General features: G+C 37.6%; 3 protein-coding genes and 1 long non-coding RNA gene across 5 annotated transcripts in view; 1 reads left to right on the forward strand and 3 right to left on the reverse strand.

Moving 5' to 3' along the window:
* LOC130413711 (protein downstream neighbor of son homolog) overlaps positions 1 to 4,188 on the forward strand; it is a 5,739-nt gene extending 1,551 nt beyond the window's left edge. Inside the window, exons 4-10 of the mRNA XM_056739115.1 lie at positions 203 to 381; positions 1,536 to 1,714; positions 1,798 to 1,912; positions 1,991 to 2,128; positions 2,229 to 2,427; positions 3,355 to 3,570; positions 3,660 to 4,188. Coding sequence (XP_056595093.1) covers positions 203 to 381; positions 1,536 to 1,714; positions 1,798 to 1,912; positions 1,991 to 2,128; positions 2,229 to 2,427; positions 3,355 to 3,570; positions 3,660 to 3,797 — 1,164 coding nt within the window. The 3' untranslated portion in view covers positions 3,798 to 4,188. The remainder of the gene's footprint in view (positions 1 to 202; positions 382 to 1,535; positions 1,715 to 1,797; positions 1,913 to 1,990; positions 2,129 to 2,228; positions 2,428 to 3,354; positions 3,571 to 3,659) is intronic.
* Positions 4,189 to 11,425: 7,237 nt separating this feature from the next.
* Positions 11,426 to 23,627, reverse strand: LOC130413766 (protein SON). The gene is given in 14 exon segments (XM_056739183.1): positions 11,426 to 12,024; positions 13,474 to 13,589; positions 13,721 to 13,786; positions 13,873 to 14,020; positions 16,543 to 16,659; positions 17,614 to 17,724; positions 17,812 to 17,948; positions 17,951 to 18,032; positions 18,177 to 18,311; positions 18,393 to 18,772; positions 18,849 to 20,410; positions 20,618 to 20,786; positions 20,935 to 21,017; positions 23,461 to 23,627. Coding segments are annotated over 14 exon segments (3,417 nt in total). The 5' UTR covers positions 23,613 to 23,627; the 3' UTR covers positions 11,426 to 11,865.
* Positions 23,628 to 24,311: 684 nt separating this feature from the next.
* Positions 24,312 to 30,220, reverse strand: wu:fa56d06 (uncharacterized protein LOC795664 homolog). 2 transcript variants are annotated; one of them, XM_056739128.1, is made up of 12 exons: positions 30,133 to 30,220; positions 29,192 to 29,359; positions 28,866 to 29,105; positions 27,412 to 27,597; positions 27,208 to 27,330; positions 26,910 to 27,098; positions 26,093 to 26,215; positions 25,970 to 25,996; positions 25,718 to 25,806; positions 25,496 to 25,630; positions 24,615 to 24,720; positions 24,312 to 24,533 (listed from the first exon to the last, which is right to left on the reverse strand). In XM_056739128.1, the coding sequence occupies exons 1-12, from the start codon at positions 30,173 to 30,175 to the stop codon at positions 24,448 to 24,450; spliced, it is 1,515 nt and encodes a 504-aa protein (XP_056595106.1). In that variant the 5' UTR covers positions 30,176 to 30,220; the 3' UTR covers positions 24,312 to 24,447. The 2 variants fall into 2 exon arrangements, with proteins under 2 accessions (XP_056595106.1, XP_056595103.1); XM_056739125.1 differs by having other exon boundaries at positions 27,208 to 27,597.
* Positions 30,221 to 41,268: 11,048 nt separating this feature from the next.
* Positions 41,269 to 45,069, reverse strand: LOC130413777 (uncharacterized). Its single transcript, XR_008905536.1, has 4 exons — positions 44,980 to 45,069; positions 43,904 to 44,060; positions 43,732 to 43,818; positions 41,269 to 43,452 (listed from the first exon to the last, which is right to left on the reverse strand). It is a non-coding gene; the product is annotated as an uncharacterized LOC130413777 (long non-coding RNA).
* Positions 45,070 to 72,089: the final 27,020 nt, after the last annotated feature.

The raw sequence follows: 72,089 nt of genomic DNA on the forward strand, positions 1-72,089 counted from the left end.
GTTTATACAATAATCAATCAAAAGTTGGACATAACATGTGTAATAGAACTGACAACATTGAAGGTTTCGTTGAACCCTTTATGTCTAGAACATTTCTCAAAGCAGAAAAGTCTCAACTTTGAGTGTAAATAAAATATTTGATGTTTAATTCTGCTGGCATTTATATTTCTTTACTCTGTAAGTCATATGTGATGTGTTGCAGGAGCCCCGGGGCTGTGCGGAGCTGCGCTGTGGTTTTCAGCAGTGTCTGCAGTATTGGCAGCATCCCTCTTTCTCCTGGCTCTCTCTCTTCCCACGGATCGGTGCCGAGCGCAAGTTCTCGGGCAAGATCACGCCGTGGGCGCAAGACGACAACCTGCAGCAGAGTCTGATGAGCGACTGGTGAGAGATTTCATGTTTGTGATGCTGCATCAATGTGATGAGAAAGTTTTGCTTCTATCATAAAAACTTAAATGTTTAAGTAATAAAATACAGACAAATGTTATGGCTTATAACATCATTTATTTAAATAACTTTGCAGGCAGCAATATGCAGCCGTGGAAAAAATTAAGAGACCTTTAAGAAATTATTTTCAGTTTTTCTGGATTTATTATTTTAGGTAGAACGAAAAGTTTTGCTTCGTTCTGTGAACTACTTAGAATATTTCTCCCAAATTTCAAATACAAATATTGTTTCTAATTGCATTTATTTGCAGAAAGTGCAGTAGAAACAGGTGATAACCTGGATTTTTATCACAGTTTTCATGTCTTGTTATGCTTTCAGTCTTTCACACTGCTGTTGGATGACTTTGTCACTCCTGAGGTTTGATTTTGTTGAAATTCAACAGACACCGGACTGAAATTGCCACGAAACATCTAGAAATCATGCTTAAAATACAATTTTGAATGGTGTCTTTATTTGTTCAGCAGCTGTATAGTATTATAGTATTATATCAAGTCCCTGTGAACCGGAAGATGTGATCGTTTTACTTCCCTATTTTGACGCATTACAGAGTGAAATCAAATTTCTAATGAGAAAATAGTGGCCGTGGCTAACGTCTTTTTCTGCGATTTGATTGGACGTATAAAAACAGTCGTTGCGATTTAAATGGGACTGGCAGCAAACTGACAGTCGAAGGGGAGGAGTTAACGTATGCTCCGCCCAAGCCGTCCAACTCATGTCACACGTTTAAGATGGATTGTCATTACAGGAAGGAAGTGCCTTTTCATATATTAGCTAAAGTTTATGAGGTCACACGAATATTAAAAAGAGATTGAACCACATTGATAAACTATTTACAATACACGCTGTGGTTGCAATATTTCATAACAAAATAGTGATTGTCATTTTTAATTTCACTGGGACTTGAACAACCATACCTACGTTAATTTTGTGTAAATATTTTGTAAAATCCTCTGAAATCATAAAAATATTGTGTATTTCAGCGTTATATCAGCCATCCTGCTCCTCAGACATTCACATCAGGCTTATGTTAAGGCACTACATGTGGATGTCTTGATAATGTGTTAATGTATTGTTTGTTGTGTGTTCTGTAGGTCTGTGAGTCTGACGTCTCTGTACAATTTGCTGAAGGCCAGACTGTGTCCGTACTTTTACCTGTGCTCGCATCAGTTCACTGTTCTCTTCAGAGCCGCTGGTCTGAATGGTGCTAAAAGCATCAGCGCACTGCTCACTCCCACCACCAGAGGGCTGCGTGAGGCCATGAAAGCTGAGGGTAGGAATCACAGCACTGTTTAAGACTGTCACCATTTGATGAAACATCCAACGGGTTTAACTCGGTCTGTGTCTTGTGATTAGGAATAGAGTTCACGCTCCCCCTGCTGGAAGACAAGAAGAAGAGCAGAGACGCATCTGAGGTCGAGAGCTCTCGACAGGCTGACGGCGAAGATCCGGCCAAGAGCGGTGAAGCTGTGTGAGTACAGAAACACAACAGCAGCTTATATAATGTCCACAGTGCTGGAAATAATCATCATGCTGTATGTTTCTACAGGAAGAGTGAACACAGTGAAAATGAGGTTGATGATGATGACGACGACGACGAAGATGATGATGATGATGGGTTTTCGTGGTTGCAGGAGATGGGCGTCCAGGACAAGATTAAGAAGCCTGATGCTATTTCTATTAAACTGTATCCTTTTTATTCGGCTCTGTTCTGTCTCGGATTAAAACTGACATCGGGTATAATAAGACTAGATATGAATGACATTTTTCCTTAAATCATGTATCAGTCGTAAGGAACACAGAGAGGTTTGCTTAGATCACAGACCGGAGTCAGTGGTGCTGGTGGAGGGTTCAAACACGTTCACTCTGCTGAACTTCCTCGTTAACTGTAAGAGTCTGGTCGCTGGAGCCGGATCTCAGGCTGGTTTTCCTCCAACACTTCTGGCCCCTACAGCCTTCAGAGGAGCCTCGCTGCACACGCTCAAGGTTTGATGACTTTTGTGTGTGTTTTCATCGAAGCATGAAAAGATTTCTTTGGTTTGACCTGTCGTTGTTAATTTCTTATCGTTGATTTGCTTGATGTATTTGCATCATTTGCAATGTTTACTACAGTATATATTTACATGAAATAATATGTAAGTCACTATAAAAACAGCTCATAGATATTGTCTTCCCTTCCCATCATTTATCTATAAGTAAGGCTGATTACACAATCTTATATGAAAGGAAATAGATTCCTTAAAGGGATACTCCACCTAAAAATAATTATTTGCTCACCTTCGAATTGTACTTTTTTTTGTTCTGATGAACACAGAGAAAGATATTTGGAAGAATGCCAATAATATAAACAGACAGGTTTTGCCCCCCATTGACTCCCATTGTAGGAAAAAATACAATGAAAGTCAAAAGTGCCCCAGAACTGTTTGCTGTCGTACATTCTTCAAAATATCTTCTTTTGTGTTCAACAAACAAAACAAATTATAAAGTTTTAAATTAAAAAAAAATCCTACTATGGGAGTAAAAATCTGTCTGTTTATAAGCATTCCTCCAAATATCTTTCTCTGTGTATTTCAGAGCAACAACAACAAAAAGATGGAAGTTGAGTAAATGATGACAGAATTTAATTTTTGGGTGGAGTATCGCTTTAACAACAAAAAAGTGCAATTAAATTTTTGGCATTCGTATTCTCAAAGTTTTATTAATGAAGTTTGTCTAATCTCTTGAGTTCATTACTGTTTTATAATCCGGTCATACATTTTGTCATAACATTTATCAAGTATCATAATTAATATATTAAATATCATGCATGTCCTGTGTATTTAAAGTAATGTTAAATAGACAAAATATAAGTGATATTTGGTCATAATGTTGTAGTGTTATGAACGCAAACGTCTTTTTTAAACGTGTCCGCAGGCCCGTACAGTGAACGTGAAGACTCAGATCCGAACGGGCTATCAGGACGTGTGCAGTCTGGAGGTGACGGGACCCATCATGCCTCACACGGTGCACGCGCTGACCCAGCTGCTGAAACCCGCTCAGAAGGGTGAATTCTCTGTGGGTCTGTACACGCATGAGCCCACTGCTGTCCTCAATGTCCCCATCAGCCAAACATCTGAACCGGAGACACTGGTATGTGATTCGACAGACATTTACATTTAGCAGACGCTTTTATCCAAAGACATTTTGATGTTTTGAAGCATTTATTACATTATTCACAGGAGGATGTTGTGCAAGATTTAGGCAGGTGCGGTCTACAGCAGGGCACAGTTCAGCAGCTGGCCGTACCCACCACGCTGGGCAGATCTGCCCTCAGACAGCTGCACATGAGAGGACATTCATACAGCTGGAGGTCTTGAGATCCGTCCCGCTGTGACAGCATGTGAAGAGCCTACGACAGGCCACGTCTTTTAATATCCTCTGTAATAGAATCTGCCTGTGATGCTGTGGTTTACTGTACCATCTGACACGAGTGACTTTATATCCGTGCTAGTTGTTGTATATAGTGTGACTATTGACTTACAGCCTGTAGCTTTTAATGTGCACTGCCTCGCGTTACTTTTAGGTTGTTTTATTTCTGTCGGTTTTCAAAGACATTAATGTGTTTTAGATTAGTGTATGATTTTAAAAGGATTGTTTTATCATGAATAGTTTAAGCATGTGCCGAATGCAGCTAACTGTGATGTTTCTGACTGTGGGAATATTTATCACATTTTAATAAATTTGTTATATTAAATGGAATATTTTAAATATTTTTTGCTTTGCAACTTATGTCGGCTTCAGATTGTTGAGTATATAAACATAATATTTATTTTAGGGTGGTGTATCATATTTGGTAGTAGATGAGAATACAATGGTACTAAATGATTATTGAGATATAAAATATGGCAGACCAAGCTACTTAAAAGAATATCATGTTACCATCATCTTACAATTTTGTAAATATCGGGGTATTAACAAACTGTTCTTTTAATGGAAAATAAAAGCAGGAATTTGATATATGTAGCAATGTCTGTAAAAAAGTTCACTTAGTCCTACAGTAAATGACCTATTAGTAAAGCTCTGTTTATTTAAATTGTGTATTTGTAAATGTATCTTTTTACCAGCAATACTAGACTTGTGGACAGTTTATCAATGACATTAGTTTATGAGGGAAATTATTTATCATTCATGTAACATCACTTTTCAACCTTTTATTTTGACAAAAACTTAAGTTCCCATTGGCATCTGTAATGGTTTTGTTAAAGAAATAAACAATTTTTGGGGGAAAGTTCAATAAAAGTTAGAACGGTCGACTCGGCAATAAACTGAAACTAAAATTATTAGCTGAAAATAAATAAAAGTTAAATATAATTAAAATAAATTACTCTTAGGCTAGCAAGATTAAAACAAAAATTTAAATAAAAGAAAAAATATATATAAAACTATGGAAACAAGTTCTTAAACAAGTACACAATAAATCAGTGCTGAAAATGAAATAATTTTGGTATAAAATTAAGTTACTAAATTAAAAGAAAATGAAGATACTAAATTGAGCTGGTGTGTCTGAATTTGTGAAAAATGACATAAGGTAACCAGCAACCTTATGTTTCAAATAGAGATTGCTGTTTTAATTAATAATATTTATGCCTGACTGTTCAGCATATATATAAGTTAAAGTTATATTAAGTTGAAGAGCAAGTAAATAAAAAAATATGACAGTGTATCAGCCCACAAGCCTAAGATGTGTGTAAATACTTGTGAGGGGTCAAACCAAGAATTCCTTCATTGAGTAAATGACTCCAGTGCTCGTGTGGCAGTGACACGTCTAGAGTTTCACATCCAGCCAGTCCTTCAACATTCACCGCATAAAAAATAGAAAAACACAATCGTAGATAAGAGCAAAAAGCATCCAATACAATGCACGCAGATATAACACTGTGAAGTTATTTTTCAATGCTATGTACTGTAGTTGTAATATTGCACGTGTTATGTTTTGGCATCAGGTCATATTTTAACACCCGTGTCACCTCGAACCCTAAACATAAAGTTGCATCTGCATGCACAAGCATGTCAAGATACACGGATTGACTTTCTCTCCTTTCAGCAGCTCCGTACTTCAGAAACTAAGACTGAATGAACCACACCAGCCTCTGATGAAAATATTATAACCGGATATTCGGTAAGTTCACGTTTGAGCCTTGTCTCATATGCACATGCTGCCAAAATGTGTAACGTTACCATGAAGTGTGTTTCAGTAGTCGTGATGTCAGATTAGCAAATGTTTGAGGTGTTATGTATTAAACACCTATAACATGACATGGGCAGACTTTATAATGAGTAGTGCATGTTACTTAAAGTAATGATGCTGATGAAAGAAACAAAATTCATACCTTTTTAAAGAATAGGAAAATAGTTGTACTACGAATCTTAAAAAAGAAAATGTTTGAGCTCTGCTACTGTGTTTTGTCTTCAAATGCAACCTTTTTTATTTCCTGATACAGACGCATGATTTAGTGCAAAGTTAAACAGCGTTAAATATAGAAATGTTTTTCTTTTTTATTCTCATATATAAATGTGACAACACCTGTCATGTCTAATATTGGCCATGAGTCTGCAGTGGCTCTTTAATATCATGTCATGTCAGTATAGCTTTATGAATGGCATCAGCAGTCAGCTGCTGAAGGAATACACAGAGAATCTTTACATTTACATTATTTTAAATCTATGCACATTATTTCTTTTATGTTTTTTGTAGTGGATAAAGATTCTTAGTGTTTCTTTGTTGAACCAATAATGAAATGGTTCTTCAATGTCACTGCTGTGAAGAATATTTTAGCACAAGTGGTATTATTGTATATTTGACAATGTTTATAGTTTTACAGATAATTGTATATCTCAAGTATTATAATTTTTTCATTTTTCATTTCTTTCTATTAGGTATTCTGAGGAAAAATGAATATTCTTGGCACTGCTTTTATTTCGATTGTAGCACTAAATGGTAAGTGATAAATATTTATTCAGTATCATTTGCAGAGGTAACTTTATATTCGACATAATAAAGCATTCAAAATAAATAATTAGATGACGGTAAATAAAATCTATCACCTGAATATTTTTTTTCATGTAACAAGTGTCAAAGAAATAAAGTAAAAAAGTATGATGGGCGACAATTTCAATGGCCCATACAAAGCAGCTTTATACAAGCAACTTTTATAAATTATTTTAATAAACTTTTAAAAATATATACAAAGCAACTGTTATAAAAAAGCTTTTTAAAAAATTGTTTTTGTTGTTGGTCCAACTTCAAAATGGTTGCCTTAAAAAGTTAAGTTAAGTAAACTTATGAAGTATTATTTATTTCTCAGTGGGTTGACTAAACTCGATAAATTGATTCATATTTTTAAGTTTAATTACCTTAACATTTTAAGGCAACCATTTTTAATGGTTTAATTTCTTTTTGTAATTTATAAAAGTTGCTTGTATAAAACTGCTTTGTATGAGCCATTGAAATTGTCTGACCATCATACTTTTTAATCTGTTTTCACATTATTTCTTTGACACTTGTTAAATGTAAATAAATGTTCAGGTTGAATAACTCAAAATTTCAAAGCAATCAGGTTACGTTTTTTAAAGATGCATCAACAATTTTGTTTACAGTGTAAATTGTCTATCATAACATTTTGCATTTTGCTAGACTTTCTCTAAAGAAAGCTGTTGAATGCAATAATATGTTGGTGTGATTGACTCCTGAGAGGATTTGTGGTGTAATCTTAAACAAAAGATTGTGCACGATGCATCTATAAGAACAAGTTTAAGACCATTCTGATGTTATTGAAGCTGTAGTTAGTGGAATAAAACTGCATTTTAAAATCTGCATCCTCTCTTTATCTGTTCCAGCTTGTCTAGCGTTCTATCTTCAGGTGAAACAGGTTGAGGTGTTTCCAGGAGATAGCGTCTTGCTGCCGTGTAATAGTTCAGGGTTTCCCACAGATGAGCTGCATTGGGAGGCGATGGGCAAACATGTGGCCGTTCTCCGTGAAGGCCACATCACCGCGGGACAGGGTTATGAGGACCGAGTGTTCCTCGAAGACCCAACGGCATCTGATGATTTCTCCCTCGTGTTAAGAGACACCATGTTTAGTGATGGAGGAATATATGCATGTCTGTGGAGGAGCCAGAAACCGGTTTGCTCTGTTTTTGTAAATGTGTTGGGTAAGTACAGTCACCAAAACTACTAAATAGTTTATTCAAGTGTGCTATTATTATAGTTCTTTTAAACTAAAAATGAAAAAGTATACTTTCAGTCCATTTTCTATACTTCTCAGAAGTAAACTAATACACTTATAAATAGTACATTTTACGTAAACTGTAAGGAAAAGTATCTTATTATATATGATCTATACTGTACTAAATCTTTTGACTGAGATTGTTGTTGTGTTTACTCAAGTTTATATAGTTACCATAGAATAGAAACAATAAACTATAAGTATGTTAAGCTTACCAACTAAACTTACAAGTAAAGTAGTAGTATAAAAACTACTAAACAAGTTTAACCAGAGCATAGAGTACTTTCATACATTGACAATGTGCAACAAGTATTGAACTATAGTACCCAGTTTACCGATGCGTTTACCTGTTGTATAGTAGCAATAAAAACAATAAACTTCGTTTTAACTAGTTGTGTACACAATGTTTACTATTGTTACACTAAAAGTGTGCTTAACAGTTTATTTTTATACACTGAAAAGTCTGATAACTAAAGTTGTAGATGTGTTGGGTAAACACAGTCACCAAAACGACATACTTTTACTGAAATGAAGTTTATTCAAGTGTGCTTTTAGTATAGTTCATTTAAACTAAAAATGAAAAATTAAACTTCAGTCCTTTTTTATACTTCTCAGAAGTATACTTATACACTTATAAATAATACATTTTACATACACCGTAAAGAAAAGTATCTAATTATATTTGATCTATACTGTACTAAATCTTTTGACTGAGATCACTTAAAAGTCTGCTAACTAAAGTAGTAGTGAAATAGTACATTTACAAGTATACTATTAGTACTTTACTATTAGTACTCAATAAATAGGCTAAAATATACTTGAACCTTACTTAAGTGTATTTGTGAAAATGGCAAGCTCAATATTAACAAAATATATGCAAATTCCAAATCATTTATGTACTTTGTAAATCTGTCTCTATTTTGTTTTTAAAGAATCCTTAAATTTTCCTGTCTTGCCTGCGGTGGGTGAAGATGTCACTTTGAATTGTTTCGGCGACGTCCCCTCAAATAACCCCTTGGAAGATATTGACATCCATTGGCTTAAAGATGAGCGTGAAGTTTTGCGCTTCACGTCTGGAAAGATTGATGTCAATGTCGATAACAGTCATATGTCACTGCCCGTCAGAGAGAAGATGTCTCGAGGGATCTTCTCATTGAACATTAGATCTGTAAGAGCTCAGGATCAGGGAGTTTATCAATGCCGATACAAGAGCACCGATCATGAGGATCTACAGAACGGATTACCAGAAACACAAAATCTCATTCTTCTGGGTATGAATCCAGAATTGATTCATTATATTACAGAATGTGTTCAGGTTGATTTAAATCTTAGTGTCATAAGCAGTGTCATCAGAGCTTAATTTTAGGCTGATTCATGGGGAATCAAAGACTTTAAAAGATCAAATGTCTTGCTAGTCCAAGCGGTTAAGTAACTCTCTTTTTCTGTTTAGATGTGTCTCCTGATGTTTCATCCACCTCAGAGTCCATCCTCAGCACCAGCAGCGGCTCTTATACTCAAACCAGCTCATCTGTACCATCATGGATGTCTGTTGCTAGCACCGAATGGTCCAGTGAAATCAGCACGTCTGCGCAGACGTCTGCAGATACAGTTGAAGGTACTGTAAGATTCTGCAGGGCTGTTATCTGTAAGACATTTTAGTATTAAAAGTTTACAAGATGTTAAAGTCTTGATCATCTCTGGTCTACCTTTTGCCAAATAAACTTGCTAAGTTTAGATAGATTTCCTGTTAAAATGTTTTGTTCTTAAAAAGATTTTACTATAGTAAAAGTGTAGTAGTTATTGTTGTATTCACGGTGATGTCTAGCTTTGGTCATGTGGCGTCTTTTTATATATTAAATAAGATGTATTAACAACGTTATGTTATGGTTGTAGTGGTAAAAGAAAATGACAAATGTTCCCTCATAAATAAACTCAAATAAACTTAAATTGATGCACTAAAAGGATTAACTGAAAAATAAATCAAAACTGAAATCAAATTTACGGATCTTAAATAGCAACTTTAAAATAAACAATGAAATAATCAAATGACCTAGTGCAACTAAAACAGACATGATAACCTAAAAAAAATATCAAAACAAAAGATAATAAAAATATTACATAAGTCTGAATAACACAGAATTGTTCCTCTATCAAGATTTTAGTTTTTTCATGTTTTATTTCATTTATTTTATTTGAATAAATACACATATTTCCTGCCATAGTTTGCTTTTTGTCAAATATTTCTAGTGATATTATTAAATAAAAGAAATTTTTCTAGGATCGCAGGCAGAAGTTGCAAAATTGTGTTTATGTTTAATAATTAAAAAAGGCAAAAACATAAAATGTCTTATAAAGTGCAGTTTTCTTTCTTTTTCTCAGATTCTTACCAGGTTTCGTGAAATGTACATGCCTAAATTATTCTTGTAGTCAAATAATCTCTCTCTGTCTAGTTGTGTCTTCTGAGATGTCATCCACTGTAGCCTCGATCCACAACACCAGCAACACCTCTTACACTCAAACCGGCACATCTGTGCCAACATGGACGGATGTTACAAGCACTGAATGGTCCAGTCCTGTATCAACACACTCATATGTGGAGCGGACAGATACTGAAGACATCAGCACAGCGTCTGCGCAGACGTCTGCAGACACAGTTGAAGGTAGTGTGAAATGCTCAATCAACACATTATTCTTTACAGGTTTCGTCAAATACCTAATTTATCCAAGTAGTTGAGTAACCTCTCTCTCTCTCTCTCTCTCTCTAGGTGTGTCTTCTGGGATGTCATCCACCATGGAGTCGATCCCCAGCGCAGGCAGCAGCTCTTGGACGCATGTTGCAAGCACTGAATCGTTCAGCCCTGTATCACATGTGGAGAGAAGTGAAACTGGAGACATCAGCACAACGTCTGCGCAGACGTCTGCAGACACTGCTGAAGGTAATTTTCTCATGATTAAGATGGAAAATTGTAGCGTGTTTAAAGAGGATGTTTAATCTCATTTATGTTTCTCTCTTTTAGAGAACACAGACGTGTCACCTGTCCTTGAGGCTGTAACCTCTTCTGGTTAGTCCAAGCCTCTTTCCACAGATGATAAAACTAAGTTCTGGTTTATATTTTCTTGTTTAATTCTCCAGTTGAATTAAAAAGATTAATTTGCCTTTCTCGCTTCAAATAAGATGTTTTGTTTGCATGATTTCTTTATGATTTGGATGTCCTGTTTTCTCTCAGGTCAGTATGGTTCTCTTGAGCTCCTGTCGGATGAGAAGATTCCCTGGATGCTCATTGGACTCATCAGTGGAGTTCTGCTCATCACGGCTGGAGTTTTAACGTTACTGATGCTCTCCGCAAGGAACTGATTATTATTGAGAAAAGCATTGAAGAACAGATGAAACATTTCCATGAACAGAAAGCAGCTGAACTTGTGATGTTAGAATCGGCAAGATATTTGTATATGCTTTGTCTGTGTAATCTGTAATGCACTACTGTTTATTTACTGTACCATTTAGTATAGAAAAAAGCCAAACCTTATTTATTCATTTTAAAACCTTTCATAAATCCAATGTTTGAAACATAAAATCTTTGCATGGGTTGAGGTTAAATTGCATTTTTATTTTGACCCTCCCCAAAAAAGGTCCTAGCTATACCGTTTTTAAATTATGATTTATTTTCAATTATGTAATTAAAAATAAATTATTAAAAAAATACTACAAACAGCACATATGAGTGTTCGCTCAGATTTTCCATTTATTGTGTTTCAAACACAAAAACAAACTTTCCTTACTAGATGTCATGAGCTTCGGCTGGTCCGACTGTAAACAAAACCAATTAAAATGCGAGGACTTAATGCGTCATCATTAAATAAAAACATTATCAAGAACAGACACAGCAGAAACAAAAACATCCACACAGTCTAAAACAACTGAGTTTAAAGTTCAGTTAAATATCAAAATATGACACATCCGGAATCCAAACTACATTTTATTATTACTGATGTACATGCTCATCTCAACTGGCATGCAGAAGCCTTCACAGTTTACTGAAACAAAGTTTTCGGAAAAGAAAAGAACCCTAAAAATATTTACTAAGATAATACGGTGTTTACCACCAATGTGTGGAATTAAAACTATTGTCAGTCTATGAGGCCATGTTGTGATCTGATATCAGACGGTCGTAGCTGCAGTAAACACGGGTCCTGTGTGAACGCCCTCACCAGCGACCTCTCCCATGGCCTGCAGGGCGACAGTGGCGGCCATCGCCTTGGCATGTTTTTTATTAGGACTGGCAGTCTGTGGCTGATAATCGTTTCCATTAACTACCACCTGTGTACAGTCAGAGAAAAACATCTTGAATCACAACATAAGTTAACATAAGTTAACCCAAATATACCTCAATACATAACTAAAGAGAGTGACGACTTTAATGATCAATTAAATTAAATACATTACAAATCAGTGGAATTTCATTTCAACATTTCTGATCACTTTTCAGACAGGTGATTCAGTCTCTACTAACTACCTGATGAGCTGGATCAGTGTTGGATGAATCAGGGCTGCGTTCAGCTCCGACAAAACGTTTCTTAAACGGAAACGGTGGTACGCATGAGTTGCCACTATGGCAGCTGAGAAGGCCATTGTTTGTGGTCTTTTTGAAAAATGTTCAGAGCATGAAGAAATTCGTATTAATACGTGTTAAATACTGCAAAAAACATGTCTTTTATATATCTTCAATTGTTGCGTATACCGAGCTGCATCGGACACACTTGTAAACGTCTTTACTTGGACCCATTGTGAGAGCTGTCTCTTTAATTCCGCATGGGCTATATGCATGTTGGTGCTGATTGGGCTGATATTCTTGACGTGCAAACCAAACAAGAGATCACTTATCTCAAACCGGGTTGCACACTGTTTCCACAAAAAGTGTCCTTCACCCCGGAAACCATAGCAAAATGTTGCGCACCAGTTTGAGCTTGAACGTGCCCCAGGTATGTTAAATGAATCAGCAGTGTTGAATGAATCGGGTGTATAAGAAGAACCAACGATGTTGGATGAATCAAAAGTATAAATGAATCAGCTATCTTGGATGACTAGTATATGTTGCATGAACCAGATATGTGCAATAAATCAGGTGTGTTAGAACTAGCTGTGTTGGGTGAAAAAAGTGTTTCATGAATCAGGCGTGTTAAAGCTCGTACACACCGGGACGATAATCCCACGTGCTTATCGCCAGTGTTTTCAAGACGTTTTCTGCGTTTGATTTTCACTGCCGATGAGCTGAGTGAACGTGGAAATTCACTTCCTGACATAGAAGGCGCTTCAAGAAAAACAGAAATACTCCAGTACACAAGGTGGTGCTGCGCAACTTTATGCTTCTGACACTCGCTTGTCACAGAAGACGAAATCATTTTGCTTCCTCTTCGTCAATGACCCAAGACCATTTTGTGCTAGAGCGCAATCAAGTTGTGTTTTACTGTAACTTCAGCAGCTCCAGGCACGTGAACAGGTTTGTCGTGTTGGAGATCTCAGGACTGGGTTGGGAAACACTATTGTGTAAACCAGAGGAGTCCTAAATCACTCCCGGAGGGTCGGTGTCCTGCAGAGTTTAGCTCCGACTTGGCTTAATACACCTGCCTGGAAGTTTCTAGTCTGCATTGAATAAATTATTCAGATGTTTTTGATTGGGGTTGAAGCCAACCTCTGCAGGACAATGGGCCCCAAGGACTGATTTTGGACACCCCCTGTGTTGACAACTCAATGAATCTGAGCACAAACCTTAAAGAGAAAGTTCTTGCGATGGTCTGGTCCGCTGTGGTGCACCATGATAAACTCTGGCTGTGCCCACTTCTTCTTATTGCACATCTCCATTAAAGCAGACACTGGATGCTTTCCTATGGGTGTTTGGATCGGTTAGGTCGGTACATCATGAAGGTTATTCATTGTGAGAAATGGGTGGATATCTAAACATTGCTTCCCAGAGTATGCCATAATCCTACTAGGGGACACGTTTTGAGAGGCTCACCTAGAAGATCCTTCATCACCACAAGGTTACCAGACTTCTGAGTTTTTTCTCCTTCTGCTACAAGACCTGCACGAACAAGAATGCAGAACATTAGCACTAAAATCCCAGCGATACTAGGAGCAATCTTTGACTTCTGCAAAGACTGTCCTTACCCTTGCGGTCTGTTTTGAAATCTATGATGATGGGCTCCACCGTGCCTTCCCTGTGCTTCCCCAAACCTTCCCCTGCACGCCATCCCATCTTCCTCATGAGAAACTCGCCCATCCCGCCTGAGACGGGCGCTGCCCGCAGGAACTGATCCTGCATGCAGCCGGATAGACAGGAGCACAGAGACAAAAAGAGGAGGGAGCAAACGAAGAGAAGGAGAAAACAGTAAGAGATCTGTTTATCTTTTAACATGTCACTTTAACTGGAACTGCATTTCAATTGAAAACAAATCTTTATATACTAAATTATAGAATTAAGAAGCCTTCAAAATGTGAGAAAAATTGCTTTTCCATTCTCACCGAAAGCAGACTAAAGGACTGACAAGTATTATACATTTAAGGACTTCAATACCGTCCTGAACAGAACTCAGGTTCTGAGTCGGTTCAGGCGAAACAAACAGGAGCACATAGTAGAAATCATCAGTTCACACAAATCCACATGAATTGAAGGAAGGGTGCTGGATGACGTACGTACCTAGGCCCCCATCATCGGCCCCCGAGGATCTGGAGTGAATAGAAGGGGCCTGACTGTGACCATGGCAACAAGGCAGCTACAAGGACTGACCCTGCAACAAGTTTCCATACAGAGGGGTGAGAGTTCACAGGTCAGCCTGTGAGCCCCCGCCCCTCTTCCATCCGTGACCCAACCCCATCAACCTCCCCGGCTCCAACGCCAGAGAGACAAGCTTGAGGTTTGGAACCTTGTAGCCACTGGCAATGGATGCCCCACTGAATCTTTGATCCCGATTGAAGCCAACCTTGTTTTGTTTGCAGTCAAATATAGGTTGGGTAGTCAAAGTCACTTCCTCCTAGATATCATTTTTAGACAGTAAACTGGGACTTACTTGATCATGTTTAAGTGCATCAAGCAAGTCACAGTAGTATTACAGAATTTACACCATTTTAAACCCTTCCCTTCAGTTAAGAAGAAGCTTTAAAAGTATCCCACATGTTGAAGCATCATGTCTTACTTTATCCTTCTGTTGTTCTAAAAAAAAAAAAAAAATGTACGCTGTATCTATGTAAAGCAGGTCATTTTGGATACGCTGTAAAGGTTTTTTGGTTTCATGGACCCCATAGACTCCCTCAACACAGCTCACGGTATTTTGCCACCATTTAATTTGTATTAAAATGTTTATATAAAGACGTGGGATTATCTGGTCTGTATATAAGGATCAGGTTTGCACTACACAGTGGTTAGCATCCATAGCCTTCGGGACAATTCGTTTCTTGACTAAAATAGAGAGACCCATCAGAAACACGTACACACATCTGGTTGGAAGGTCATGAAAGGCCATGTTTTACAGTGATTTTTCTAAAGGGTTGTTGTAAGGAGAACCACGCCCCCCCCCAAAATCACTGTAATGCACAACCTGCACCAAATATAAACGGCAACGTTGAAAAGATTATGACAGGTGTTTTGAAAGGGCTCAGCCAATCAGATTTTTGAGCCTAGCACTTTTTTCCAGGCCAGAGACTTACTTCAAACGCTCCTTCCGCCTCTCATTCCATGTCATTCTCTCAAAAGACACTTTACTGATGATAACAGTGAGGTGCCCATCCAAAAGACCATCCGCTACAACAGAATTGAAAACATCTGCGTGACATGCGCAAGTGGTGTACCCGCTCTACTGATCTTGCACATTTATTTTAATCCGACACTACAAATATTTGCATTTAAAATGAGGAGACAAGAAGCTTTTCCCCTTATGAAGTCAGCAGTGTTGGAGAGTAGCTATCTACAAGTAGTGTTTTCAACTTCTCTATTTATTCAAAACATTAGTCAATAATAACACATGTGTATCACATCACATAAAAATATAGCATAAATTTCAGCTGTCGAATAACATATACTACAGTATTCTGTAGTATCTAGCTATAGCAAATTCATACACTTAATAATTTCTGTAGTATACTTTAATATTTACTAATGTAAAAAAATTAGGTAGTAAAAAGAAGTTAGTTAATAAAAGTAGTTTCAAAGAAGCTCTGTACTTTTTAAAAGTAGCTTATAGCGTAGCTAACTACTTTTTCAGATGGGTAGCTTAGCTGTAACTTAAAATTAATGAGTAGCTTGTAGCTTATCTAACTACAATTTTAAAGTAGCTTCCCCAACACTGGACGTCAGTAAACACGGAGCTCGGAACCCTTTTTTGAGAAGCTGACTTCATCTTTACTGACCGTTCAATACTTAGTACATCGTGCCTCATGTGAATAGATGTCGGTCTGATCAACAACTCGGAATTATTTAAATTGTGAAGTGGGTACACCATTTAGCAAAGTATGACACAGATGATAATTCCTAAATCTTTTAAGTTAATACAGAAGGAGGGGACGGATATTTGAGCAAGATGGTGTTATATTAAAATCTACTGTGCCCTCTTCAGGCAGGTTGGTTTTCAGGAGTTAAAATGTAAAGAGGAGAGAATAAATCTAAATTTAGCCCAAAGGAAACAAACGAAAATAAGAACTCTACATATGCTTGTGTTGTCTGACTGTACTAGGGCAACCTGCATTTCGGCTTTTAGTTATGGCAGATTTTAAGCACATATAATGCAAAGCACAAACCATCAGGGACATTATTTTAAGAGTGCTGGCGCTGACTCGTGGCTTTACCTTCTTGATCCAAGCCTGTAGGCCACTGTTAGACAGCTCTTCAGATGACAGCACCTGAGCACCTGTTGAGCCTGTGAAGAGCCCTGGAATTGTGTTGGACTGGGCCCATGCGTCCACCTGGGAAAGTCATATATACATGATAAACACATATAATGTACGAAACCTGTGGAACACGTTATATGTAGAGGTGCACCGACGTATGTTGCCAGCGACACAGACAATTTTTGACTGTCCAGTAGTTCACCTTCATTGCTCCTTCTACTTCGGGTATGTACTACATGCTAACTGTGACGCTAAACTCTGACACATGCTAAACTCATGTTGGAGTCATTCACCATGTGTAAAACAAATGTAAATTCCATTCAACCCGATTAATTGTCTTACGTTAAAACTATGGTCATTTCACTGAGGTAAAATGACATTCAATACGACTTGAAAAAATCCAAAATATAAAAAAAAATCAACAAATATTTGTGATATATATCTGATTGAGTTCTTTACTAACACAAAAAAGGACATATACTTATACATATTTAGATTAGAATTCACACAAGATTTTTTACTTTTTTTTAAGTGGCAGCTAAACTCAACCCACTTAGTACTACAGACCCAAGATAAAGACAGGTTATTTTACATTTCAGAAAAATAATAATAAAGTCATGATAGTTTCAGAAACAGACAAGAATAAAGTGGAAGTATTTTATTGTTATCTTAGACTTTTGTGAGAGTACAAAAATGAAAAAGGTTAATTAAGTGATTAAGTTGAGTTATATTTTATTATTTATACTTATTTTCAGTCACAGAGTTATTTGGGCAAGATAAGATTCTGTAATGCAGGTTGTAGAACTGTATTTAGGGAAATTGTAATGTTCAATAATTTATGTAATGATAATGAAAAAAAAATATTAAAAAATGTGTATTGAAGAAAAGTTCATGTTTTTTTTATATACTGTCAATTATAGTTTGTGGATATAAAATCGGAATCGGCAGGTTTCACTTATAATAAAATCGGAAGAAAATTGAAATCGGTGCATCTCTAGTTATATACAGTTATACAATTTTTAAACATACTTGCTCCTGAGCCCGGTTGAGCATACACATAGCATTGATGTCGAAAGGATTCTCTGCCAGTCTCTTCTGAGCAACTGCACGGTCGCTGACAGCCACCGTGATGTCCACTGGCTGCAGGCGGGAGACGAACACAACGCAAAGGTTAAAACTTGAAGCTAATTTCAGGATGATTTGAAATTTTAAACACTCAAGTCTTACTTGAGAAGGTGCTTCAGGAAAGACGCTATCATTCTCCTTGCTGGATTCCTCAGTCCCAGCTGAACCTGAGGCAGAAGGTTTTTCCGTCTTCTTTTTTTCGACCGGCACCCATTCCCCGTAAGCACCATCGGCCTCTTCTTCCTGTGCTGGGAGCCTGAGGACACTGGAAACTCCTTAGCAAATGTGGCTTCGGTTCGGACGCCTGCTTTCACAGAGGTATTCTGAAAATAAAGCGGGACCAGTATGAACAGAAAAAATGGTATAACAAAACAAACAATTTTGTGAGGGTTTTTTCAAAACCATATAATGTCGTGTAACCAAATGCACTGATAAAAAGTAAAAGCACCAATAATAAACCTCCTTACACCAATACTGAAAGCAATGCCCTTAGTCTCCTTAAGTGCTCCTGCCCCAAACGTCTGCTCATCGTCCTCATCATCGGACACGTGTGGTTTCGCAATGGCCATCTCCTCCTTACTCTCAGTGATCTTCTTACATCTCTGAATGATAAGATAGAGTTTAATTTAGGGCGGATTAAAAAAAACGCAAAATTAAAGTCAATCCGTATGCACAACCCTCACCTCTGTTAGCTCTTTAATGCTAAAGTTGTTAGCCTGTTTTGTTACTTTCCGTTTGGCCTCCTCAATACTGGCTAGGTTGGATGTGGATGAAGAGGGGGGCTTGTTGACGATTGTTGGTAACGGGGCAAACTGTGGCATGGACGCCAGGGCGCCAATACTGGACAAAGCAGCAGTCATGGTGGCCGCAGTCATGCTAGCCATGGCAACGTTCATCGTCATCAACGGGACTCCCAAAGCGAGGGAACAAGACAAAGAATTTGGGTTTGACAAAGGTAGTTGGAGAATATTTTTAGGTCTGAGGCTCTCTGGGATGGGCACCCCTGCCTTGGCACACATAGCTGCCGCGTTAGCCTTAGCGATTTCTAACAGCTGTTCCTTATCTGTGGATGAGAATGAAAATTTAAATCATAAAGTACAGAAAAGAGCAAAGTTAAGAATGTGAAGGTCTTGTCCTACCGAGCTCTGTAAGCCGCGGAGGTGTCTTGCTGGTGCTACGGCGAGTCCTTGATGTTGATCTTTTCTTCCTGAGGATGAGAACCGGAGAGCGGCTGGGTTCTCGCTTCCATCTGTCCCTTTGATTTAACGATCGACTCCCAAAACCTCTCCTCCAGCGTGAGCCGGACCGAGACCTCCTCTTTGAACGCGAGCGTGACCTCCGCCTCGATTTAGACCGTCTGCTTCTGTCCGGAGTTCTGGACCTCTTCCGTCGGCTGGGCGATCGAGACCGGGACCTCTTGGGCGATTTAGATTTTGAACGTTTGTGCTTTGCTTTGGACTTGTATTTCTTTTTTTCTGAGGGTGATCTAGACTTTGACTTTTTGTCATCTTTTTTGTCATCGTTCCGTGAGGACGACCTGGATTTTTTTTGTCTTGACTTTGATCTGGATCTTTCAGGTAATTTGGATTTCGAGCATCGTTGTTGACTGGGAGATTTGGATTGTGACTTTGAATCAATCTCTGTGGAAGGCTGTATTTCTGGTTTTAAACTTGCAGGAGTTTCTTTCTCTTCAGGGTTTAAGACACACTCTGAATCTTTAGGTATATCCGTTGAAGTGTCTGCAGGTTCTTTGATCGCTTCCAAAGGCACCTCAGGTGTAATGCACTTCTGGGAAAATTGGTTTTCAGATGACTCTCCCAAGAAGGGAATAGGACGCCAAGATCCTGTGACAACGGGCGCTTTTAGAGAGGAAATTACAATTGTCTCTGGCAGCTTGGTGTCTATGTTCATGTCCACTGTAGGGCTTTTTCCATTCTCAGTTGTTTTTTGAGAAACATCTGTTTGCATTGCAGAAGATTCACTATTATCCACTGTTTCAACTGTCTTATTCTCAACTAGATCAATTTCCTTCTGCTTGTCTTTTAAAACAGAATTAGATCTTGATTTTGAATGTTTAGATCTACTTCGAGACCTGATCCTGGAATGAGACCTAGACTTTGATGCGGACCTTATGTTCTTTCTCGAGGTTAAACCAGACCTTGATCGACTTCGCCTAGAACACGACCTCGATCGTGAATACCTGCGTCTTCTTACCGAGTGAGATCTGGATCGATTGTTCCTTCTCCAAGAGGGCGATCTACTTTTCTCTCTCTGTTGATGATTTCTCTTTCTTGGACTATTTCTAGAGCGGGATGTTGATCGCCCATGCCGTTTGGAAGATCTGGATCTTGATCTGTGTCTTGACTTCTGTCTGGGTGATCTTGATCTGGTCTGTTTTCCTGTGGAGCTCTGCTCTCTTTTGGATGACCTGCTGGAGCTTCTTTTCTTGTCTTTGGTGCTGGTGTGGACGGAATTCTCCATCCCGGGAAAAATGTCAGGTAATGGAGATGTACCCAGACCAGCTGCAATCTTGAGCTCTGACTTGGAGGTCTTATCTGCTGATGACAACTTTGCATTTTTTTTTGATTCAGACTCAGATTCTGACCCAGATGCAGAAGAGTTTGAACGTGAGCCAGACCGTTTCGCTTTATCAGCCTCTTTGGATTTTTTCTTTTTCTTTCTCTTCTTCTTTTTCTTTCCACTGGAAATACACAGAGATACAAAGTCATGAAACAGTGATACAATTTGATGGCAATTTTTTTAACTGTTTATCAGTTTGAAATCCATAAAGATAAACAAATAAATGGATTATAAATTGCTACTATGAACAATATTTTAAGTACAACTGTTAAATTAGATGCTAGCCCCTTTTCAAGATCCCAAACTATCACAATTGTATGATTCCCACCTGTCTTGAGTCTCGGACTGCGCCTCTGTGCCGCATTCTTTTTCTTCCTTGCGTTTTTTCTTCTTTTTACTTTTGTGTTTTTTGTGCTTCTTGTTTTTTCTGTGTTTGGTGCTGTTGGCCTCTATACCGCAGTCATCCTGGAGGTCATTGCACGTCTCTTTATCTGCAGCTTAGAGAGAAAGACAGAAAATAATATAAATTGAAATAATCTCTGATCACTCTTTCTCAACTTTAAGAGTTGTGTCACAAAGTCCCAAGAGTCAACACAAAGAATATACAGAGTAGGACAAAGAATATGGAGTCAATAGACGGCTAACCTGTTGGTGTGTTCACTTGTTCGGTTTCAAGTCCATCCTGTCTGGACTCTGCGGCAGGTTCAGAATGAGGCTCATCTATCCGACTGAATGAAACATATTTTATTACTTACAGATTATAGATGATATTGTTCTTCTGTTGGGTTAAATTATCATCAGGGCTCGACCGATCCCTCAGGCCAGTTGAGAGAGCTTTCACTTGCCTGATCGGACCAGTGCTTTATTGTGATGGAAAGTTATTGATTTTGTAAGTATTTGAGACTTGCCTATTTAAATATTCCCGAGAAGATGCAAAAGAGGACACGACTCGGTTCTCACGTGGACAGCCGGAATGCTGCATCAGACAACGCGCAAAATACTAAATTGAGTTCTCTTTCACGTCTTCTTACTTTTAATCAGACATATTAACACAAAATTATGCCAAGATGCCAATACCACCAATTAACATTGTAAAAAGTAATCAATTATGTCTTACAGGAACAATGTGTAAACAAAAGAGGTGTATAATATATAACATCCATGCATCTCTTAAAGGGGCAGCAGCAAAATAAACATCTCAGTTTTGTTCATCATACAACACAGAACGAAGACAAAAAAACACTCATTGCTCTTCACTGCTTAAATTTTTACTTTAGTAAGGTTAAATCAATATTATATTTAATACAGTGAAGACTATAAGGTTATATATTATATAAATTCTGTACCTGATAACTACTATTATTAGAACAACCTAAAACCCCTGAAATGCACGTTTACATTATAACATTTATCTGTGCTATTGTAGATACTTTGATTCCTTGATATTATTTTAATACTTACTGAATAGTCGTCTTCAAATCGAAATTTTGAGTTATAGGCTAATAGTTTTTATGGTATCATACTCTTATTTATTAAGAATAACAATAAAACAAATAATTTGATACTATTGAATACTTTTTTGTGGTTGGGCCAGTGAAAATGTTGGCCAGGGCAAGTAAAAATAAGAATCACTTGCACGACCGGGCCAGTAGAAAAAATCTGTATCGTTGAGCCCTTATCATTTAACTGTTATTTTCTGTAGCATGTGCCATTAAACATAATTCACTGCCCCATTATAGGCCCTTTTCACAGGACGTCATGCATCTTCCATTCTGTCGCTAAGCAGTGTATCATTACTTCTGCTAGCGCCTCAGAATGGAGTTTACCAAGTCCCTTGCACAGCTGCCACAAAACAGCTGGTAATGTACAACTTCTTGCAGACAAATGTTTCGCTTACGACAAGATCAAGCTAGATGAATGAAATTCTTCGTGGAACAGTACCTGTTAGATTATGAAGGTAAGTGTTTTCTTTTCTTTTTGTGTTAGCGAAGGTTCTAGGATAAGTACTTGAATAAGTGTTTTGGCCGTTTTTTTCCCACTGTTGTTAAATTCAAGCCTGACGGCAAACGGAAGTTCTTCTTCTGGTTTGTTGCAAGACGGATGTTATGATACACTGCTTTGCGAAAAGGCGGAAGTTAAGTGACGTCAATGTGAAAAGGGCCTATTCCTAGAAACATCAAGAACAAGTTCACCAAAACCTTTTTATAGTGTTCCAAGACCAGAGTGCTTCTATTCAAAAGACACATAAATCATTTATCCATTAGACACTTACAAAAAGGTTTATACAAATACACCATTGATACATTAATAATGCAACATTTCAGTTACATAAGTGTAAATTTAATAACTATTAAACTAATTTTAAGTATATTATACTGCATGACACTTGCACCGTGTCTACATCGGACGCTTTATCCAGTGTGGATAAAATAAAAAACATAATGGGTTGTTGTAATGCGTTTCTAATGTATTTTGTTGTGTCGTGTAGAACTGGTCGCGTACGATGTAGACAAGGTGATACGTCACCAGTTCAGATATCATGTCAATATTTAATGTCAACAGCTCAACAATTAATGAAATCTTAAAAAAGGACTACCTGCAAAGTATTTTAAAAGAAATGTCACAATCAACTATAAAAAGATTTTGTCATCAGTTGTTTATTTTGAAATGTGTTGTTTTGTGCACAGTTAAAGTGAGAACACCATCGTACAGTCATGCTATTGAGAAATGATACCATAGTAATACTGCAGACAGTGTTATTTTCAAACAACGTATTCAAAACATCTACGCTACAGTATCACGTAAATACCATGGTACACAAGTAACAGTAATCATTACGGATAACGTAACGTATTGATGCCATCAATGTAACGTTAGCTGAACTACATTTGCAGTAATGTCTGCATAGTAACACACACATGGCAACAAACATGATCAAATTAACAATACGTAATTCAGCCAAACCAATTACATCATCATTACCATCAGATGTTTGCTTTACTGTGAACAGTGTGTGTGTTGTTGTTGTGGTACAATTTGTTAATTAACGTTACACAGTGACCAACAGCTAATGTTTGGCTAGCCGGCTAATACGTAGCAACACGCTTCTATACAAATCTTTCGTGTAGTTTCACGATGTCTGACAGAAGTAAAAGCAATCGCATAATTCACCTGTTATCTTCAGTTTCATCTGCGATTTCTTTCATTTTATTCACGACGAAATCCCTGAAAATATCCTCGATGTTGGTCGCCATCACAGACTGTTGAATGAGTCCGCCAGTATCCCAGAATGCCCCAGCAGCGCTTGCTTTGCACGACGCCATATGAGACGCACAAAAGCGGCACGTTTATAATGTAATACGAATAAATCAAAACCATAAAGTTATTTTTATTAGATCGAAATTGTTTTAAGAGAAGGATTTTAAACACTACTTCAACAAAACGAAGTGCAAAAATTCGCTTTAGATTTCATTAGAGAAGGGAAATATAGTTTGCTTTATAAAGCCTGTCAAATCATGTCATGAGCCGTCCAAATTATTATATCATTTGAGTCTAGATTAATTCAATTATTTATTAATAATCACTTTGCTTATTTATTTATCATAAATAGACACTCCCACGTGCTCTTCTACTTCAACCCGGAAGTAACGTCTGGATTTAGAAACAATAAAACATTAATGTAAATAATTATTTGACAGCATCAAAACAGATCTTCTAACATTTAAAGTGCGCACTTCTATAAACTATTTCCGGGTTGAAGTGGGAATTATGAAGGCAACTAAATTTCCGCTCATAAATACAACGTCACGTTCGCTATAGCGTGACAGTCACAGTTACGTTACCATGGTAAATTACCACGTTTTTTAAACGTAAAACAATTTTTAATTAGACACTGAACAACATGTATCTCAGTGATAACAGTCCCATACTCATTTAACACTAATAGTAACACCCAGTGATTAAAACTCCACACTAACAAATTATTTTTGCAATGCTTTTATTTTGTATACAGTGTAATACTGTTTCATGCGAGAGAGAATTTCATATACTATGTTTCTTATGTTAAACTTTAATAATTATCTGTACGGTTTAGAAGCTTCCATTACTAGAAAGATTAATAATGTTAAAATCAATGAAAAGCTTTTGATGTCCAGCAGATCATGAGCTCCTCAATGCAGTCATTGGGTGAGAACAGATGAACGCTCTCCTTTGACCGCAGTCAACTGATGTCCACCAGCTCTCATCTGGAATAAACGTTTAAGATTCATTTAATATCATAAAGTATGTTTATTGACATAAAAAATGTGAAGTGCTTTAAATTTTACCAAATCTGAACATCTCAAGGCAGGACAGCTTGTGTTTCTGCGGGTGACCAGGCATCCAGTCGCTGTATCCCCAAGAAGAACCATCTATCCAGTGGAACCGGTTTTCCTGTTGTGTTCAAGAATACATATTTTGTCTTGCACTCACTACTTGTGATATTATTGTCATATCTTACACCTTATATTTACTTTTTTGTATTTCTTTCTCATCTGTAGTTTTGTCTTCATGTCATATTATGTCCTTGATTTATTTTTGAGAGCTGCTAAATGTTTTATCGGCATTTGTATTGTTTTTTGAAGCAAAAAAAGAATTCTATTCTATTCTATTCTGTTTTTATTTAAACTTCCCTCACTTGTTTTATTTAAGTTTACCAATTTATAGGTCGGAAAACATGGAAATGACATAAAATAGCTAATGTGTAATCATAATAATAGGTATTTATATCTTATCATCATCTTTAATGAGTTATTATAGTCTTGATTTTAGTTTTACTTAGTTTAATAAATATATATTTTATATATAGATTTTATTTTACTTCAAGTTTTAGCAATTTTGGTATATGCCTTTATCATTGTATAATTTATTTGTTTATTTTTTATGTTGCTAAATAATATTTTTAAGTTAATTTAATTTTAAGTTTTTGTTTAAAATTATAATTTTAGTGCTTATTTGATTTTTTTATTTCAGTTTATTTTTGAGGCAACATTTCAATTTTTCCTTTGTAAGATTTTCCAATAATTTGTAGGTCAATATTTAATTTAATTTCAATGAACAGAAACATTTTCAAAGATTTAATTTTATTAAACTAAAATAACCTTGCTTTATAGTTTCATTATCTTTCTCTCTCTCACTCTGATTTGTCATTGTTAGAATGCACCATCACCTTCTCAATTCCTCCAAGCCACGTCAAAACGGGATGATTCTTTGCTTTGGTCACCATCGCCACAAGCTGTTTATGTACATCTGCGTTCGCCACTGACGCCAAGTGTCCTTCCGGAGATAATGTTTTACAGGACCCCTACGAAAACATTGATATTTAATAACAATCCTAAACCAATGTGTTAAATGAGCAATGTTTATTTTTTCTGTTTTTGACAGGGTTCACCTCAGCTTCATTGAATGTCTGTGGAGTTGGGATAAAACTGTAGCATCTCCCTTGAATGATCTCACCCTGGCAGACAGCTCCAGCCTCTCCTGTCAAACACACAAACTACTGTTAAATCAGTTTTAAGCCAAATACAGCAATTTTATATGTGTTATTCTACTATGGAAGTTCTTGACAGTTTAATCTTTGAGCGTTAGGTCAATGAAGATGTTCCTAGAAGTAGTATCTTGTCTAAGCATCTTAGTCTCTCACCAGCTCCTTTCAGGATGGACTCCTTCACTGCAGATGAAACATGACAACAGCAGGTAAAAAAGAGATTTAATTCAACTTAAAACACGAACGATAACATTTGTGAAATGGTTTGAAATCACTCACATGGGTCTGCTCTCCTCTGCATCTCTGACAGTTTATACAGCAGCTGACCGGTTCTGACATCCACCAGAGAAGCCCGAGAGTTCTGAGTTCCCTGTCTCACCTCATGCGCTGACGGATTGTAAACTGCGAGAGGAAAAACCCTCAGTTAAAGGAATCATCTTTTTGGATTGTAATTGTTAAGGAAAAGTCCCTTTAAAACCAGCTCCAGTTTGGATGACACTCTGACCACCTCATGCTGTGTTCACACCAAACACGTATTATTTTACATCTATACATGCTTTTATCCAAAGCATTATACTAAACATTTGTTTCCGAGTACGTGCAATCCCGGAATCGAACCCATGACCTTGGAATTGCTAGCATCATGCTCTTACCGCTGAGCTACAGGAAAGAATTAAGCGCACTGCGAGAGTAAATTAAATTGAAACTCAATGCAAAGACATGTATAGACGTGAACTTGTGGCAGGCGATGTGAATGACACGAATCTTGCGGTGTGATTGTGGTTCTCACCATAGCCATTGAGAGAGAGAGTTCTACCAACGGAAGTACAAAACGCTGGAAAAACTGTTCAGGAGTTGACACGACTCTCTCTCTCAATGGCTCTGGCAAATCCTAGTGTTTTGAATCAGATCCGTGGGGTGTGACTTGTTGGTTTCGACTAAATCTTTGGTGTTTCACGTCTTACGAAACCTTTACCCAAACGCAGATGTTCGCCATTGGTGTGAACCCAGCATAATAAATAGCACGGAACACGATTGCTCGCTTATGGTGTGAACCCAGCATGAGGTGTTTACTTTTGACTGTTCTCAGACTTACAGCCGGCGACTCTTCTGTTCATTTCTCCAACGTTCTCCTTGAGCATCCCGGTGTTCAGATCCATCAGGAAACGTCTGGATGGTTCTGTTCCCTGCCTGTGGAGCTCAAAAGGATCTGGTTTGTGGTTGTCATGTCCTGAAATGTGCTGACTTTTCTTTTCCTCAAGCGCAGGGCCGGACTTCACCGTATCTACTGATGAACATCACAGTTAACAGGCATGCAGTGTACTGTCTGAACTCCTCCGGTGTTTTAGCCTGAAAAATGAGCTGAAACATTTGAGATGTTTTGAAACCCTCACATGGGTCTGCTCTCCTCTGCATCTCTGATAGTGTATACAGCAGCTGACCGGTTCTGAGATCCACAATAGAAGCCCGAGAGTTCTGAGTTCCCTGTCTCACCTCATGCGCTGACGGATTGTAATCTGTGAGAGAAAGAAACGCAGTTAAAGTTGCACAACATCTTCTTGGTGGATTGTTTAAGGGAAAACACACTTCAGACTTACAGCCGGCGACTCTTCTGTTCATTTCTCCAACGTTCTCCTTGAGCATGCCGGTGTTCAGATCCATCAGGAAACGCCGGGATGGTTCTGTTCCCTGCCTGTAGAACTCCACAGCATCTGAGTTGTGGGTCTCCTCGTGTTTAGAAGTGTCTGGTCTTTGATCAGGACCAGAAACCACTTCCCATTTATCTGTTAGTGAAGATCAGAGAGACGTGAGTGGAGTTCTTTAAAACCTGACATGTTCTCTTACAGGAGTAGTTCACTTTAAAGTTTTAATTTCGTGATAATTCACTCATCCACATGTCATTCAAGCATGTCATATACGTGTGTTTATCTGTAGAAAACAAAATGAGGCTTTTGAGTAAAGCTTTACAGGGTGCTTATCCATATAATGGACTTCAACTTGGCAGTTCACCCAAAAATAAAAATTCTGTCATCATTTACTCACCCTCAGGTTGTTTCAAACCTCTATACATTTATTTGTTCTGTTAAATAGAAAGAAAGATACTTGGAAGAATGTTGTCAATTTTCAGTTCTGTGACATCATCCACTTACATGGTAGGAATTTTAATTTTATTTTATAAAACTTGCGAACGCGCTACATGGATGCACTCTGAGTGCAGTGCAAGCCATACATTTATGTGTAAAAAGTATATAATTGTTTAGATTTTTTGGAAAATGACTAATCCTTTTGCTAGACAACACTCTTATTTATCGGCTGGTGTCATGTAGAGCCTTTTGAAGCTGCGATGAAACTAAAATTGGACCTTAACCAACAGCCCCCCCGTTGAAGTGCGTTATATAAATAAGAACCCTGGAAAGCTTTCCTCAAAGCCTCAATTTGTAAAAAGTAAACTTGTATGACATGTGGATGAGTGAATTATCTTGAAAGTTTAATTTGACAGTGAACTATTCCTTGAAATAACAGCTCTTAAAAATAAGGCTCCTAAAAGTAGTAGTTCACTTTCAAAAAACATTTTCATGATAATTTACTCACCCCCATTTCGTCCAAGATGTTTCTGTTTTTTTTCTTTAGTTGAAATGAAATGATGGTTTTCGATGAAGACATTCCAGGATTTTTCTCCATATAGTGGATTTCAATGGACTCCAAATGGTTGAAGGTCAAAATGACAGTTTCAGTGCAGCTTCAAAGGGCTTTAAATGATACCAGATGATGAATAAGAGTCTTGTCTAGTGAAGCGATCGGTCATGTTGTAAAAAGTAGAAAAGTATATGCTTTATAAACACAACTGGTCGCCTTGCTCTGTTCTGCAATGCGTGTTAATGACTTCACGTAATAAGTAATCCTACTCCTTTAAAGGTTCATTGTCAGGGTGCATGGTTTTCTTAATTTTTTTGTGGTTTCCTAAAGGGTCTTTGAAAAACCTAAAATTCTTTGGTGGCATTACTGTGAAGAACTCTTTTAGCAGCTTTATTTTAAATTGTGTCAAACTTACAACCTGTTGCTTTACTGTCCATTTTATTTCTGTGTTCTTTGAGCTGACCGGCGTTCAAGTCCATCAGGTTTCTAGAAGGTTCTTTTTCTTGTTTGTGCAGCTCAATGGAGCCCTCATGAGCCACCGCGCTCCTCTGCATCTCTGATAGTGGATACAGCATCTGTCCGGTTCTGACGTCCACCAGAGAGGCCCGAGAGTTCTGAGTTCCCTGTCTCACCTCATTCGCCGAAGGGTTGTAATCTGTGGGAGAAAAACAATCAGTTAAAGGAGCACAACATCTTCTTTTTGAACATTTTTTTTCCTTGAGCAGTGTTTCTCAGACTTACAGCCGGCGACTCTTCTGTTCATTTCTCCAACGTTCTCCTTGAGCATGCCAGTGTTAAGATCCATCAGGAAACGTCGGGATGGTTCTGTTCCCTGCCTGCGGAGCTCAACAGGAGCTTGTTTGTGGTTCTGCTCTTGTCCTGAAGTGGCCTGTCCTACTTCCCATTTTGCTGATAACAAGGACATGAGTTTGAGTAGTGTTTTCTTTAAAACCTGACATGTTCGCTGATAAAAAGATAGGGATACTTCACCCCAAAGTCATAAATGATGACAGAATTTTCATCTTTGGGTGAAGTATACCTTAAGTGCAAACATTTCTCATCTAATTCTTTCTTTCTTTCACATTTTTATAAATAAAACCTAAACCCACACAAGACCTGCTCCTCTTCAACGCTCTTATAAAGTTGTATAGACACAAATCTACGTACGTTCTTGAAACTTTTCTTTATCTAACGTGGTTGCCACCTGTCAAACTAAACCTGTCGTGCCGTTCAAGTTGTGTTTTGGTGTGTAACCTCTTGATTTTGAAACGTCAATTTCCCTCTGGATTTACTGGGTCATGAGAGGTTCAGAGAGTCCAGTGGTTATAATTTCCTCATGACTGCGATCTAAATCTGGCGCCACATTATGTTTGTGTCAGTAAATCTTTGGACCAAGACCGACTGACCTTTCAAAGAAATATTTTATTAAAATTGAGATGCGGTCGGCACCAATAGCCTTTCCTGACTCCTCTTCCCCCTCTTCCACCCGTATGATTTTGTCATCTCTTTGCTATGTTGTCTAATAAAGAAGAAGGCCAAAAAATAGCTTCGGATTGTATTGGGGATGTGCACAAGTAACAGTTTGTCTGCCGATGCATTATAAATGCTGTTTGATGTTGTGTTTTGATGAACCTTTTTTATGATCTATTTCCTAAAGAAACAAGACAATTATAACCACTTACATGGCGCTGCTCTCCTCTGCATCTCTGATAGTGGATACAACATCTGTCCGGTTCTGACATCCACCAGAGAAGCCCGAGAGTTCTGAGTTCCCTGTCTCACCTCATGCGCTGAAGGGTTGTAAACTGTGAGAGAAAAACAGTCAGTTAAAGGAGCACAACATGTTCTTGGTGGATCATAATTGTTTAAGAGAAAACACTTTGCAGACTTACAGCCGGCGACTCTTCTGTTCATTTCTCCAACGTTCTCCTTGAGCATGCCGGTGTTCAGATCCATCAGGAAACGTCGGGATGGTTCTGTTCCCTGCCTGTGGAGCTCCACAGGAATTGATTTGTGGGTCTCGTGCTTTACACCAGTGATCATGCTCATCGGTCTAGAATGATGTGAACGTTCTCTGGTGCTCCAGCGGACTGAGTCTTCCTTGTGTTCATCTTGAACCAGCTGTGGACCCTTGATTTCCCAACCACTCTTTCTGATTCCAGTGACATCTTGCAGCGGTCTTGCATGGAGACCTGCACACACATCCTTAACATCAAACCTGCACCTCGCTTGCACTACCATGCAAAAATGGGGTTGACCTCACAAAAAGGTTTGTCATGATCTTTAATCTAAAATATTAGATTTTTTGATTATTGTGCAAACATAGTTTCAATATGATGGAAATATTTATATAATAGAAAGGCCAGAATGATATCTAATGGTGTGACTTCAAGAAGCTGCAAATTCTACACCAACACTGACAACGCTGACAAATTATAACACCGTGTCTACACTAATAGTGCTCAGGACGACGCAATACGATACGAAACACGGCTTGTTCTAATGAGATTGTCACGTGGTGCCGCATCCAGTGTGAACACAGTAGTGTTCACACTGACAGAAGTGACATTCTTGCTAAGCATTTTTGTCTTGTTTTTACTGAAAATATCGAAAACTTCTTAAATCAGTATACAATTACTTGACAAGAAAAGTGACCTAAGATATTTAGTCTTATTTTATGATAAAGAAAGTAAAAACAAGCATAAAAATCTGTCCATGGGGTGAGAAAAATAAACTAATCTGACCTTTTCTCACCTAATTCAAGTTTATCTTTCTCACGACATGGACAGATTTTTTTCCTTGTTTTTACCATAAACTTAGTAAATTCTTATATTATTTTTCATAAAACTAGACCAAATATCTTAGGTCATATTTCTTGTCAAGTAATTGTATTTTTATTTAAGAATGTTTAGATATGTGCATGATAAAACAAGACAAAGACACTTAGTATGTCATTTTTTGCAGTGCAATTTATTTTATTATAATGTGATGCGGCGTGACAGTTTTAAAGAATTCAATTTTTTGGTCCCAACATAATTTATAAAGTTACATTTGTGTTATTCCATAGTTTTGATGAATTTACTATTGTTACTTAACTTTTGATTGGTTGTGTATTTAACTTCTAAAGTTAATGTTGAAATATGTGTTATTCATATTGTCTTAACATAAAGGAAAATAATAACTTTCTTTATCTAACAGATAAAATGTTGCAATGTCTCATTATCAAGATTCATGAGGTCAAAGGTAAGCTTGTAAAATGTTTTTTCATTATAGTTACCGCACATGACGCTGAAATGTGAGGAAGCTTCTAAAGGATTATTACATACACATGATTTTATTATATATTTTATAATATATTATTATTTGATGTTACAGTAACTTTAGTACTGGAAACTTTGTGTACATTTTTTCAGATAATATTTGTTTTAGTTACTGTGTTTCCTTTTGGCATCATCTTGATCATTACATTTTTTTAAAATGCTTGTATTCTAGAATCTAATGTACACAAATTTTAAGTATATTATTTATCTTCAAGAAATGTAAGAAAGCATTGATAAGTCTTACCAACCACGGCCGACAGGAGCAAAACAGCTCTTAACATTCTATGGAAAATAAAAGCATTTCAGTTTTATTAGTTTGATATTACTGACTGATTATTAGCTGCAGAAAGTTTGTTAAACTCTACCTTTGATATTTTTTCTTCTTCTGTATATTCGTAGAGTGCGTGACTGATGGGAAGAAGTTTGTGCTCCGGGTTCTTCAGACGGATGATAACCTGCTTCAAAAGTCTACATGTACGTGTTATCCTGTCTGTTTTAATCTTTTCATCTGTCGTTGTCTCTATGACGCTGATAATCTGCTCTTTGATCCCAGGAATTCTGACACATGACAAAGTTCAGTGATATTAACACGTTCAGTCTTTGACCCGAGTGACTGTGATGCCAAGAAATAGATGTTCACATCACACAGTTTTCGCTTACTGGAGGAGACATAAAGAACTCACTATGTTTCAAAAGAGATTTTATACTTTTCATCGTAAGTCCCCCTTTGTGTAGAGTGCACCGCTTAGCGCCCCCCCAATACAGACTTATTATCATCTTAAACATAGAATTTTAATTAAGCCTAAAACATATTAATCTTAACAATCCGGGAACATCAATTCTTTTGGTTGGTGGTCATATTTTTCTGATGTTTGATTGCATAAAACGGATTTCTATTTTTCAAAATCTGTGGCCCCTGGATCCATCTCGGGGCCCCCCAGGGGGACAGTCTTAAGCGCCTCCATTGAATCTCCATTGAATCTCATTGCTGTCAATAATAAAGAATTGAGATGAGAATGAAAAAAATATTTCTGAATATGTTAAATCTACAGACTTTTTGGTAGAAAATGATTTGGTCAGTACTGTAAACAGATGGCGTTTGTTCCAGGTGTTCCCTGTACTTTGTTCTTTATCACAGTACAGCCAGCCAGTTACTGATATCAACCATATCAAATAGAGAGCATAGCTAATATTCATTTGCCTTGTGGAGATCTATAAGATCATTTATCTTTAAGATCATTTCAAATTAGATAGAAGAGATCGTAAGCGTGAGAAAATGTAATTGAATAACCTTTTGAGTCTAATATGTCCTTTTATCCTATTATTGACAAGTAAACAGTTGTTTTTATGGCAAGTAATGCAAAATACATTTTCTGTTGATGTTGTTTAGCAACATCTGGCAGCGACATGGTTGCCAGAATATTGCTGTGTCGTGGGGTGCTGATAAAGAGCTCGCTATTTATTTTCTGGGTGTTTTTTATTTGTACCAAGTGTCTAAATATGACTCTTAATATGAGTGATATTATCTCTCATATAAATGATGAAATTTCATCTCATCCCAAGGTCGGTTATTATCATTAACTTAATAACTTCAAACATTTCTGTTATTTGAGACTAAAGATAAACTGCAATAAGATTGAGGCACTAAAATGTTTAACTGGAAACTAAAACAAATATATAACCCAAATTAATATGTTAATAATTTATGATAAAAATGAATAAATAAAATTACAAAAGCGCATAACATAATGTCATTTATTTTTAATTACAAATTTACTAACTAAAAATGTAATAAAACAAAAAAGTGGAGTTAAGCCCATTAAACATTTACACATTTAAACAGTTACATTTTTTCTTTTGACTCTGGAGTGAAATATCACATTGACTGTTCTAACAGATGGTTTTACCAGCATGTGTACTTTGATTCACAGGGAACTGATAGGCAAAAATCCCTTCAGTACTACACTTTAATGAACCCGAGCGTGTGTCTCTTTGCATAGACCTCCCTGTTCTCTTCTGAGGCGACAGGGCCACACAGACATCAGCCCAAAATCTTCCCTTCTCGCCCTCCTGTCACACCGGGAGAATGAGACGACTCGCCAGGAGCCGCACGAGGTGTGTTGGGGTTTGTAATATACCTGATTCTGCCAGAGAACATCCATCATCTCATGACAGGTTTCAGCAGTGAATCACAATGGGAAGTATGTGGTGGTGTAATGGTGAGCTGTCACCACCAGAGGACAGTCTTTTACTTTCACACAAGTGCTTAAAGGTTATAAACATTTGTTCAACCTATTCATGTGTGATCTGTTCTTGTATGATGGTTTCAGGTGAGATTGCACAGTCTTATTGTTTTAATTCTGTTCAGTAGTTCTTTTTGCTGGCAATTTGCTAAATGCATTTAAGGTAGTTAACCACAAAGGTTAGTTTCTGTGTAAACTGTTCTTCAATAGTCATATTTTTAAGGTTGTTTGTTTTTTTTGCAAACAATTTGGGTTGTTTTTGTGTTCTCTAAATGAGGTCCTGTGAACATATGCTCGTTCCCTGCTGAAGAAAACAGCCTACAGTGATTCCCCGCTCTCCCAGTCTGGAAAAGCTGTCAAGAGCCCAAATCTCGTCTGAAACCATCAAAACAGACGGAGCTTGACAATGAGCCGGGAGACCAGATAACCACCACACATTGGTTAAACTACATTTTTAAGAATTCAGACCAAAAATATCAATGTTGTAAAGCAAAATTCTCCACCATTCATGAATAACGTAGTGTCAATCTCCACTCTGAGTGCTCTGATTCCATCTCATCTGTGCATTTATAACCTTTTAACTGCTTTAAAGACAAGACATAACCATAGTGTCTCTTATATCTGTTATATTTTACAGACCGCTGCATGCTTGGACCCTGACCGAGATGCCCTGAGGCTGACAGATGCAGATGTTATCTGGTGACCATCACTGATGAATTCTGAGTTCTGCGGACACATCATTGCTAAATTCACTCTTGTTGAAGTTTATGTCATGCCTCTGTTACTATGGTACTGACACATGGACTATGTTCCCTCCAGCAAGTGTATGGTTTGAATCTGTAAGCTATGAATAGTTTATATGCAGCGAAGCACTTCTAAGCTATATGCTGAATAAAAATATATTAAGGAGAATAGTTAAGATCAGCCATCAGATTCAACATGTGAATGATGCTTTTCTGAGCAAAATTGACAGTGGTGGTAGATATGGGTGAAGATAGGCAGATACCAGGTGGATCTTTACAGGGTGTTGCTAGGTCGGTCTATAGGTCGTTCTATAATTGCGGGTGCATCTTATGTCCATGGGATGTATTTTTAATACATATCAATAGAAATCGTCAGTACATATTTTCAAAGTACAAATTGACTAATTATGTTTAGTTCAAAAATATGTTTTTTATCACATAAAATCTGTTCGATTTTGTAAAGTTGCTCATTCTACTCCGTGTTTGAGCAAAAGCATAACCTCAATATATTTTGTTTATAGGTTTGTCTGCAGTTAGATTAGATAAGAAAGTCATTTGGGTCTTCATTGATCTTTCGTATTTTACGCGTATCCGAGAAATGACTGTCAACTCTGTTATCCACCAGAGAAGCCTCTCTCAAAAGGAATGGATTGTCCCAATCTTATATTCATTTGCATATTGTGATGTCATCATCACTTGTCCCAAGTATTGGTTAAAATAGGAAAAATGTGTCAAGAGTGGATCAACAAAACACTTTTTATCAAATATTATTGTTGCAAATTTAAACTTTGTACAGAAATGTTAAGTAAAACATATGTGTATGAAAAGGAAGTTCTAAACATACCATGTGCAATGCAGTTCTTGGCTTCCATGTTGAGGATAGGCCCAAAATGTTTTTAATATGTCACCTATGTTACTGTCCACTCTGTTACTCAGTAAGGTAAAAATATGAGATAAAGGGTTAAAAAAAACATAACTTGGTAACCCAGTGATTGTTAAATGGAATAATGGAATGTATAGAATAGTGCGTCATGATATTTGGTGTTGTCACCCTCAGTAACATTAAAGATCTGGTGACACACACAGTTTCTGCCAATCTCATATTAATCTTGAGTACCTGTACACCAGTATTGCATAGTTGCATCTTCAAAGCTTGTTTAGTTTGATCAAATTTATGAAAGAGAGATACAGCTGTACGATCATTTCTGGAAAAACACGAGCTATTGAGGAGAGTGGGACTAAACTACAGCACGAACACACAACACATTATCGCATTAATCCCTTTTATTTTTACATTATGCATGTACGTGACGATCGCTAACAAAACACAGACATATGACTTAGTTTGACTTACCTCGTGCGGTTCATTTCCGCCATCTTTTAGCACGCGGTCCGTGCCATCTATCAGTTTCAAATCATCTCCAAATCTAGCATTATATCCACCGTTTATATAACATCAATCACTGAAATGCTGTGAACAAACAAACACGTCTCAACTTCTCTCACTATCCCAAGAGTAACGAACTGCAGCTGCAGGCCCGCAGCACAGGCACTCTTGATAAACAGGACTTCCTATTGCTCGTCGGTTGGCACATGGGCGGGCTTTTACTTTCGTCTTGCCAAGGGCAAGCTTTTCCGGGAGGATTTGTAAAGACTTGTAAAAAAACTTTCTGAAACAAGTTGGAGTGCTGGGGAAGCGTATAAAGCACCACAATACTAGCATGAGTGGCCAACACGTTGAACAGTTTAAAGAAGTCAGAATGCATGAAATTGCATTGAAGTTAGCCTATCTTTAATGTTCTGGGTGTTTCCTAAGGTTTTACTTACAGGCTCAAGCCAAAAGGGATACCGTCATGAGTCTCTGATCTTAAAGGCATAGTTGAGTCAGAAATGATTTGATCATTTACTCATCCTCATGCCATTCCAGGTCTGTGTGAATTTCTTCACATAAACAAAAAAGAAGATATTTTGAGGAACGTCGGTAACCAGACAACATTGACCCCCATTGACTTGCATAACACAGTTAATATTGATAATCGCATCCATTAACAGCGGAAAAAGTAACAGCGTTACGCTGTGAGATTACGGAGGCATATGTTCACATGTGATCTTTCAGATGAAAGTAGTGGTAAATGACTCAATAGAAGCTTCGATAAGGACTTGATCATAAAAGCTGTCAGCGATGTGAGAACAAGAGATATAAACAACGGTAGCAGTGTCATCTGTCTGATGAGCATTATAAAGACTCTCGAGGTTGAGCTCTGTGTTTCTGTATGCGAGGAGAATAACACACAGTTTCATTATTTGTGACATCTGTCATCAAGTCCATTCAGCTGATATCCTCATGATCACAAATCCTGTTTTAAGTAGCATGGGAACAATTTTAGGAAAAGACAAAAATACATTGTATGGGTCAAAATTATAGATTTTTATTTTATGCCAAAAATAATGGTCCATCTTGGTCCATGAAGATATTTTGAAAATATCCTACATTAAATATGTAAAAACTTCATTTCTGTGAGTGGATGCCCTGCCACAGTGCCCATGAACAACTTCAAAGGCCATTTTCTCAGTATTTAGATTTTTTGCACTCTCAGATTCCTGAGTTTACATTTATGCAATTGGCAGACACTTTTATCCAAAGCGACTTACATTGCTTTATCCTATACATTTTACATAGGTATTTGCAATCCCTGGGATCGAACCCACAACCTTGCATTGTTAACACAATGCTCTTACCACTGAGCTACAGGAAAGCTAAACAAAGACTAAATTCATGTTGATGAACACAAATTTATAGATTACAGTTCTTGACAATTTCACGAATTCCTGTGAGACTGAATTCGTTTGTTAAGATGTTTCCTATCCTACTGGTCAATGCAAATTCCATCCACCAAATCTTGCTCATACTTGTCCCTTCTTATAGTAAGTATGTAAGATCTCAATCACGCTTTCTCACCCTTGTGCCCTTCTTTAAAAGCTTTTAACCCAGAATATCACCAGGGACTTTCTGTCTGGATTAAACATGACCCCGTATGCTAATTTTACCTCATGCACGTTTCATTCGAATTCGTTTTTTCTTTTCACTTATTTGAGCTGTACAGCGCCTGTGAAAACTTTATCAGAGGCTTTTTAATGCTGTATTGCTTCACAGCAGGAAGTGCGATGTGTTTACCTGAACATTTTCTTCACATATCGAGAGTGAATATTTTATGGCTTCAAAGGAAGGAACACTGGCATTTAAAAATCTAAAGTTTAATGCATTTTGAAAGTGGATTTTTGTGTTTCTCTCGAGCTTCATTAACCTCCATTATGAATAGAAATCTTGTGTCACGCCACAGTTGCAGGTTGAGTCCAGGTTTGGGTTTGACTTACGTGATTCACATCAAATGTTCACTTTTTGTACGCAAACAGGCTCCAAAGTAAACGTATTGCTTTTCTCAATAGTGGTTGAGCTAAGAAAAATATTGTGTACAATAATGTCTGATCCAACAGGAATTCGTAAAATATTTTAAGAGGTGGTTACTTTGTATAATTTCTTACAATGTGAATCATGTCAAACCCAGATAGCACAATCCATCTGGCTTGCATCTATTTGACGTCTGCATTTACATCTGCAAGACATCTGCAATACATAGTTTGCTCAGCTGCATTACGTCTCGGAGACGTCTGAACGTCTGTAATGCGTCTGCTTAAGATCTGGAGATCTGCTGCGTAAACACATCTGCTAAACATCTTAGAAAGAGCAGCTTTACATCCATTCTAAATCATAAACATCATACAGACATCTTCTCAAGGTCTATATGACGTCTGACAGCAGTTATCTCCCAGACGTATTGCAGATGAGCAAACTATGTATTGTAGATGTCTTGCATATGTAAATGCAGACGTTAAATAGACGTAAGCCAGATGTATTTGTGCTATCAGGGAAACGTATGTTTAGAAAAAAAGCAATAATAAAGTCCAAAAAAACGAGATCATACAAATTCAATGTTAAACAATTTGAGTATAATTTACATAACATATAAAGTACTTGAGGTACTTGTTCTAGTATTGTACGTTAACACTACATGTACATTTGAATATTCTACATGATTGTATTCCTATGAGAGACTCAATTAAACTCAAAATAAATAAAAAACACTTCATATGAGATTTTGTACAAATATGCATCCACGCAAAATAGTTACAAATTGCCATTTGATAATGTTATGTTATTTTTCTGCCTTTATTCTGGTGTCTGTCTGTTCGATATACAAAACATATTTGTGTATTTTGTTTCTCAAAATATTTTATATACAGTGTTACAATCAAACACAAACACAAGAGTAAGGCAATTCAATTGAATATATTTTTTTTTATATATTTTTTTATAAGGAGTAGTACACACTAAAATTAAAATGTCATGATTCGCTCACCCACATGTCAAACCGTCTGTGTGTTAATTTCTTCCGTCGAAAACATATTGAGGCTTTTGAGGAAAGCTTTCCACGGTTTTCTTCTGCATTATATGGAGAAGAACCCTGCAAAGCTTTTCTCAAAAGCCTCAATTTGTTTTCGACACGGACGGTTTGTATGACATGTGGGTGAGCGAATTATCATGACATGTTCATTGTAAAGCGAGCTACTCCATATATTGGACTTGGGCTCATAATCAGGTCCATATAGAATTATTGTTTAAGAAATAAAAGCACAAATCTTCAGTTACACTATTTGATAGATCAGATATTCCAGCTCTTTACAAGTGGAGATGGCTAAGCTTTTAGCTCAACATTCGTTGACTTATTTTTAATTTTGACCTACATACTATGACCAGTATTTTAGACTCTCTCTCGTTTCAGCCGGGACCCCGTCGTCCCCTCATGATTTTCGTTTCCTCCACCCCGCAAGACATCTCGTACCTCCAACTCTCCACATCCACCCCGTTGAACTCTCTCGGTTTCCCACCAGCACACTTGATGCTCTGCCCGTCACCTCTTAGTGCAGAAGCTAATGAGCCGAAGCCTGTGCTCGCTTTCTGAAGCTTGTCAACTGTGAGCGTGATGTACCAGCACCTGCTGATTTAGGACCCGCTTTCACTTCCCACAGTCTCGTCTTAACCATTATGTGAGGAACTTTTCAACTGATCTCAGAACAGAAAGAGAGGACGGCTTCCTCTCCGCTGCCAGGAAAGTGACACAGCCACCTTGCTGTGCCAATCATGTGGGAAACCTGGAAACTAGGACATCGTGCGACGGTCTGACAATTTTGACATTATTTTTCCATTCGTAGAAGTGAATCCCAAGAGCGTATCACCAAATGGAGACTTTTATTACTTTTTAATGATTTGTTGACTGTGAAAACGCCACAAGAGCTTTGCGATAAACACTGAGTGCTTTTAAAAATACAAACGCTAAATATGTGAATTATGCACTTGGTGGCAGCGTTATTGTCTGATGTTTAATGTACACTAGACTGAAGATGCTGTAACTCTTTCTTTAGTGGAACGCAAAAGATATTTTGAAAAATGGAAGTCAATAGAGGCCGATGTTTTTTGGTTACCACCGTTCTTCAAAATATCTTCTTTTGTGCTCTGCAAAAGCCACATTTTTACATTTGAATCAATTGGACTTTAGCGTTAAATTGAACGACCCCTTAAAGTCTTTTTAAGGTAATCCTGTAGCTCAGATCCCAGCAGACTCAACTTCAACTTGCAACATGCAACTTCTCAGCCAGCCTGAAACAGTATTTCTTTGATTCCCTCCGGACTCTTAACTCGGGGATAACAGTCTGTGGTTTCTCCATTCAGAGGTTTCTGGCATGCCAGTCAATTTTCAATCTCGCAGTTTGGACTCCACGGCCCCTTCAGATGTGCATCAGCAAGGGACTCGCAACGGCCGGTCAACGCTTCAGTTCTGAAGCGAAAGAGAGCAAGATTGGAATCTCACCTTCAAGGGCCCCGGGGGAAAATTACATTTGAATTCGAGATTGGTGACCTATTCTCCTTCAGAGCATTGTGGAAATGAAATTAATGGCCCATGGGTACGACTCTAGGGTCTGAGGGGCGACCAAAGAGAGATGAATCGAGAAAAAGGAGATGCTTTTGCCACACTGTAAAAAGTAATAAGTTGAGTTTACTTAGAAAACCTGTGGAAAGTGATTACCTCAGAATTTCCAAGTAAATTCATTCATCATTTCTGAGTTGGAGAAGCTACAACAACTTTGTAGAGTTAACTTATTTATTTGCAAAAGCTACATGAAAACCTAAGTAATTACAACTCAGAATAAAAAGTTCAGTTGACTTAAATCTTTGAGTTAGGCTTAGTAGAGATAACTCAAATAAAAAAGTTAATTCAACATGTCTGCTAGTTCACATTACTAGAAAAATGTGTGGAAAGTGATTACCTTAAATTTCTCAAGCAAATTGTACTCAAAACACTAAGTTGTTAAAACAAAGACAGAGAATAGATTGTTGGTACAAAAACAGGGTCATTTATTTGAATAAAACAATAGTTATTCAAGTGCATACTTGAGACTTGACATGATTTTACCAAAAATGCACATACTGTACTCCATTGCAAAATAGAACAGTCTACCCTTTTCACAAATGTAACTTTTTTATAAAGAGGTATAATGCAAATTTGGAAACAAAGTAGACTACTCTGTAAACTAATTAAGTACAGTTTATTTTCTTGTCTTGTCTAACAAAAATATATCTTGTCTTATTTAAAAAAAACACTTCACATTAATCAAACTGTCAAGTTCGAAACAAGAAACAAAGTACATTTTCCAGTACACTTTAGAAAGAAAAATATCGCTGTCCCCTTTTCACAGAGGTAAAATGAAGTACTGAGGCACATTGAAGACTAAGTATTTTAGTAAAGAACACATTTTTTGTTCTCTTTATCAAACATCAAAAAACATCTAAAATGTTACTAAAACCAACCACTAAACATTAAGCATGTTTAACATTAACATTAAAGTGAAAGCTCACTTACCAATGCAAATTCTGTCATCATTTACTCACCCTCAGATTGTTCCAAACCTGTATTAATTTCTTTGTTCTGATGAACACAGAGAAAGGTATTTGGAAGAATGTCAATTACAAAACAAATCGCATCCCCCATTTACTGTCATAGTAGGGAAATAATAAACACTATAGGAGTCGGGATGAGATCTGCTCAGTTTCTGACAATCTTCCAAATATATTATTTTGTGTTTAGCAGAACAAATTAATTTACCTAGGTTTGGAACAGTCTGAGGTAGGGGTGGGCGATCTAGAAAAAAAATTCAAATCACGATTTTTTCCAGATAGATCACGATTCACGATTTTATCGCGGTTCTTCTTCAAGTTGGTTTTAAGACTATTTTTCAAATTAAAGGGGCTTCAATACAGCCAAACTAAGTCCCCATATAAAAATATACTCTTTACCATTTATATTTTGAAGAATATTTTAATCAAGTTAATATTTAATGAAAGTGCAAGACCATAAATCAGCTGTTAGCAAAAAACTTTACATTTTGAAATTTGTTTTTCATCTTGTTGCGGAACTCGAAGTAAAGCTGTGGAATGGGCGTGGAGGATAAATATTTTTGGCTGGGTATTTCGTAACGTGGATCCACGACTTTGAGCAGTTTTTTAAAGCCCTCATTTTCCACAGTCTTTATGGGAATCATGTCTTTGGCCAGGTAAAATGCGACCGCGTCAGTGACATCTTTCCAGCGCTTGTTCATTCTGTCATACTGATACGTGTTTTTTTTTCTCAAATGGTTCTTTCGCTAAAGTCGTTGTTTAAGCCTTTTAGTTTCCGTATGCTTGGTTGTACCTGATTTACTCGCTTGGGATCCCTTTATAATTTGATTGTCGGCATACTCTTTCAGTCCCTTTATTTTGAGGTGGTTAAAAAGGTTCGTTGTGTTGCCTTACGACGCTCGAATCTTATCATTGCCACATTTGCAAATAACTGTTGTTTGGGCCGTGTCAGTTGGGGAAAACCCAAACCATTTCAATATTACTGATGTAGAATTTTTTTTAGGGACCAAGTCCTCCGTGTTTCCCTCCATCTTCACTGACCGCGTCACTTAATCTTACTGAATTCACAAGCAACATATACAAGCTTGTTAACATGGCGCAATCTATCGCAAGTATGTTGACGAATTTTATAGAACACTACTATATAGGACGATTTAATGATTTTCCCGAAAAAGTGGATCGTGCAGTCATTTTAATCGTTCGCGATCTAATATCGGCATATCGCACACCCCTAGTCTGAGGGTGAGAAAATTATATAAGAATTTAAATATGTGGGTGAACTGTCCTTTTAAGTACGTTTTCCAACAGGAAATAAAATACATTTTCAGTTGTGCTCTACCATTTTTGTAACTTAAAGTGGTTAATCATGAACAATGAAAATGCTCTGTCATGGCAGTTACATAACTGCAGTAGAAGAGTTTTGAGACTTGTGGCCAAGTGACAAAAGCACCCTTTGGATGAAATCTAAAGTGTTCTTCAGTACTGGGGGATACTCTAAATTCAGGGCATAAATGAGCCCAAAGAGGATGCACATGGCTTTGGGAAGATTTCCCAGGTTATCCATTACAATGTTTACCTTCCAAAATAAGGTTTAGTGAGTACAGTATGGATTCACAGTCCTCAAGGATCACTGACACAAAATGCCGATTGAAATGCTGGACAACCCTTCTTCATCATCTCTGTCCTAAAAACACCATAACAAAAATAAAGTCAATTAACTTTACACATTTTAAAATAACAAATGGTTGCTTTCCGACATAAATTGTTTTGTTCCTTATTGCCTTACATATATTTTACTTTCTTGCCTTCTTTTGACTTCTTTCTTTCACATCAGTTGTGACTTTATTCTTCGGTCTTAATTTCCAGCCTCATTCCATCTTTTCAATAGTCTCCTTTTTAAATGTTTTCCTTTTCTTCATGCCATATCTAAAAAAAATTATTGTTTATTAACAAAACTACTTACGTATTGTAAAAATCAATGGGATCCTCTCCGAGGAGGAGTGGGAGGCCATGAAGAAACAGCAGTTCGCCTTTCATTGGTGTCAGACTTCTGGAAAATGATTCAAAGTAAAGTTTAATAGCATTAACATAACACCTGCAAAACCAAAGAACTGGGATATGACTGTGGAGCTTACATTATTGTCAACCTGTTGTGGAATCTTCTTGAGTTTACAGCCGTATCCCCCTTTGGCCTTGAAGATATCAAGGAAGATATTGAAGGAAATAGTCAAGTTCTTAAAAGAATTCCCTTTGCAGGTTTTTGCCAGATATACGGCTGAACTCCGCCAGAACCTAAAAAATTTAAATTAAGCAATCACTTTTCACCGAAATGTGCAAGTTTGGATTAAACATCACATTATCTAAACAGGGACTAACATGGAAAAGAATGTCAGACTTCAACTGCCTCTGATCAGGTGTTCTATGCTCTCTACATTTATGGACATTAAATGTAGAGTAGACATTGCTCTGAAAGGGCACTTTTTATAGGGACACTGCACCATTTCATGATTTTTGAGATGATGCCTTAAATGAGACAAAAAAATTGATTCTGTGCTGGGCTCCTCAAAACTGCACATTAGGCAGAGAAATATCAAAGGGGGGTCATCACATGGACGTGCTTGGCTACCATACACCTGATGTGAATGATTTTTCGTAAAAATGCACGATCATTGAATTAAATGATTTAAATGAGCACAGACAATCTGTGTGGAGACATGGGATTGGAGTAGTTCTAGTGTAGCCTCCATGTTTTAATCTGTAATGTTTCAACAGCTGAGCCCTCTTTTCACACGAAAACAAGCAGAATTTGCATTTCCACCCCATGATTTTAACTCTTCCGAAGAAATGCGTAATTTAATGGTTTGTTAATGGAAAAATCGTAAATCGAGCATCACACTGTTCTTTTGCACATGAACGACACGTGCACAACAAGTGAAAAGCTTTGCGGTTTTCACATAATAATAATAATGGTGGAAAACAAACTAACGACAGATTAAACAAGCTGTACTTAAAAGATGTTAGGTAAAAATCGACGTTTTAAACCTAGCTAGTTAGGCACTGGTCATAAATGGCGGTAAGAGAGTAACCTTGCCTGAAAGAAAACTACTGAAATTAAAGTTAGACTTCCTGTTCATATATACTCATAAAAAACGTGAGTTAATATAATGACGACCGATTAAAAAATAGACTTATAAGCAGGTCAAAAGCTTACCTATTTGTTCTGACAGTTTCAAAACACGATGTGAAGTTTTTCGTCTCTGTCTTCAATTGGCAAACTGTACTGCGGAGAACGCACTTTCGCTATTGCGCATGCGCACACGAACAGAGTCCGCCAACACAAAAATATGTTTAGGTCATTATTATAACTATTCAACACATATTATTACGATTAGATTGATTACGATGGGCTTGCAATAAGCATATAATTTGGGTGTTTTGGTTCTTGATTGTAAAAAAGAGAAGATTCAGAATACACATTTGTTTGAGTTTTTGGAGATAGATAGAGAGAGAGAGAGAGAGAGAGAGAGAGATTAACAAGCATTGTTTTCACTATTAAATGTATAACTTTTGTGTGTGTGCGCGCGCGCGTGTGTGTGTGTGTGTGTGTAACAAGTGTTTTTAATAACATCTTTGTCACCATGATATTTGCAAAAGTGAGACCTTTAGTACAACTCACTTGACGCTCTTAGGTACAGTATACTTAAGTTGTTTAGTTTAACTATTGCATTCACCTAAAAGCTCACACAACACTGCATAATCAAGTAAAACCAACAAATTTGTCAAAATCAGTTAAGGAAACTAGGCTTACTGAGTAGATTCAGTTATTACTTTTTACAGTGCAGGACAGAAACGTATAGGTGACTTTGTTAGAATATAAAGGGTTTGAAGGGCGAGACTTTCAGAAGCGTCGTAGCGGGAGTAATTGAGATGGAGGAGAAGATGGAGCAGAGAGCAGGAGGGAAGGAGGTGTCTGGATACTTGCTCGCTTTCGTCTCCCTCCAGCTGTAATTAACACTGGCTGGCTCACTCCATAAATCAACAGCTGCGCGACTTTCACCGTGGGTTCACGGCTGGTTCCCTCGATGACGAACAGAACCAGACATGGACCTGAACGGGAGAGCACGTGTCTGGAGACTACGTTCAAATGAGCTTCGGTGAAGTCCAAATTATATTTTCACTAGGGGTGTGTCACAATATCACCGAAAACGGTATATTGTGTTGATGCTACTGGTGTTGAAGATAACCGTGATATTAAACTCTGCAAATATTGATACCGTGTTAACATCTGCAGTGTTATCACACGAGTAGTAAATCAGCACTCATTTAAAGTTTCACCTTCAAAGCTGCAATGGTTGCAAACTTTGCACTTTGCCTCCTTACATTTGTATTTTATAATGTGATTCGTTGGTCCGAATAAGAGAAAACTAACGAAATTAAAGAAGAATTGTCTTTTCTTTAAAAATACTCTTGCCAATACTGTTTCTTGCCATGATGATCGTGTACTGGAAAATGTAATGTTGTGACCGCTCTAGCTGATGCTCATTATATAAAAAAGACAAAACATCAAGTCAAATGATGATGTATTTGATGGATAGTACAATTTATTACCCTGAAAACATTAAAACAGATACCATGATAATTGTGACACATCAAATATTTCGCCCATGATTATCGTGCAGGGAAAACCGGATACCCTGACAGCCCAATACTTATTGTCAAACACACACAAAAGAATCAATTAAACATGAATTTGACTGATAGCTTTACTAAAAATGTTTATTGTTTAATGTTAAACTTTACTTGATATTGGGATAATATTGTTCAAATCAAATGCTGTGATTTACCTCATTCATACAAAGCCAGAAATTTGACTTACAAATAACACTGTGAATGTTTTTCTTTTCTTCCCCATAGTCGTGACAGTGTGAACATTCCTTTCAAATAGATATTTTGTATTTCACAGACAGAATAACAGCACACAACAATGCAAGGATATGAGGGTTTAATATGGGATTCCAGTTTTTTTGTGTGCGCTATCCTACAAGGTAAACTGTCATGTGACGCTCTTGGTGTTAACAGGTCTTTATCCTCGATGTCAGCGGCTTCACAGAGAGATACTGTATGCCAAGGGTGTTGCATAAAAGCATCAAAGGTGTCGTCGTTCTCAGCTGCGGCCTGCGTGACTCTTGCCTCCGGAGATTATGATAGAGCACCTGCCCTCCCTGTCCAGATAAGCCCTAAATACCATCAATCAAAAGCTACTTTAAACCATATTTTGGCTGTCGCTCAAGCCCCATCGATCTCGCTCTCAAGCCATCCTTCCTGTGGCCGCTCTGAGAGGCGATGTTTGGTGGGTGATTGGACTTGACAGGCCTGTCTTTTACTCACGTTCACAAGCATTGATTAGTGAAGATCTCTCGCGTGCTCCCTGTCAATCTCGAGGCCTTGCGGTGTGAAAATCTGAAGTCTGTGGAGAGACGTGCGGCTCTGAGAGGAAATGGGCAGAAAGTGATTCTTCAGGGCTGAAACGCAAGACGTACAAACCTTTGAGCAACACTTGTTGTTAGAGCAAGAAGTCCGCTGGAAGGTACGAACAAAGTTTCTTGAAAATGAAACAATAGACCACTTTGCAAGAAATGGGAGGTTCTTCTGAACCAGTGATGTTTACATCTTCCGAAGTGTTCTATAGACCCTTTCATCCGACGCGCACATCTGGACTGCAGTTAACTTCCATCTGTGTTTGTGTTTAATATAACTATTAATATTTTATTTAATTGATGTTAATTTTATTTTATACTATTATATTGTATAATAATTGTAGGCCTATTAAATAAACGATTTGAAGAATTTTTTGTATGTTCATTTTATTAAATAAACAATATGTTGAATGGGACCTGTAGTTTCGTCGCATTTAAATAAACCGTACGAGACATCTAGTTCTAAATTCTAAATGTAGGCATAAATTACCGATGCTCGTAACACTAAATCCAGTGCTCGAATTGAAGGGGGGCTGGGGGGTTCCGGGACCCCCCATAAGGCATTAGGGACGTAAAAAACAGACTTTGGGGGTCCCTCAGATTTCGGTACTTGAGTAAAAATTATAATGACAAATGGGATTAAATTCATGCAATGGATATGGTCAATTTTGTGAAATAATTATTTAAGTTTATTTATGGGCTAGTTGTCATGTCTTTTAAATGTGAAACGACCTGACCCACGTCTAAATGCCGCTAAGCGCAGGACAGTGAAAGAAGCCTATTCTTCTATGTAAGCCTGTTTTTAATATAATAGTATATACAGTAGTTATGCATATTCAAATCAAATATATTGTGCATTTTGTATAAAATGGATATCGCCAGACTAGCCCCCGTCAAAAAAAAGTATTATGAGGGGGACCCCCATAAAACCTGGCTCAATTCGAGCACTGACTTAATCTGTATGTTCCATTGAAAACAATCTGTTTTTAATCTTTGCATCTCCAGTCATGAGCGCTTACTCAAAAGCACTAAGCTGGTAACCTATAAACACCACTGAGACTAGTTGTTACTTGTAGTTAGTTCCCCATCACCCTGACAAGCCGAAGCAAATCTGCACTGAGTTTGTCAGAACAGACAGAGAGCGCGTGTATAGAGGTGGAGAGCAGTCTGATGTTGTTGTTGTGACGGTGCAGTCGCAGGATGGAGTCCTTGTGGAGCTGTAGCGCAGGCAATAAATCATCTGTCTGCGGATGACAGTTCTAAACGAGCGCTCTCATTGGACGAGACAAGTACATCACTTTGCGTGTTAGATACTTGAGGCTTTGCCACGCCATCTGTGCGTGTGAATTTCATTAGCGGGCCCATGCGTGTGCGCGTTTGTCGTATGTCCCTGACAGGCAGAGAATGTGACTTAATGGTGTTAATAGAGAAGATGCTCTTTATGTACATGTGGATGAGCGATCTTTGAGTGCTCGTTTTTACATTTTATGCTAAATTTGGTGTTGCTGTTGAAAGGACATGGGTTTTTATAAAATGGCCCTGAAATACTAAGTCACTTTAAATGCCTCAATCTAATGCGTAGATTTAAAATGTAAATAAAAATGTATCTTAATTTAACATTTCTATTTAGGCCAAATCTTGTAATTTTGGGGAAACATGAATGGAATGTAGTTGGTGGTTATAGTATACAGTATACAGTACAGTAATGAATTCATGTTAGTCTTAATCTGAACATTTGAGTCTCTCTCTCTCTCTTTTCGGACTCATTCAGGTGGTCTGTCTGTGGCAGATTAATTCATATGTCATGCTTGGGCAGGTTTTCACTCTAAATGGAGGCTGGCAAAGGTGAGGCACCAAGTTTTGGGCACATGCTTAAGTCATTCAGTGACTATAAAAAAGATTATTTGCGTCACACATTTATTTACATGGCATTATTGATACCATTTCTATCAAATAATTTCTTTCGTCACAAAGCTCAATGAGTTGTGGATCTTTGCCAGTGTTCTGCTGAGCTTCTGGATGATTTTAAGCACATGTTGCTTTGGGTGGTTGCTTACAGGGCCAAGTTAATAAGAAGGCAGAAGCAAAAAATAGTTTGTGATTTTGCAGGTTATTTCTGTAGTATTCACAAGCTTAAGCGATGCACAAATGGTAGATAATGGCATGTTCATTTAACCGTTTTAAAGACAGAGAGGTGCTATATCAATGTTGTGACATTTCATTATAATGTCAAGAGTTATGAGAATTGTCTGTAAAATAAGAGAATTGTATTGGGAATGTCAAGGTTCAGTCCTTAGAGAATCAGGTGATTGAAGGGCTTACATTTATTTGTGTAGCCTATAGAGGGCACACTAAACACACACTAGATCTGTGGACCTCTTTGACTTTAACCCCCCTGACCCCCACCCTTGTTCATAACAATATTTGACATGCACCACTTACAGTTTCTTAGAAATATTCTAGAAAGATGTTATATGAATAACCAAACACTTAAGAATCATTAGGTTTTTTTTATATTATTTTATTTATTTGTACTTATTTTATTGCTTTTGTCTTTGCGCCAACCTGGTTTAGAAACACTGAAATATCGGATAGATCAAAGGTTCTGCTCCAGGACTGAGTTTGTTCTTCGAATGGCGACACGACGTGAATGAAAATGTTCAGCATATGAAAGTAAATGTCCCTAATGTCCTTACAAATCATATATTGAAATTAATTTACATTTTCTGCAAAAGACTGCAAAGGCACAGTAATGACATTTCACTATTCGCATTTATTTCTGACCTTGTTGGGCCACGAATCACCCGTTGTTCGCCTCGCATATAAAGATGACACAGTTAATTTTACATTAAGCATTTTTTGTAAATAGTTGCAAATTGTTGTGAGATTGTGTTGGTCTGATTGTCAATTTTCGGATGGATTGTTTTTAAAGAGTACATAACGTGAGATCATGAAATTACATTTCATGCAGTGTGTAATGATGTCGTGTTTAAATGTAAACAGTCTGCCAAGTTGTAAATCGGAAGATGAATGAATAACAAAGTTATTGACTTGAAAAGAAGGGATTCGACTCTGAATCACGCAAACGAGTGGTCTCTAGTCCGATTCGCGAACCGCCATTGATTTGCGTCACTACATATAGTCCCCGCCTACTTTTTGCTTGGACTGCCGCAAATCAGTAAGTCAAGAAGTAATGTAAGAATAACTACCTATTGTTACGAAATAGTATTTTTATAACTTCTAAATGTACATAAAATTGTTGTTGGACATTCCATAAACCAAAGTAGGACCTTAATAGTCCCTTATGTACTCTTTAAGGGTTTGTGTCAAATGCATCTGGTGCTTAAATTGTTGACAAAATAGTAATAAAACACCTATTGTGAGGATCTATTACTAGGACAGAAAGTCAACATTACAATCATCACAAAGACAGCGAGCCACTCAAGGTTGTTTAATTATCAAACTAGATTGTTCTTAAATGTTTTTTACAGATTTTATGTACTTTTTTGAATACAGTAAAAAAATGTAAAATTACAGAAAAGGCCACAAATTTATCAGAAAAACAGGAGGAAAATGTTAATAAAATATATATATATTTTACAGTTTATTTCTGGCGCCCCTGTGCCACAGCTGCGAGAAAATTCCAGATTTTTAACAAGATTTATTTTCTTAGTTTCTTTTTTTAAAAACCGGGAAAACAATTTAATATATATCACTGTTATATAGATCTCCTATAATTTTACAGGATTTTTTTTTACGCTATATTTCTGTGTTTCCAAGTTAACAGAAAATTTCACGGCTTGAGCTGGTAAGAACTTAAACTTAGCAAAACCTGCGGCAAGGCGTCACAACAATAACCAACACAACTTTTGACATCATGTCAGTAATTTTGCTGACATTATTATACAATTCTGGTTACAGTTTTACAGTTCCGTCTTTGTGAAGTTCTGCAAGACACAATACAACAAGAAGTAAAATCTAAAGATGAAGTCTTTGTTCAACATCCACCAAAGGCCACGCTGTAGTGCGAGAACACGAAAGACAGCCGTCAGATGCCAGCTCGAGTGCTGGGTCAGGACAACACGATCCGCTTCAGGTCACACACAAAGATACTGTTCAGCTGAGTACAGGAGAGATACGACTCTTTCATGAGCATCCATTCAAACAGAATACACGGTGACATGGTACGAAAGCGTAAAAACACTCCAAAATAATATCTCTTCAAACAATCTGAAGGTGCAAATTTGTGTTTTTAGGATGTTGCTACCCACAAAACAGAATAATCACAGATGGGATCTCTTAATATCTCAATTACTTCTCTGGAATATTAGCCTGTAAGTCTCATCTGTGTCTCATATATTTCTCTTAAAAAAAACTGAAATCTCACAAATGTCATTAGATATCAGAAAAGATCAGCAATGTTCAAGCTGAGCTAGGGTTTGTTAAGTCTGCAATCAAATCGAACGGGACAATTTCTCATCAAATTTACCATCATTGATCTTCAGAAGCAGACATGTTCATTTTTTACAGTATATATGACTTGATTTCCTGTTGCTGTTTAAAACAAATTAATAGATTGGCTGAATCATTTGCACCCGGGGCACATACTCAAGCACACAAGCGCTGGTGATGATGAAGATGTCTCATCAATGCTCTGAATGCCTGTGATGGAGACACCGCTGTGAGATTCCTGCTGATGTCTGAGATCTACAGGTTTGAACTCGAGGATTAGGAGATATGAGCAGTGTTGTGGCTTCTGGTAAGTATTTGATAAAATATCAGACGCATTCAGTGATAAATAGACCAAAAAACTTTTGACTGTACTTTTTTGCTACTTTTTCATGCAGAAATGTTCGTAGACTACGAAAAGTAAGATCTAAAATAGAAGATTAATGCACATATAATTAACCATTTTGATAAGTGAAATATACATGATACTTTCATTACATATGATATATGATTAGAGCAGGCTTTTCCCAACTAACATCACTTCTGAGATGTTTTATGACTTTAAGCAGCTGTTGTTGTTATTTTAGTGTCTGTTCGAAGTCAGTTCGCCTTAAATCCACACAGATGTGTTAGCAGAAACATATTTAGTTCATTACAACCACAAAACGTTTCTATTCTATTAACCTATCAAAGATATGTTTTTAGGAACATGTTTTGCTTGAAAATATGAACACAGAAAGCATTTTTGTTGTGTAATGCAATGTGGTTTATGCTTTGAATTAATAATTCTCTCATGTCAAACCTGCATGACTTTCTTTCTTCAGCAGAACGCAGGGGAAAATATTTTGAAGAGCGTTGCTAACCAACCAACACCGACCCCATTGACTTCCATTGTATGGACCCAAAACCGCGAAGACATTTCTCAAAATATCTTCTTTTTGTTCTACTGAAGAAAGTGTCAGGTTACAGACCACATGAGGGTGTATAAATGATGCCAGATTTGATTATTATCCCTTTAAGTGTGTCCAAATACTTTATTGCATTGATGTAAAAAATGCCAATATATTTGTGATAATCTTTCCTTCTGATGCCAGGAATATTTGCGCTTGTGTTATTTGTTCAGAAGGTCTCCGCACCCTCAGGTCTGATATTTTGACTTGGCAAGTATGGAATTCATCTTTTTCGTTTTACCATCCTTCAGGTCACAGTCATTCATCCGCTAACTCTTCTCAACACTTCTGTCTTTTGGGTTGTCTGACTTGTGTTTAATTCTCACGGTTTGCAGTTTGTTTAACTCACTAATCCTCTGCTTAAGCAACAAACAATCTTTCCTCATATATAATAGTTTATTATCCCGTAGGCTATGTTCACCCAGCAACTTGGCATATTAACAAAATTTACTTGGTTCTGAAAAATGAAAGCCGCCCACTTCCAACAGTAAACAACTGCACTCGAAGGGTCAGGTTTGTGACATTTATTGCTTTCTGAAAGGCCTTCATATGGCGTCTCAGCCCGTCGTATTTGCCCGGCGATTAATCTGTCGCCTTCTGATAGCATCAGGACATTCACAGCCATATTCATTTCCCCGTATCACAAACAGAGCGACCCGAGATGTGTAAATACAGTTCATTAAGCAAACCTAATAGTGTCGGCGCAGGAAGGGCACAGCGCGGGCGGTGTAACATTTCACATCTCCGCGATAATTTGAGCACTTAAGAAAATCAGACGCGCAATTAGCCGCTTTGCGTCGCCAGATCCGTTACCAGTATCGCTGGCCGTGCGAGGGCATTAAATGGGCTTCGGGAGAAAACGCAATCACTTTTTTGCACCGCAAATGAATCAAAGGTGACGTGGCTCGACATCATTATCCTGAAGAAAGACGCATGCGATCGGCCGAGGGTGTAAAGATCACCGCATCCTCGAGATTGCAGGCATCTCATTTCTAACGCTCGAGGCTCTGCCGTGTGTCCGAAGTGAGAAATCGCATCGCTTTCTTTGGAACGTAGGTGGAGGATAATGAGGGGTTTGGGGAAACAAATTACATCATTCAACACATTTCTCAGACTGGCTTCTAGGAATAAAGTTCTTCAGAGCCTGTGTGGGCACTTTTATACTGGATCAGAGTGTCTTTGTGTCCTGATAGCAACCGATAATTAAATTGCATTCGCTCCGAAACATAGATCAGATGTTCTTAAATGGATTAGGTGACTCTTTGTTTTTTAGATTAAACAACCCAGAGGAAAATGTCATTGCTCAGATGTTGCTCTTTCAGTATTAGCTTTTTTAGAAGAATAAGTAATGAACAATTGTTGAAGGTGTGCAATGAATGTAGATTGTGGTGTAAAATAATATGGGTTTGGGTCAATTCGATGAGAAGTGTTTGAGTTCATATTGAAATCTTCAATAATATCGATTTTTCATTGCAGACCAATCTGAGCTCAGTTTGAGACGTTGTTGGAATCTCTTCTTAAACTCAGAGACATTTGTGTGATTTGCGTCTGTTTTTCTCGAGAGAAATATCTGAGACGCAGACAAGACCGTGTCTTTCCATTTGCTCTTCTTTATGTCTAAGATAAATCATTGAGATATTAAAAATAAATTTGATAATGGCAGGGTTTTTCTTACCTTTCATGTCAAGGATGCCAAATCTGTTTAACCTCTCACGAGGGACCCCCTTTCTAAAACACTTATACATTTTTTGTATAAAGAAGCATTTAAACTGGTAGACAATTAGTAATATTATTTAAGCAACATATTGTTTGAAAAAGTTTAACTGGAATAATCTTCAGTTACAACTTTTACTTAAACCCTTCTGGAGGCCGCCTGGGGGTCACCAGACCCTAGTTTGAAACGCCTGTTTTATAGATTTTAAGCATCGTTGTTTGTCTGGTTATATCCAATGTCTTATGTGATCGTCGTAATCGTTCTTCACCATCAATTTCAGTTCTTTCCCTCAGAAATAATTGCTGTCGGCGGTAAGCCGTTCGCCGGGCTACTCTGACCCAGTTGGAAGGTGTTGGGCAATTTTCTTGAAGAATCCCCGTTGATAAAAGTGTCGTTTCTTGATCCTGCTGTGAGATGGTCAGCTTTCTGCCCTATTTCATTTCGCAGCAGCTCTCCTCCAACATCTCCTGATCTTCCTGGGTTCCTGTGACCTACCGAGCTGGCATAAAAAAATCTATTCAATTTGATCTGTGTATCACTTTTCACATGTACAGTTCTAATGCTGCTTTGCTATAGAGCTTAAAGGAATACTTCAACCAAAAATAAAAATTCAGTCATCAATTACTCACCTTCTAGTTGTTCCAAATCTTTATTAATATTATTAATAATATTCTTTGTTCTGATGAACAGAGAGAAAGATATTTGGAAGAATGCTTATAACCAGAAAATATTTTGCCCCCCATTGACTCCCATAGTAGGAAAAAAAACAGTGATAGTCAAAAGTGCCGCAGAACTGTTTGCTGTCCTACATTCTTCTAAATGAAAGTGGGGGCATAATCTGTTATTATAAGCATTCTTCGAAATATCTTTCTGTGTACATCAGCACAAATAATTTATACAGTTTTGGAACAACTATAAGGCGAGTAAATGATGACCGAAATTTTCATATTTGGGTGAAGTATCCCTTTAATAGTATAAATTATTTTGAAGAACGTTGATAGGCAAACAACATCCACCGTCATTGACTTTCATTGTATGAACACAAACCCACAGAAGCATTTCTCAAAATATCTTCTTTTGTGTTCAGTAGAACAAAGAGTCAGGTTTTAAGGGCGAATAAACGATGGCAGAATTTTTATTTTGGGGTGAACTGATGGTTGTACAAGAGTTAAGTGGTTGTTAAGTCAGGTGCTAGACCAAAAAGTAAATAAAAGCTTAATTAAAAAAAAATGATTTTGTGTAAATAAAGGGAGAATCTTCCCTTTTATTATATATTATATGAACTAATGGTTGTAGACAGTGTTGTCTTAAGACTTTAAAGGCTTACTTTAAACAACATATTCTGGATGTAAAAGACAGTTGAAACAGGCTGGGTGAGACAGCATTGGGCTTTGGTAAACAAAAGCTCCAGTAATCCGTTAATTGCCGCCAGGTTGCAGCTAAAGTGCCGTCAGAGACGATTCCTAAAAAACAGCCGCTGTATTCAGTGACCATAATACGGTTCCAAAAGATGCTGCTCTCCTTTTGAGCTCATCGCTGGAGACCATTGAGTTTTTAACTCCAAAACAAAAAGGAAAATTACCATATTTCAAAGAGCATAACGCAGCCTGAAACGCGACGCAGTCGTGCATTCACATGATTATTTTCTCGTCTAGGATCCATTGACTTTGTAAAATATCAGACTGCGGAGAGAAAACAAGCCTCTCTCTCCAACTGTGAGCAAAGTTGAGCTCTTTCTGTTTGTTTTCCCCCTCAGAACTCTTTCTCCAGGCTTTGAGGTGTAAATGCAGAAGTTAAAACATCTTGCGCATTCACTATCATTCGTAATTGGATGTTGTCAAAACAAGTCATTTGAAAACGCTCAACTCCGTCTCGCACGGCTGCACGTGCCGCTCGACTCTCCGGTCTGAAATGAAATATTGCTTTGTTTTCTTTATTTCATCTTTATCGCGCAAGTACTTCACACGTTTGCACGGGACGCCTCGCATGTCACTTCTGAATGAAATATTCATGGCATCGTCCAGAGTTTAAGCCATAACCAGTCATTTTTTCTATATTTATGAAAGATGTAAACTTGAGGACGATAAGGTACAGGTGATTTGGAGGTTTTGCTGGTGGTTGCTAAGGAATAGCTGCGGTTGCTAAGGAATAGTGATAAAGATTCAATAGAATGTTGCTACAGGTCAGTTTGTGATTTTTATGGTGTACTTATTGTGTGTTGCTATTATCTTGTTAGGTTTTTTTTGTACGGTTGCTATGCAGTTGCTACGGTCCTCTGGTCGGTTCATATGATCTGTTAGCTTTGATTTCCTAAAATTTATCAAAATGGACAAAAATAAGACACAACTGATCAATAACTTTAGACGGCTTTGATTTTGTTTCAAGTTCGAGTAAAGAATTTTAATGTTATGTTATGTTTCTCCTGAGAAAGTGCTTGAAAATCAAACTCAAGTTTTAAAATCTCTGTTTAGTCTCAAAGTTTTAGGGGAAATATTTGGAAATGACCTAATTACTTTTTATTTTTTGACAGATTTGTGTGATTTGGTTTTTTGGATTTAGATATACCTTTTTATCAAATTATAAGATTTCAGAAGTATTTAGAAATCATAACTCAAATAATACACAATAATAAGAAACGAAAAGTTATTGTTAACACTTTACAATAAGGTGCTAAATGCATTAGCTAACATTAGCTTACAATGAACATTTCAGCATGTATTAATAATTTTTAATGTTAGTTCATCTCAATACAGTTATTCATGTTAGTTCCTGGTGCATTTACTAATGTGAACAGTGACAACATTTGATTTTATAAATGTATGAGTAAATGCTGAAATTAACATGATACGTATAATTAGGAAATATTAACATCATTTATATAATGTAAATGATATATAATACTGTATAAATACACACAATTAATTAATTTTTATATTTTTCTTAAATATATACATGTATGTGAATGTGTTTATGAATGCACAATTAATATGTACAGTACACAGACATATATTATGTTAACACAAACTTTTCTTCTGGACACAATTAATCGCGATTAATCATTAAACAGCCCTTTTATTTTTTAGTTATTATTTTTATTTAATCAAATCAACCCAACGGCAGTGGAATGCACGAAAAAAAAATTGTAATAATAAAACTTAACTGTGTGAACTCTTCAAATATTCTTTCCAATTTGATATACTTGGTGGTGAGGGTTATATAAATATATGAATCCTTTATTTATAGCAGGATGATAGTATACATTTATGCATGAATTTTGACATGATGAATGATATTAAATCAGATCCGTAATAATAATGCGAACAAACACTGTGACCTGAAGTCTGAATCAGAAAACACAAATATTTTTGACTGAAAAACCCCTCAGGCAGTGAATTGTAAGAAAAGTGAGAGAGCGATTGGGTTTGAGACATAAAGAAACTTACTCTGCATTTCGTTTCTATGTTGGTTTGTTTCTGACTTGTTTGAGGCAATGGATTATTGATTCAAATATTGTTTTGTCTATGAGTGACCCTAAACTATATACAGTATGTATATATTTACATTTATAAAGTCTAAATTCTTTAAGAGAGACCGAGAGCTGATGCTTTCTCGGTCTGCTATCGTTGTTTGATCCTTTCGTCCAAACACTATGAGAAGCCATTCATGGACAGACCAGAAGATTTTTCTGTTTTAAGTCAACACAAAATCAAACCCGATGCTTGAGAAGCTTTTTTAAAATTAGTTTTATCTGTAAGATTAAATAAAAATGAGACTTTACGGCTTTCAATATACATAATCAATATGTAAGCACTTCAATAACGTACACATTTTCTGGAGATAATGTTTTCTATGAAAGTATCATAAAACACCAAACATAAATCCACAAAGTAAGGAGATTTGAAATTGATGAAAACATCATTCGTCATTTCTATTCAGCAGTCCACTGAGAACACACACACACACACACAGAGAGAGAGAGAGAGAGACACACAGAGAGAGAGTCTAGTTTTCTTTTCACACATCTATTGGAGTGAACATCACATCGGCCATATATGTACCAAGAAAAGCTCAGCTCAGACTTCTTTTTATAGTAGATTGCTTTATGCCTACATTATCCCTCGACAGCTGCTGAAAATGAAACACTATGCAGGCTAAAATGAGTCCGCGCTGTTAAAATGAATGCCACCTTAAAGGTTGGACATCTGACTGCTGAATTGGCTGTTTGTAAGGAGAGATTTTCCGCTTCTGTCACCGTGCGCCGGCTGATTTGTTGTCCGGCTGTCAGAGGAAAGATTGCTTCGCTCAGATCATTTGGTGGCAGAAGACTTTGTTGAGAAATGAGCGGATGTGAGTTCATATCGAGATCTCAGAGCTTTAATTGCATGACTTGACTAATCTGAGATGTTGGAGAGCCTTACATAAAAGAGCCTTACATTCTTTCTATTAGGTATACATATGAAGTTCAGGAATATTGTTAAGCATGTTTTATTTAGTAAGCATACTAATGGTTACGTACCTCCAGTACAATCAAACGGAGTTAACTTCTGGTCTGTGTTGGGTCATAATATAACCATTTATTTTACATTTAATTTATATTAATATGGATTTATAATATTCTTGTATTGTATATTAATCGTCTGTTTTTGTGGTCTTTTGTGAAGTTTGAGCCAAATAACGTTGTTGGCGCCATCTATCAAAATGCCATGTGGAAATGGCACCTATAGAAATGGCGCCTATAGTTTTTGGTGTACTGTTTATATATAAACTAAGAATTTAAGTATAGTCTAGTTTTTACTAGAATAATCAGTAAACTACTAGTTTATTAGTTTTTAGTATGCTTTTCAGTTTTCGTTAAACAAACTTAGCATACTTATAGTTTGCTATTGATTGATTAATTATATTGTGTATTACTTTGTAACTATATAAACTTGAACATTTAAGTAATACAGTAAAAAATCTACAAGCCAAGTGTACATACCACACTTGATTATACTTTATGGAGTACTTCTACAAACAGATTTTGCCCCCCATTTACTCCCATAGTAGGAAAAAATACAATGGTATTCAAAAGTGCTCCAGAACTATTTGCTTTCCTTCATTCTTCAAAATGTCTTATTTTATGTTCAACAGAACAAAAATGTGATAAAGTAAGTTTTCCTACTATGGGAGTCAACCCATCACAGACGCAAAATCCGTCTGGTTAAGAATCTTTCAAATTTCTTCCGCTGTCTTCCACATTTATACAGATTTGGAAAAACTCAAAGGTGAGTTAATGATGACAGAATTTTCCTTTTTGGGTGAAGTAGCCCTTTAAAGATTGAGCACAATAGACCACATTTCTTTTAACTTTACCGTCAATATAACTCTAGTATATACTTAAGTGTAATGAAAAAAAGTTTATTTCTGAGTAGTTCATGAAAATTTGATTGAAATTATCCTTTCTTATTGTCGAAGTAGCACACTTGAATAAACTTCTTTTTTGTAAGTGGACATCTTCATAATCATAATGTGAGATCACAAGATATTTTTGCTTTGGTCTCCATTTGCCTCTTTTGATCAGTGCTGAAAATATTTCTTACTGTGAAACCATCTATTTCAATACTGATTATATCTCTCTCTTTATGTCGCACTTGTGTTGTGACAAAGTCTGTTCAGTCGAGGAGTATTTTCTCTCTTGGACATCATATCAAACTGTTATCTAAACCCCTATGAAAAGAAATATGCCTCATGTAAAACCAAAACCCCTAGAGATTGTAAATGGCGAGTGTTAAAGCTCCGATAAACGTCCGTGTGTGACAAGGAGAGATCGTTCAGTTTAGCTCGGGCCAAAGATTCATTGGAGAAGTGGGAAAAGCTCTTTCCGGTGGTTGAAAAATACACAACAATTTGAAGTTTGACTGTACTATAACTCAGCCGGAAGAAAACGCTGAAAGGCTTTCTGGCTATTTCAGGTTCTCCGTCTCAGATTAAGGAGAATTTGTCGGTGGTGCCGACACTCGATGGACTTCCATCCTTCATCTAGATAAAAAAAATAATGGCGCTGATTCTATCACCATCGAATCAACTTCTTCACGGACACACAGACGCCGGTTCTCCAATCAGTTTTTCTCCAATCTGTTTTCAAGGACGAACGGGCAATGTTTTTTCCAAAAGTTTCCTGGGAGTTGTGTGTGTCTGTGTGTTTGGGGCAAATCCGCGAGTTCAATCTAGTCGACAAGACAATTCCAAGCTCACTTGACTGTATTTACTATCTTCCAGGGTGGAGTAATAACAGTGGATGGAGAATTTCGACCTTCGCTGCTTGGAAACAAAATCAATGGGAGTCGTGTGTTACCTAATGAATCGATGCACACTGCAACTTAATGCGGAGGTAAGATATTCAACGCAGAGGTAGAGACAGCTGACTTGATCAATTGTTGATGTGGAGGCCTGTATATGCTCTGGATTGTGAACTATTGAACTGTTTGGGAAATTATCGTCCATGCACCACCACCAGAACGTTAAATCCGGAAACTGCCTCTAGCCATCTGTGTCGAAAAAAGCTTTGAGTTTACTTTTCGTTTATCTAGTGTGTCCACAACCTTGTTTACGACATCACAACACAATACCATCTCATGGCAGTTATCTATATGAATTATTTTACGATGTAGCTGGTTCGTATCAGTTTGTGCAATCTCATTTGCTCTGTATTTTGTCGCTCCTACTGAAACCTTGCATGTCCAAAATCACAGTTTTTCAGGAAATGAAAAAAACACTGAACTTTTTCAATGATCGCTGTCAAAGTTGACAAGCACTTTTTAATTACTTTTATTTTGGTCAGTTATTTGCAAGACCGGGCGACAAACATAAAGGAAGACTAATAATAATGATTTATGGCAAAAAAATATCACGAAATACGCAGGTTATGAGGTTTCAGCTGATATTTTTGAACGATTTGCTCTCACGACAGTGACGGCGAGGTTTAGGGGAGGTGGTTCATTTTTTTTTCTCCAATCATCGATTCCAAGAGTTCACACTGAAAACGCTTCACTTTTCTTTGTTCTAAACCTGTAAACACCAAAGGAGATGTTGCACAGAATCCCATTTTTTTCTCTTTTGGTATAACCTTTAAAATGTACGGCAAGGCTTCGTGTGACACAGCGCTAATTTATGGATGGTGTAACAGAAGTCCACTGGTTGGGTGGCACACAGCAGAATTTATGTTGACCTTTCTGGTGTACAGTAGATCTCAGTGTGACGTGAGTATATTCAGCATGGTTGTATTTGCAGCTTTTTAGATAACCCCCGAGCACCTTAAATTACACCACATCTCGATCTTAAATCCATCTTCAGAATCGGCCAACGCACTGCATAATAACAGTGATAAGATGAAATCAGATCAACTCATTTAGACATCCGATTGCACATTTTAAATAAACTGATGTGCACTTTAAAAAATGCTCAAAAACATCTGATTGGAGCATGTTTGCTTCAGAAAAGAATCTTCTTCCTATCAAGACTTGGCTCAAGGTTTTTGAATAGCTATATTGATCAGATCAGTGTTTTGGGTTCTTTGTACCCTTTTCCAGTAGCCTATATGCAGAACATTGTTTTATGAAAAAAAGGAATAAAAGGCTGTTTCATGACAGCATGGCTTTTGGTACATACTAGAACTTTTTGTGGTGTAAGTTGCTTATTCATTTCCAAAGGACTCCGCTAAGTCTCATTGAGGACTTCACCGCTAAGTCTAATTGACATCCCAACTTTATATTACAAGAACTATTTTGTTATTTCATATGTATTTGAAGAAAGCAAATCAATTATGCTTTGTATAAAACTGGTTAAATGAAGATCAACACCAAAACACGGCTGATCCCACCACATAGCCTAAATATCAGTTTATAGACTTTATTTTATGAAACCTTGCTACACATATGGAATAACTGTTTTATAAAAGCAATAATCCTCATGAAGCATTGGGTTACAGTGCATTTTATAACAGCTTTCTTATAATCTAAAGAACCTTTCTACTCCACACAGAACCTTTGGTGAAACAGGAAGGTTCTTCAGATGTTAAAGGTTCTTTATGGAACCATTTTTTAAGATTGTTGCGTGAAAACAGATTCATATAAAATAGCCACCTCGATAAATAGTAACACATGGAGATATTGTGTATTCCGCTGTAGATATGGATCATTCAATGTACCAAAAGTTTAAGATTTTATCAGATGCGGCTGCTACCCAACGCTTAGAAAAGTAGTATTTTTTGGTAAAAGTGATGTTATTAGTTAGCACAATTATTCAAGGTTGCAAATTTTCCTAATTCATCTTATATTGTGAATCATATGTGTGATTGTTACAAAATGCATTCATGAAAGCCCAAACCTAACCGTCACTGGGGCAAAAGTGGATCATACTTAACGTATTTGAGACATAAATTCGCCACCTCGTGAAATAGCTATGAGATAGTGAATGAGACTGACCTGATCTTCTGCTACCTGCGTATCATTAAATAACCCCATTAATTCTCCTGTATTTATACAGCTGACGACAATCACACCCCACGCACATTCCCTACAAAGTATCAGTAATTATTAATTTTAGCGGCTAATTTAGTGTGAAAATAGACAGTTTGACGTTCCGGCCTACTAATCACACCGGCTGTTCTGGGATGATAAATTTTAATCGCCGTGTGTTCATGTGTAGTACTTTGATTAAAGTTACCACCGCTGGTTAACCTGTTTGAATAATTTACCGCTTCACATGGACTCCTTTGTATGACAAGTGCTTTCTTAACGTTCCTGTAATGGAGTTAATTTTAAAGATGCCGTTGATAGCTGTATTATTACAGTCATCGCAAGAGGACGAGGCTTCTTCTGACACAATACAATTGAATTACGTTCATTATATACAGTAAATGATCTGAATCTCTGTATGCAGCACTAATTTTATATCATTTTCCTCCTGGCAGTCGAACAGTTTTTGGTGACTGGAAAGAACGGTATAAGGGGTTCATGAAGATAGTGGTGTGTCCACATCTCTCTCTCATGTTTACACAACTCTCCAGCTCTCTCTCTTTTTTACAAATTTAATTAAAGTTGTTTTATTGGCACGATTGTGTGTGCTTAGAATATTGCCAAAGCGTTATACAGAAGCCTATATAAAATTGCTAAAACAAGCAATATCACAATAACAGACAATGCGTTATTAAAACCAGGGCCTGCACTCTGAAACTGGTTGTGTTAAAACAACCAACACACAAAATCCTTGGCTGAAACACATTTTGTGTTTTAAAATTTTGTGTTTTACTTTTAAGCCAAAAGTAGCACAAAATGACACATAATGTTTTTCAATAGCATCATTTTTGAGAGGGTATAGGTGAAGGTTAAAATAGGAAAATGACTTAAACGTGAAATTTTAAAGAACAATATATATAAAGATGTGAAGTGTATCTCTCTCTCACACACACACACGCATGCACACATATGTGCGCGTTCACGCACATGCACACACACACGCACCTACACACACACACACACACACACACACACACACACACACACACATCAACATACAAAAGGTGTACACCTGAGCACAACAAACATGCAACATCACAACAACAAACAATACACTGGTATGATAAAAATGAATATAAATTCACCACAATATAAAATGATAAATGAATACAAACTATTAAATTATTTACAAAGCTGAATAATATATCAAAAGTGACTTTAGCCAAAAACATCTGTGATCATTTACTCACAGAGTTGATTCCAAATCTGTATACATGTCTTTGTTCTGAAGAACACAGAGAAAGATATTTGGAAGAATGTTTGTAACCAAACAGTTCTTTGCCACCGTTGACTCCCATAGGAGGAAAAATGACAATGGCAGTCTTCAAAATATCTTTTATTGTGTGTTCAACAGAGCAAAAGACATTTATATAGAATTTCTTCCTACTATGGGAGTCAATGGTGGCCAAGAATTGTTACAAGCATTCTTCCAAATACCTTTCTCTGTGTTCATCAGAACAAAGACATGTATACAGATTTGGAACGCGAGGGATAATAAAGATGACCAATTTAATTTTGGTTTTGGTGAACCATCCCTTTAACGTGAAATTAAAGAACATTTAAAGAACAGCAGATGAAAAAATGTGCAACTATTTCTTGTATTAACTGTTCTTCATTTTCCTCTCTCTGCCTTTCAGTCATTGACAGTGATTAATAGCAGGATGATTATACATCACATCACGTGTTTGTTCTACAGCGGAGCTTCTGTGTGTTTGACTCTCAGTGATTATCAAGGACCCGATCTCCTCTGAGCGGTTCAGGGCCACTGAGATCCGCGGTAAATCACCACCAAATGCAGTAAAGAGATTGAGGTGAGCGTGTGAGAGAGAGATTGTGTAATTGACATACCCCTTAACTTAAAGTCTGTGTTTCAAACCAGTGATTACAGAAAGACTTATGGTGCCATTTCCAATATTTGTGCGTTTCAGTATTTTTCTATGTCTGATGAGGAGTGTGTGTGACAGACAGGTAAGAGAGTTGTAGGCCATGTTAAACACTTCAGATTTGTCACGATTTGCTTAAGAAGTTTCATGCAGATTTATATGAAAATACAGATTTCGACACATATTTATGCAGATCACTGATGTTCTGCACATTTCAGTTTACAGTCAATACAAGCGTCCGTGTTAAAGGCTTGTTTTCATATCTATGATTACAGTTATTTAACCTCCACAGTTACACAACATTTTTCAAGCTGCCGTGCAATAAATGGCGTTGTGTGTTTCGTGTCGAACATCTAAAGACGTTAATGAATCAGCACTGATTAAAATGAGGGTTATTGACAGATAGCACGCTTAAAAGTGTCGTCTTCCATAATTTATTAGTAATTGCGTTTCCTTAAGCAATAAAGACGCTCGGCTGCTAATTTGTGAAGATATGGACTCATTCAACTTTTGAATAAATCTGTCAAAACAATTATAACTGAGATGTTTCCAGAGATGCTGTGAATGTGATTATTAATATGTGTGCTATAAACCCACGCACTTTCCTTAAGAACACAGTTAATGTTCTGGCAACTTGTAGATGTCTTGTGGACGTTTCATGGATGTATATATAATATCTTATATAAGGGTTGATCATTTATAACAAGGCGTTTTGAATAATTTGATGTTCACTTCTGACACAAATTATTAACAATTTCATGTGTACATTTTAGGATCTGTTTTTACACAAGCGATGTTAAATTTAAGTGTGGAACTTGATTATTGTTTCTATCGTAGGTTTGGTCCGATTCACATCATACAGATTCGTATGAATTAGCCCGCTAGTTTCTAAATACAAATTTCTGTGAGTCCAACATGTCTACATGAGTTTATTTGTCATTGTGTTTTTTATCGTTTACTAACATTGTTTGGTGATGCCAAAATTACGTGACGGTCAAACATGTGCAAGCTAAATAAGCTGGCAAAAGGTGTTTAAATGTAAAGGTCAAGCGGGGTAATAAAAAGCACAGTTTCTGTCAGTTTGTCATGTTGTTTAAAAGCTGCAATAAAATATTAATAATTAATAAGATATTGACTGTTTTCTTACCACTCTGGGCCATTCGTGCCAGGCTGTTAAAGTGCCCCTGCGGTGAAAATCAAGTTTATCATGTTGTTTATATTTCTATGTTTTGTTTTTAATAAGCTTTAAGATAAACATGTGTAAATTCACCGTTTTAAACCATTGCATATTATTTTTGCCATAAAACTGCAGTGTACCAATGACATCATATGATGACATCATAACCCTGTAACCAATCACGTTAACAGATTTGAGTCATCAGGATGGTGCGTAAGAAACAATATAGTTGTTTAGCTCTGTTTCTGCAATACGAGCAAGCTCACGCGATTGAATGGAGGCGGGGACTAATTTGCATATTCATCAAATCACGTACGTTAAGTGTAGAGATACATTCCACTAATTTTAAGGCATAAAGAAATGATCGTTACAGGAAATAACTTTTACATATGGTATTTTAATGCTAAAGATGAGTTTTAATGGAGAAACTTATCAAATGCAGCTGGACTTCAAGGATGTCGAAACAAACGTAAAGTTTCAGTATGACCACATAGAAACCTTTTAATGTCTGTCATTGTTATTTAAGATATGATTTATGAAATTACATATGTTTACATAAGCTATTCATATGTTTTATAGTTTCATCTGAAATAGGAGAAAGTATTTTACTTACCCTAATGGTTTTGTAAACACTCTCGACGCGCATGCCAGACAGTCCAATAACACCATCAAAACAATTGAAAGAGTTTATCTTGTCCTGTAAAATGTTTTTTCACAGAAGACCTCCAGCCGTCAGAGTGCAGAGATTAAAAGACCTGCCGGTGGTTAGACAGGGACATTGAGATGGACGACATTCAGCCGTCTGACAGTCTGCTTCTATGAACATCCACTGGATCTTTACTGTACGCGTTCAGAGGTGTGTTAAATATGGAATAACGTTTTCTTGTCTGATTACCGCCGTTGTGAAAGACACTAATGGGGATGAAAACATGGCGGTGTTTTTGTGGAATCTTCAATGCCGACAGCTACAAGTCACTTCAGCTCTTATTTATGAAATTAAAGACATGCAAATGAACGTTTGATGTGCTAATGATGTGCAGCTGAATGTTTATCTTCACAAAACGAGCCGTGATGGACGCTTTTAGAAACTATTATTGGGGCGAATCTCACGCAAAGATGTCCAGTTCAACATTTCAATCTGAAATTGAAAGAGGAAAAAGTCATTATAATTTGCATGAGAAAAGAAAGCTACTTAGGAACAATTTAACTGCTGGTGTGTGAGATCAATATGAATGTCTCGCTTTTATACATTGTGACATTTTTCATGACAGTTAAAACGCTTCAATTCTCATTACAGTAATGGATTAATATGTTGACCTTTTTATGATCATTTTCATTTTCCCATGCTTTATTATTTGAATCTCAATACTGGGAATCTTTTATGATCGGTGTTTTATCAGCTGTTGATTTTAATGATAGTAGTTCTTTATTTTAACTGAAATTGGGGGTTGAATGTATATTTTAATGTGTTATTTCTTTTCTCTTTCATTTCGTGGCCTCCTATCTTTCAAAATGACCTGATTATTCTTGGCAGGTATCATGTGATGATCCTTTTGGAAAATACGAGCCAGCGAAAAACCGAGCAAAAATGAAGGTGTGGTGAAGATGAAGCTCATCCATTAGCTGCGGTCAACAGAGGCAGACGGTCTAATAACCTTCAACCTCACATCGACCGCAGGCTCACCACCCTGCAGGTATCTGCTGATGCTCTCTGCTCTCACACTGTGACATCCAGACATCAGTAGAGAGATGAATGAAGCGCTGCAGATGAACAATCCATCAGACGCTCAATGACTAGAGCTGTGAGTGAGAGAGAGTGTGAGGAACAGAGAGAGAGACAGTTAGTGAAAGAGGGTGAGTGAGTGAGTGTGTGAGTGTGTGTGTGTGATTGTGTGAGAGAACAAGTGAGTGTGTGTGCGTGTGTGTAGGTGTGTGTGTGTGTGTGTGTGTGCGTGTGTGAAAGTGTGTGAGTGGGTGAGAGAGCGACCGAGTGAGTGTGTGTTTGTGTGTGTGTGAGTAAGTGTGTGTGTGAGAGAGCGAGTAAGAGAGAGCAAGTTATAAAGTGATTGTGCAAGTGAGTTAGAGAGAGTGAACGAGTTAGACAGAGAGAGAGAGCGAGATCGAATTACAGAGAGTGCAAGCGACTTAGAGATAGAGTGAGCGAGGTAGACAGAGAGTGAGCGAGCGAACTAGAGAGAGTGCAAGTGACTTAGAGAGAGTGAGCAAGTGAGCGAGGAGAATGAGCGAGTTAGAGAGAGTGAGCCAGTTAGAGAGAGAGTGAGCGAGTGAGTGAGTGAGGAGAATGAGCGAGTTAGAGAGAGTGAACCAGTTAGAGAGAGAGTGAGCGAGTGAGTGAGGAGAATGAGCGAGTTAGAGAGAGTGAACCAGTTAGAGAGAGAGTGAGCGAGTGAGTGAGGAGAATGAGCGAGTTAGAGAGAGTGAGCCAGTTAGAGAGAGTGAGCGAGTTATAGAGAGTGAGCCAGTTAGAGAGAGAGTAAGCGAGTGAGCCAGGAGAGTGAGCGAGTTAGAGAGAGTGAGCCAGTTAGAGAGAGAGTGAGCGAGTGAGTAAGGAGAATAAGCGAGTTAGAGAGAGTGAGCCAGTTAGAGAGAGAGTGAGCGAGTGAGTGAGGAGAATGAGCGAGTTAGAGAGAGTGAGCCAGTTAGAGAGAGAGTGAGCGAGTGAGTGAGGAGAATGAGCGAGTTAGAGAGAGTGAGCCAGTTAGAGAGAGAGTGAGCGAGTGAGTAAGGAGAATAAGCGAGTTAGAGAGAGTGAGCCAGTTAGAGAGAGAGTAAGCGAGTGAGTGAGAAGAATGAGCGAGTTAGAGAGAGTGAGCCAGTTAGAGAGAGAGTGAGCGAGTGAGTGAGGAGAGTGAGCGAGTTAGAGAGAGTGAGCCAGTTAGAGAGAGAGTGAGCGAGTGAGTGAGGAGAATGAGCGAGTTAGAGAGAGTGAGCCAGTTAGAGAGAGAGTGAGCCAGTGAGTGAGGAGAATGAGCGAGTTAGAGAGAGTGAGCCAGTTAGAGAGAGAGTGAGTGAGGAGAATGAGCGAGTTAGAGAGAGTGAGCGAGTGAGCGAAGAGAATGAGCGAGTTAGAGAGAGTGAGCCAGTTAGAGAGAGAGTGAGCGAGGAGAATGAGCGAGTTAGAGAGAGTGAGCCAGTTAGAGAGAGAGTGAGCGAAGAGAATGAGCGAGTTAGAGAGAGTGAGCCAGTTAGAGAGAGAGTGAGCGAGGAGAATGAGCGAGTTAGAGAGAGTGAGCCAGTTAGAGAGAGAGTGAGCGAGTGAGTGAGGAGAATGAGCGAGTTAGAGAGAGTGAGCCAGTTAGAGAGAGAGTGAGCGAGTGAGTGAGGAGAATGAGCGAGTTAGAGAGAGTGAGCCAGTTAGAGAGAGAGTGAGCGAGTGAGTGAGGAGAATGAGCGAGTTAGAGAGAGTGAGCCAGTTAGAGAGAGAGTGAGCGAGGAGAATGAGCGAGTTAGAGAGAGTGAGCGAGTGAGCGAAGAGAATGAGCGAGTTGGAGAGAGTGAGCCAGTTAGAGAGAGAGTGAGCGAGGAGAATGAGCGAGTTAGAGAGAGTGAGCCAGTTAGAGAGAGAGTGAGCGAAGAGAATGAGCGAGTTAGAGAGAGTGAGCCAGTTAGAGAGAGAGTGAGCGAGTGAGTGAGGAGAATGAGCGAGTTAGAGAGAGTGAGCCAGTTAGAGAGAGAGTGAGCGAGGAGAATGAGCGAGTTAGAGAGAGTGAGCCAGTTAGAGAGAGAGTGAGCGAAGAGAATGAGCGAGTTAGAGAGAGTGAGCCAGTTAGAGAGAGAGTGAGCGAGTGAGCGAAGAGAATGAGCGAGTTAGAGAGAGTGAGCCAGTTAGAGAGAGTGAGCGAGGAGAATGAGCGAGTTAGAGAGAGTGAGCCAGTTAGAGACAGAGTGAGCGAAGAGAATGAGCGAGTTAGAGAGAGTGAGCCAGTTAGAGAGAGAGTGAGCGAGTGAGTGAGGAGAATGAGCGAGTTAGAGAGAGTGAGCCAGTTAGAGAGAGAGTGAGCGAGGAGAATGAGCGAGTTAGAGAGAGTGAGCGAGTGAGCGAAGAGAATGAGCGAGTTAGAGAGAGTGAGCCAGTTAGAGAGAGAATGAGCGAGGAGAATGAGCGAGTTAGAGAGAGTGAGCCAGTTAGAGAGAGAGTGAGCAAGGAGAATGAGCGAGTTAGAGAGAGTGAGCGAGTGAGCGAAGAGAATGAGCGAGTTAGAGAGAGTGAGCCAGTTAGAGAGAGAGTGAGCAAGGAGAATGAGCGAGTTAGAGAGAGTGAGCGAGTGAGCGAAGAGAATGAGCGAGTTAGAGAGAGTGAGCCAGTTAGAGAGAGAGTGAGCGAGGAGAATGAGCGAGTTAGAGAGAGTGAGCCAGTTAGAGAGAGAGTGAGCGAGTGAGTGAGGAGAATGAGCGAGTTAGAGAGAGTGAGCCAGTTAGAGAAGAAAAGCGAGTTAGAGAGAGTGAGCCAGTTAGAGAGAGAGTGAGCGAAGAGAATGAGCGAGTTAGAGAGAGTGAGCCAGTTAGAGAGAGAGTGAGCGAGGAGAATGAGCGAGTTAGAGAGAGTGAGCCAGTTAGAGAGAGAGTGAGCGAAGAGAATGAGCGAGTTAGAGAGAGTGAGCCAGTTAGAGAGAGAGTGAGCGAGGAGAATGAGCGAGTTAGAGAGAGTGAGCGAGTGAGCGAAGAGAATGAGCGAGTTAGAGAGAGTGAGCCAGTTAGAGAGAGAGTGAGCGAGGAGAATGAGCGAGTTAGAGAGAGTGAGCCAGTTAGAGAGAGAGTGAGCGAGGAGAATGAGCGAGTTAGAGAGAGTGAGCCAGTTAGAGAGAGAGTGAGCGAAGAGAATGAGCGAGTTAGAGAGAGTGAGCCAGTTAGAGAGAGAGTGAGCGAGGAGAATGAGCGAGTTAGAGATCGAGTTAGATAAAAAGCATTTAAGTTAGAGAGTGAAAGAGTAAATTACAGAGCGTGAGTGAGCGAGTTACAGAGAGTGTGAATGAGTAAGAGAGTGCGAGTGATAGAGTTAGAAAGAGAGAGAGGGAGTTAGTTTGAGAAAGAGTATTTTTCCAAATTTTCAGCATTTTTCCAGTTTTTGCAAGAGGGATGTAAACTTTTGACTTCAGCTGTATATTTTAATTTTCATATTCATGTTTGAGCGGGTGATCGAGTGAATTAAAGAAAGATTGAGAGAAAGTAAAAGTGATAAGAGAGAGAGAGAGAAAGTGAATGAGCGTTTGTTTGATTAAGAGAGAGTAAAGTGAAGGAGTGAGTGGTTAAGCGAGAGTAAGAGAGAGTGTGCAGGTCAGTGGGAGAATGAGAAGTGTTTGTGTAATTTACTCTTTGAATCAATTCTCTCTCTACCGATCTCTACAAATCTCAGAGTTTGCAGCTTTTAAAGACTCATCTCCAAGACACAAGACCTAAACAACCGTGTAAATGAACACCTCTCAGCCTAAACTATATTTAGAAAAATAAAATACTTATAATGTGAAGGTGAAATCAAAACACTGTGATATTATATGAGATAATGCAATATAGAATAAATATTAAATTAAATTGACATAAGCGTCAGTGATGGGAATCTGGGTCACATTCATTCATCCCAAAGGTGTTCAGTGGGGTTCAAGTTGAAGTTTTATGAAGATCAATAAAATAAATGATCCACTGGACGCTGGATAAAAAATGTCAGACAGATGCATTTGTGAAAATGTAAATTGTTGCAACAGACTTGTCACTGGAATAGACACACATGTTGTTCAGAGGTGGGAAATCTACATTTGAACAAACATGGTTGAAGCCCTGAGGGTCAGAAGCGTTTATTATTCTTGATCATAAACTTTTTTTATTGGTAATAAGTTATCAGGCTTGCATGTCTCGTCTTCGGCAAGCGAGTCAAAGTGGTGAAGTTCTTTTAAAAATGACAGATTGTTCCAAAGCCAAACTATCAGATATTAGTAAGATTAGGGATAATATTAGGCAAAGGCGGAGGGAACTTAAAGAGTTTTAAATTGTTCATCAACCAAATTAAGCTTTTTTCGTTTTATAACAATACGAAATTCATACAATATACTTGAAACTTATGCAGAGTTTAAAACGAAAACAATAATACTGGAGGATTTACC

The sequence above is a fragment of the Triplophysa dalaica genome, chromosome 2 (assembly GCF_015846415.1).
Source record: "Triplophysa dalaica isolate WHDGS20190420 chromosome 2, ASM1584641v1, whole genome shotgun sequence".
In the NCBI taxonomy this organism is placed as follows: Eukaryota; Metazoa; Chordata; class Actinopteri; order Cypriniformes; family Nemacheilidae; genus Triplophysa; species Triplophysa dalaica.

Bases quoted from the DNA above. Each gene is read 5' to 3' on its own strand.
- wu:fa56d06 (XM_056739125.1), bottom strand. From the start codon at position 30,175: ATGTTGTATCCACTATCAGAGATGCAGAGGAGAGCAGCGCCAT. The intron at 27,598-28,865 runs GTAAGTTTGACA...CTTCACTAACAG, and splicing joins GGACAGTAAAGCAACAGGTT to ATAAATGGGAAGTGGTTTCT. The intron at 25,807-25,969 runs GTGAGAGACTAA...TGTGTTTGACAG, and splicing joins GTCCATCCTGAAAGGAGCTG to GAGAGGCTGGAGCTGTCTGC.